Source organism: Amphiura filiformis, chromosome 10 (assembly GCF_039555335.1).
Source record: "Amphiura filiformis chromosome 10, Afil_fr2py, whole genome shotgun sequence".
Classification (NCBI taxonomy): domain Eukaryota; kingdom Metazoa; phylum Echinodermata; class Ophiuroidea; order Amphilepidida; family Amphiuridae; genus Amphiura; species Amphiura filiformis.
Genome location: NC_092637.1, coordinates 47853984 through 47926072, shown reverse-complemented (window position 1 = coordinate 47926072; position 72089 = coordinate 47853984). Strand labels below are relative to the sequence as shown.

The 72089-nt window shown below is 36.3% G+C and overlaps 2 protein-coding genes and 1 long non-coding RNA gene across 6 annotated transcripts in view; 2 read left to right on the top strand and 1 right to left on the bottom strand.

Moving 5' to 3' along the window:
• The first annotated feature begins 26753 nt into the window (after window positions 1-26753).
• On the top strand, window positions 26754-36622 carry LOC140162961 (uncharacterized). Of its 2 annotated transcripts, XM_072186281.1 has the most exons (4): window positions 26754-27086; window positions 32371-32463; window positions 35202-35337; window positions 35368-36622. In XM_072186281.1, the coding sequence occupies exons 1-4, from the start codon at window positions 26967-26969 to the stop codon at window positions 35526-35528; spliced, it is 510 nt and encodes a 169-aa protein (XP_072042382.1). In that variant the 5' UTR covers window positions 26754-26966; the 3' UTR covers window positions 35529-36622. The 2 variants fall into 2 exon arrangements, with proteins under 2 accessions (XP_072042382.1, XP_072042381.1); XM_072186280.1 differs by having other exon boundaries at window positions 35202-36622.
• Window positions 31071-31353, bottom strand: LOC140162302 (uncharacterized). Its single transcript, XR_011860226.1, has 2 exons — window positions 31180-31353; window positions 31071-31130 (listed from the first exon to the last, which is right to left on the bottom strand). It is a non-coding gene; the product is annotated as an uncharacterized lncRNA (long non-coding RNA).
• A 23293-nt stretch (window positions 36623-59915) lies between the features above and the next one.
• The window catches only part of LOC140162960 (uncharacterized), a 19377-nt gene continuing 7203 nt past the window's right edge, over window positions 59916-72089 (top strand). For all 3 annotated transcript variants that reach the window (XM_072186278.1, XM_072186277.1, XM_072186276.1), the window contains exons 1-2: window positions 59916-60048; window positions 64437-64699. In XM_072186278.1, coding sequence (XP_072042379.1) covers window positions 64592-64699 — 108 coding nt within the window. In that variant the 5' untranslated portion in view covers window positions 59916-60048; window positions 64437-64591. The remainder of the gene's footprint in view (window positions 60049-64436; window positions 64700-72089) is intronic.

Here is a 72089-nt window from a genome sequence, read left to right as displayed (position 1 = left end):
ATTGAGGAAATATTGCTAATTTGCATTAAAAAATGGCCACTGATACAGAGCTCAAATTTCAAAGTTGGTCCCATCTGTGGAAAATTAACATACCTATCATTTCTCAGCATAATGATTCATAAAAAGCTCGCTTTGAACTACAAGTATCTCCGACGTACTGTTCTGAAGTTAGACCTATATGGAAAAAAAATTACAAATGTTCAGTTCCACAGGAGTTTTAATGGAGTTTTATATCATTTTGATATTAAAATATCAAAATGGTCTCAAATTGTTCCGTTTGATAATAGTTTTTTTTTTTTTTTCAGTTTCGTTATCTCGCTGGTAACGCTCAGACAGCAGATAACGCTGATTACACTGCTGCAGTATTGGAAGAAGAACGAGAAGAGAATGAGCAGATATACCAGGTTCGTATTATCGTATAACGAATAAGTCTGGATGTCGATGTTCAACTGTTCAGATTTCAGCTGAGTGGCCAGCCCCATGCAACTTAATGCACGGCCTTGAAATTAGTCAGGAACACCTTGTACACGATACGCTGCTCAATCGGAAGCCAGTGGAGATATTTTGCGCGAGAGACAGGCGCGTAGCAGAATTCTGAATTCGCCGCAATTTGGCGATCTCATGTTTCGGAAGTCCAAAGAGAAGACTGTTGCAGCAGTCTAATCTGGAAGTGACAAATGCGTGTACAAGACGCTGAGTTGATTTGCCATCATACATTATGGCTTTAATGACCATTTCTTATAACTCGTTTGCATTTCTCCAAAATACAGGTTGTAGGAAAAGAGAACGGTGGAGTAGAAGAGGCATTCTTCAAAATAGCGCAGCTTAAGAAGAAAAATGAAGAACGGGAAGAAGAACTAGCGAACGGAGAACGAGAACTAGAGTTGGAAATCCTTACGAACATAATAATTGAGGGAGAGATGGTGAAGAGAATATTTACTGGAATTGGGTCAGGATAAATATACGGTATAGGATAAATATAATATCTATTCTGTTCCACCACTTTCTTTTCCTACAACAATAGGACTATAAAATTTCTAATTCATTAATTCAGGGACTCATGATCACTCATCGCAAAGGTGGGTGACCGACACCTTTACGAAATCGTTAGTAACCCCACCGACATCACAGCCATGCATTTAGCGGGGCATTTGAGTAGGCCCAGCCATGTATGATAGCATTGCAGATGTAGTAGGCCTATTTCATAGTTTTATTTCAAGTAGGCCTATAGGCCTATAACACACAGCAGCGATTTCTATTCAACAAAACCCAAACAAAGCCTAAATGCAATAGTTATTCACTAAAAATGGGTTCTTCTCTATAATTTGTCATACTTTATTTGCACCAAGAGCCAAGAAGCTCTGAAAAAAAGAAGATTTATTTTCAGTGAAGTTGCTTTTAAAGGTCCGTAACCCGATCGACAGCATCATCCCCCCGATTTTTTCATTGTTGATGAGGTGTTGGTATCACATAATAGATACTATTTTTCTCATTACTATCCTGAAATTTGACGCTCCAAGTCGATGTATTTCCGGAGAAATCATGAAACAATGGTAAATACTTTGATTTCTGGGCCGGGAATTATGAACAAAATAGCTCGTAATATCAGTCGCCTCAACAGCTACTTTGGTTTCGCGTCATACACATTCTGTGAAAAAAGCGAACCACACTGTTGAGGAGACGCGTCACGTCTAGACGGTGTGCCGTATTTAATTATAAAATTTCCACGATGGAGGCAGCGGGCCGATTAGCTCAGTCGGTTAGCGCGCGCTTCATGTTTCTACCCAAGAGGTAACCGGTTCAAAATCCGGTGTCGGAATTTTTTTTTCCTCTCCATTTTTAACCCAAACTTTTTATATTCATTTGAAATGTACATATTGCAAGGGAAATATATTTTGTTTCCTTTTTTCTGAAACGGTACGAAAAAACAAATATTTTTCGTTCAATACGGGCCGGGCATTGATTGTAGGCCTACAGCATGTCAGCATTACATTCGTCATACGAACGGAAATGGTTGTTGTTGCTTGCCTACCCAGAATGCAATTCACGTATACCAAGGTATTGGATTGCAAATTTGGCTATTTATTCACATTTACGCCGAAAATGCTCTCGTTTTTTCACAAAGCAGCATAAAGGGGGCGATATTTGATATTATTATGTAATTTTAAAGACAATCCATATCCAAAACCAATAGGGTTACCCCCTTTAAGAAAAGGTGTTGAAACTAAGCAAACAATTACGAGAAGGATGAATAAATGATATCTGAAAAAAAATTACAGTGTCTTGTTGTACCATCGCAAAACACTGCAAAATGCGTATCATTTTCTATATGAAGTGTGCTGAGGCTTGTGGATCAAAGTCTAGGCGTCGTGCCTGTGCGTAGCGCACTATAAATCACTGCGCTTTTTAAATATATATATATATATCTACATGTAACCTTAATATGGGACACCTTGTATTTTATGCAACCTTTATGAATACCTTCATGTATAAAGCACCCGTTTGACATAGCTGTTTATGTTTGACACACCATTTGATCACCTTTCGTGTTCGAATTTGAATTTGCCAATTTGTTTGTGCTGAACACTGAGCTAGTGTTCAAAATGTGTTCTGTTTTGCCAATATCTGAAAACACTCTTGAGTCAGCAGAAATGCTATCTACTGCAGGTAACATTTGTTGCATTTTGTGCATTGAGGTATGCATGCATGCTATCTACTGTAGATAGCATTTCTTGCATTAGGTTCTACATGCTATCTACTGTACATTTCATTTGCTACATTGAGTTATACATGCTACCTGCTGTAGTGGCGTAGCCAGGATTTTGGAACCGAGGGGGGCACAGTGTCTTCGACCCTATATCTTCATGGCAGGAATCGCCATGGTAGGTTAAATCCACAGCCACGATTAGCCATTTGGTTCAAACCTTTAAAGCTCTTTTAAACTAATAATTAGTCGAGGGACATAACTAAGGCTACTCACAATAGCCGGGTAATCGATCTTGGTTGTGCGTGATTAAGCTTGTATACCCCATTGAGGTCAATGGTCATCGACTTTTATACTGCCTACAGTGAGTGCAGCTGTACTACACGCTGCACGCTGTAGTCCATAACAGGACCAACGCAATATAAAATGGTCAAATTTTGAGTTCAAAGCGCACGGCCAATTTTCAAAGCGCATTCTAGCGACTATCATATCTGTTCAACACGTATTTCCAAGTTTATGAGACCAAATCTGGTTTCTTGAGAAAAAAATCATGACGGGAGATATTCATCATTTTCTAACCCGGTATCAGAAGATTTTCGTCTGATATCAAAATCGTGCATAGCAATTCACGTGTATCGATCCCGTGTATTCATTTTAGTGTCCCTTCTGCACCAAATAATTATTAGCCAGGCGGTGTCGGTGTGGGGGGGGTACAACTTGTAAAAGTACCGACGGAAATATTTTTTGCCGACGGAAGTTGTGATTTGTTGACCCACATTTTTTTTGCATGGTTTGAAAACTTGAGTGAAGAGCAAAAAAACAAAACAAAAACAAAAAAAAGGATTCTACCAACATAAAAACACAAAATTTTTAATTTTTATGTAAAATTCAATTTCATTCACAATTTTTCATTATTTTTTTTAGAATTCTCCACTTTTTTTCTGTCACCCTGGGTAAAAAACAGTCTATTGTTAACCCATTTTTTTCACCAACGCCTTCCTGTCTACCGACGGCCTTACATGAACCGACGGCCATGACGAGCGGGGGGCACCGGCCCCACTGGCTACGCCACTGACCTGCTGCAGATGAGTCATTCATGATAAAGCCATAAGTTTTCCGTACGGAAACCGGACGAATTTCACGGAATCGGAGGGAGAAAACGGAAAACAGGATTTCATATAGTATAGCCAAAGAAAGAATAGTTTAAGGTCACTCGAACGTAGCAAATCCTTTATTTCATACAAAGATTGCTTCGTAACATCATAAATAAACGATAGATATCGACTATTTAGTAGAAGTAAGAACAGGACACAACAAAATAATATACTGCATAACATTTTCCAAATAACTTTGTGCTGAACGGTTAGTAATTTTACAGATTTTCAAAATAGGTTGCTTTGTCAAAACTTGGAATTCACCATTTTTACGCAATCCTCTCTAACTTTTACTAGAAACATCTAATTTTTAAAATCTAAAAAATCTGAGAAAGCTAAATATATATGTAAAACTTAAAATGTAAAACAATATTACCAACAGAAATGCCGTTCATACCTCTAAAAAATTCCATCTTTCCCGGTATAAATCATTCTGGGACACCCTGTATATAAAAAGTGCGGTAAAGTTTGTACAACGGACAAAACATGGCAAAACGGAAAAAACACGGAAAGTGAACTATTGACAAAACGGAATGTCAAAAGTAGAACACGGAAAACTTATGACTTTACTGTGGATATCATTTGTTGCATTGGGTTATGCATGCTATCTGCTGTAGATAGCATTTATTTCATTGAGTTATGCATGCTATCTACCGTAGATAGCATTTGTTGCATTGAGTTATGCATGCTATCTGCTGTAGATAGCATTTGTTTCATTGAATTATTGCATGTTATATACTTCATTAATATATTCTTGTTCATTGATTGGTTAAAAGTGGATCACATGACCAAAAATAGTTCTACCATCCGTAAATAGTACCTTTAAGCCGTAAATAGTATTTGCAATGTCCCGGATGAGCCGTAAATAGTACCTCCAAGCCGTAAATCAATGAACAAAGAACATATTAATGAAGTATATAAAACAAATATATACTGCCTTTATTCGAAGTTCTGGTTAAAACTATGGTCCCTCGTTGAGATCAATTAATACTATTTTAAAATAGTACTATTGATCTCACCTCGGGCCCATAGTTTTAACCAGAACCTCTCATGGCAGTATTATTATTTGTATACTATCTACCGTAGATAGCATTTATTGCATTGAGTTATTCACGATATCTACCGTAGATAGCATTTGTTGCATTAAATGCATGCTATACTGTAGATAGCATTCGTTACATTTTATTACGCATGCTATCTGCTGTATGTTTGTTGCATTAACAGTATAATCTACAGCTTTATTTACATGACATCTACTATTGATAACATTTTGTTGTTATGAATATGCATGCTATCTACTGTAGATAGCATTTGTGGCATGATATCTGTGGTAGGCCTACATATCATTTCTTGCACCGAGACATTTGTTGCAATGACTTATAAAGAAAGTTATGCGCTTATGCGTACGTTTTTATTTTCGCGACGGCTATACAACAATGTGTCTCATTATTAATGTGCATAATCATCCCTTTTTTTACATTGAACACTAACCCACAATGAAGTTTAGCATTACTTATACTTCAGAAGTTGCACATTCACAGGTCAAAGCTATCCCAAGCGTGTATCTAGAAGTACATTAGTACATGCTAAACCAAGTTTGTTCTCAACTACTTATTCTCAACAATCATCTTAAAATAGTAAAAACTGGGATTTGAAACCATCACATTCTTCTAAGCTCAGTCCAGTTTAGGCTTGTCTTGATAGGACAAGAAAATCGTGTTGTGGAGTTATACTGCGGGTACATTAATATAGTGAGAGTGTCAACAACATCATGAGGTATTTTGTATTGGTGGTAGTTACTGTGGCTTTGGTGGGTGGAGTGAGTGCTGCCCCGCTGGTGAAAAAAAATCTCAAAATGAAGCTGAAGCTGAGGACCATCTATTGGAGTTATTGGTGAGTATGTGTGTTATTCTATTACATGTATTATGCACTCACAAAATAATGATTTGTTTATTAAATTGAGGAAATATTGCTAATTTGCACAAAACAATGTCCGCTGATATAGAGCTCAAATTTCTAAATTTATCCAATCTGGGGCCAAAAATACCTATCATTTCTCAGCATAATAATTCAAAAAAATTACATTTAAACTACTAGTATCACCGACGTATAGTTCTTAAGTTATATGACACAATGCATGAGAAAAACCTGTTAAGTTTCACAGGAGTGTTAATGGAGTAGATAACCTTTAGACCATTTTGATATTAAAACATCAAAATGGTCTCAAATTGTTTCGTTTGATAATAATAGTTTATTAACTTTTCTTTTGTTTTTGGTGCCTAAAACCATGAGGCATTTGTCTTCCCTCAACGTATATAGCTATGATAGGCTACATGATATAGCTATACGCGAGTACGCCCCTGAACACGGCTATGCCCACTTCTTATTCATAACCTTGAACCTTCTTTGTTTTCATTAAGAATATTACTAATGAACCGTGAACATTTAATGAACCATTAATGATTTTATGCCATTCCACAGTTCAGTGACGTCAAGTTGTCATCTTTGAGTGTGTACCGTATGTGACCGTCCACCACAAACCAGCGGTGAAGTCGGCCCGGTCAATTTTGTTTTATTTCGTGTTTAGAAAATATATAATCATAAGCTTTAAAATGATATATCATTTGACTTCAAACGATATCCAGAAACGGGGTCATGTTTTGTTGAACTTTGCTCCTTCCAAAAAATGACCTTATTTAGGTTCTACATGTGCCCCTTTTTCCACATTGCTGATCAGTCATAATTGGCGGTCATTTCAAATCATCCCCCAAATCAACAAGGTTCGGGATTGTCCTCTCATTGTTAATTGTTGGTTATACATTTACCTAGACAAAATACAATGCTTTGTAACCCACCACTTGAACAGGGTTTAGCCAAAGCAAACAAAGACTAGAGCTATTTAAGAATTCTATACACATAGGTAGGCCTAGAATCTTATTATCCTCTTCAACAATAGGATTATTAATTGGTTTAAAAGGTGTTTGACTGGCACTACCAAAATGAGATACATGCAGCACCAACTTGAGGTACCTATGAATACGACCTTCATGCACATTCTACACTGTAACTCAGAATACAATTTGCCGACTTTACGGCTCATTCGTGGTGTACGACATATAGAAGCATGCCGTAAAAATTCGCCTAATGGCATGCACATAATTCTAGTATTGAAACATGTACCCTATTTAACCTGGTAAATATGAAATATGATCTTCATATACCATTTTATGGCGTTGCCATTTTTAAAGACAGTTCTTGTTTTGCTTTTTGCTTGGAAAACTCAAACGACAAATGAAAAGAAAAAGAACAAGGGGCCCATCCCGCCAAAATTCATCCCGATCTTGGGCCAAAATAGTGTCAAAATTTTACGCGCTACGCACACACAAAGTCCCAATAAAGCCATTTTTGGAAACTAAAGACTACAATTATACATGTACATGTCTACAGTAGATGTCTAAAAACAGTATAGGCCTAATGTATATTCCACAGATAATACCGGGTCAAAATGATGCAATTTTAAAATTGCGAAAAGGGACCCAAATGAAACTTAAAAGCTTGGAGCCCAAAAGGCCGAGAGTCTTGAAAAATAAAGTTCAATAGGCCTATACGTCAAACCTTTTTTAAAGGCTATTCCGTTTTGCTGTGTTTTTTGTTCTCAGTCCCGGTATCTTGCTGGTAACGCTCAGACAGCAGATGAACAAGCCGATGACACTGCAGCACTATTGGAAGAAGAACGAGAAGAGAATGAGCAAATAGACCGGGTTTGTATAACGAATAAGTCTTGATGTCGATGTTCAATTTTGAATTCAGTCGAGGGGCCAGCTCCGTGAAATTTTTGCGTCGTTTGGACAGACGTTTCAAAATGAACAAATCATTATATCAAAATGTTCAGCAGAGTATTGAGAATTTTTTTTGCCACGCTATGTAATTTGTAACCCGCGAGTTCTATTCCATGGCAACGGTCACGCTAGTTATGGTAGTAGGCTCTACATGTCCTATGAAATCGTTAAATAGAGCACTTTTGCCTGGATGGCCTATACAGTCTAAACGCAGGACAACGATCTTTTGTTCTGCTTAGTCGCGCTAAAAGTCGATCGATACATGTTAAAATCAACACAATTCCGAGATAAAAAAAAAAAAAAAAAAAAGCGCAGTGATTTATAGTGCGCTACGCACAGGCACAACGCCTAGACGTTGATCCACAAGCCTCAGCACACTTTACATGTTGTCGCTGACCACTATGGCCCACATCATTCCATAAACCATTAAACAACAATTCAGGGACTTTGCTGCTGCAAAAGCGCACACCCTAGACATTCCACAAATAACCATCGCAACCAGGATCAGCTCCCCGAGTTTCGTACGGGTTACAACGAGACAAATTAGCAGTGAGTTCCTTGTCCAGGGGAATTTCAAGCTAACTCAATTTTTCCACGAGAGACAAAACTATAATATATAGACCCACACGATGTGCTTTACAGAGGTGGGAAATATCTTTCTTTAGCAAACTATATTAGTTTGAGACGCTAAAAATGAATTCTGTAAAAAGCTCACGGGCGAACTAAAGGCCTATAAAAATCAAAAATATCACACTAAAAGACACAATTTGATGCTTAATTTTAACACCAGGATTTAAAAAAAAATGTTCATCCAAGCACTATGTTTTTATTTGACATTACTGAAGAAAAAAAAATTTTGCTTTTATATTTGACCGAGAAAATAAATTTCATAGCAAAAAGGTGTATCTCGGAATTGTGTTGATTTTAACATGTATCGATCGACTTTTAGCGCGACTAAGCAGAACAAAAGATCGGTTGTCCTGCGTTTAGACTGTATACGGTACTGTTTGTTCATTGCCTCATTTCAAATATATAGTTTTAGTTTTGGTTTTGGTTTTGGTCACGTGGTTTCCTATTGTCCTGCCTAACCACTTGAATCATAAGATATCGAACTCATTGTTTCTACCTTTTGTTTAAAACCGAACATTTGTGTCAGTCAGTTTCGGTTTTGGTTTCAGTTTCTTATAAGTGGTATGGATCGTAAAATTATTTGATTTGAAGTTACCTACTCTAAGTATACAAAAGAAATGTTTAAATTTCGCAGTGCAATATTCACGAGCAGAGAAGTCGAACAAAGCAGTATACATTTGAAAGCATTGATTTAGTTTGAAAGCATTGACTTGAGACTACGAATTAGCCTAAGCTGATTTCACTGTGAAAATATATAGACCATCGATATATTTTCACAGACTTTACAATAGCCACTTGACAGATTATGACTTCATTGATATAAACACTATTGTGCACAACTCTATTTATGTGCATGTCGCATGACGGAAGATCAATATCATAGAAAGTTGGTTTAAGGTTACACAAAGAGACGTATAAAAAACGTATAAAAGACGTATAAAGTTGTTCTCTAAAACAGAGTTTTCTCAGTAATCAAATATCGCAGCGAGTGAAATGTTGGTGCATTGGATGTAGCTTAACATTTTTGTGTGTGTTATATACAAATTATTAGAATAAATTTGAAAATCCTTCGTTTAAAGCATTTTTACCCACCATGTTCACAAGATCAAAAACACGTTCCATGAGGTTTTTTTCAAATGTGCGCTCCGTATAAATCAACACCGAGGGATTGTTTTCTTCTTTTCGTATTGTATTACAAATCGATCAAAGAAATAATGTTGCCATGGGGAAGAACCAAATACAGTACCGATTAAATTTTAAAAGCCCGTTTTGGGGGAAAATTTTGGAGAATTTGCTTGAGAAAAAGCTGGTTTGTGAAATTATCGATATCTTGATTACGAGACGTTAATTTAGACATCTGAATACCTACATTATTTCTCAACATTCTGCCAATTGCTATTCCATTTGATTTTCACTCCAAATTGAAGCTAGTTTTGCAAAAACGAGGTTTTCCTCCATCAGTTCGTTCAAAATTTCAGCGCCGACATGCGTGTTTATTCTAAGAGCCATAATGCGGACGCGATTGTAATCATGTAATTGCATCCAATTACAGTTAAATCATCCGCTTTGAGAACAGTGAATTGCGTAAGCTGATCTATGGCCGAGTGGATAGAGCGTTGGACTGGGAATCTAATATGAACTATTTTTGTGGGTTCGAGTCTCCGTGTGGCTGAATTTCCTTTTTTTTCTCTTTTCTCATTTTTACTTCCTTTCTTTCCTCTTTTCTTTCTCCCTTTCTTTTTTCATTTCTTTTTTTTTTTCATTTCTTTCTTTCTTTCTTTCTTTTTCGTTCATTTTCTTTCTCTCTCTTTCTTTCTCTTTTTCACTATATCTTTATTCTTTCTTGCTCCTTTCTTTTTAGTTTTATTTGATTGATTCGCTGAGTGCAGTGAATCGTGATTGATTGTTTTTCACTTTATATAATTCAGAAATTTGTAGGCCTGCTAAGTCTGTCTTGTTGATTTTCATCCCAAATTCGATTTACAAATAATTGCTTTTTGATATTGTTGTTGTTGCCTACCCTTACATTGTAATCAGGGGAAGAGCAGCATTGATTTCATCAAAGATATCAAGGCTATAAATTCAAAATGCCCCCAATCAATTTTAAAATTTATAAAATCCTTGTGAAAATTGCCGAAAACGGCTTGTGCCACCCCCCCTGGCATCCGAGCTCCGGCACGAGCTAAGCCAAGTTTCATAGCCTTTTCATGTCTTGACCGTGGATCAATATTCTATTGTAAGTAGGCCTACGTCCCGGTACGCTTGTTCATTTTCTGCATGGCTGTTTCTGTTATGAACTTACGCCCCTCTGAAATCAAGCGCATGAAAAACTCTCGGCTAACCTTAAACTAACTTTTATTCAATTTATTTATTGGAGAATAGAGAGAGAGAGAGAGAGAGAAGAGATCGCCAGGGAAAGAGGGTATGTGTGTGTGTGAGGGGGGGGAGGGGTAAGGGTAAGGGAGAAAGAGAAACAGAGGGAGAGAGCATTGGAAGTGGGAAGGGAAGGAGGGGGAGAGGGGGGCTCAAGAGTGGAGTGGAATAATAGGGAAGATTCGATATCGAGTGTGGGGAGGGGGAGGGAGGAGGTTATATATAGGTGGCGGAGGGAACATAGGTAAGAGGTATGGGTTGTGCTTTCAGGGGAATAATCTAATTCATAATCAAATCATCTACATCATCATGCATCGTTTATATTTCAGACAAATAAACAAAACACCCCCACCCCCACCCCTCAATATATGCACATGATTTCTACATGTAGGCCTAGGTCTCGTATATATCGGTGTAATTTTATGGTGTCATGGGTGTGTGCCACCTACGGCAAAAGTCGCCCGCGTTGATAGATATCGATAATGAAAATGTTAGCACAATAGGCTATTATATAGGCCATTATACTTTTGATTATATATACCCTCTTGTGTCCTCCCAGCATAATTCAGTATCGAAGTTACGTAATGTTACTATGTCAACGGGATCACGCGCTAGAGTAATGAACCACGATCGAAATGATCACCACATAAAGTATATGGCACTCGAAGGCATACCAAAGTAGCGTGATCCGGTAACCAAGAGAATTACGTAACCACTTCGATGCTGAATAGTGTTATGATTGCATACCAGTTCATCTCCACATTTTAATCCCTTGATTTTTGGTTTCTGAACAATAGAGAAACCAAAACTATATATTTGAAATGAGGGATTGTCAGATTGTTCCAGGGATATGAGCCTGATTCAGGTGCAGCCCGTCACTCAGAAGACCCGGTAGCTAGAAGGCCCGCTATTCAGAAAACCAATTATTTCAGAAGGCCCGCTACTAGTCTGAATTTTCTGAGTAGCGGGCCTTCTGAATAACGGACTTTCTGAATAGTGGGCTTTTTGTTGAATTTTATGTAAAAGTCCCGCTCCTCAGAATTGTCTGTTTCTGAATAGCGGATTTTCTGGCTAGCGGGCTGTATCCGTTAGAAGACCCGCTACTCAGAATGCCCACTCAGAATTCCTTGCTAACCCCTAGCCCCTAACCCAACTTCTGAGAACTGTGTTTTCTGAGTGGCGGGTTGTCTGAATAGAGGGTGTGCAGAGGGCCCGTTAATCAGAAGGCCCGCTACTCAGAAAAATATCCGCAAGCCCACGGTTTTCTGAATGGTGGGCCTTCTGTGTATAACGGGTATTCTGAGTGACGGTCGCACCCCCCTGATTCTTCATTCACACTTTCAAAAGTCTACGGTCCAAACCCCATTAAAATTGTACTTTTGGTTACAAAGTTTTTGAGTGATTCTTTAACTATAAAAACAAAGTCGCCAGTGGCCTGGCCAACTGATATATCATGGTAGGTATTATGGATATATCATATATACCAACCTAACTACCTACATGAGGCCCTGCCTACAGCATCATGCATTTCTGTAGTTGGAGAAACTTCCATGTCCGGTCCCTGGTACGAGCAACTTCAGTCTTCCATAGCTACCAAGTCTATTCAAGTCCCTTTTGACGTTCTTCTAAGTTGTCCTAAGGCGTCCAGGTATCCTCTTTCCATGGGGTAGGATTTCAGATGTAGAATGTTCTTGGGATGCGACTTTCATTCATTATCAACAGATGGCTATTAATCTCTATTAATGAAGAGCTTTGTTTCAAAACCCCTTACATCCACTCGAGCAATTTTGAGAAAACATCAAAAAATCATCAAAAAAGTCACTGATGTACGGCGGTTTGCAACAAAAGCAGTTTTTGGCGGGATGCTCATCCTACCCAGGCATCCCGCCAAAAACTGCTTTTGTTGCAGACCCCCTTTTATCAATGATGTTTTTGATGATTTATTAATGTTTTAAAATTTCTGAAGTGGATGTAAGGGGTTTTGAAACAAAGCTCTTCATTTGTGCACATTTCCGCTTAAAATCAGTGGATATAAACCTTACCGACAGATATTATTTCGTAATTGTTTGGTAAATGAATAACAAAATTAAAATTGGACGAAAATCATACATATTCCGCTGAGTGCACCAAATCCGCGTAACTTACTTTAGTATAGCTTACTTCTTTAGTAACTACTCTGCAGCTGCCGCGTATCTTACTAAACTAGTATTTTTGGGACTTGCGCTGAAGCGTATCTGGCGAGTAACTACTTCTTTAGTATCTTCATTAATGGAGCAGTAAATCACAATTAGCACCTTTAATATGACTTTAACCAACATTTCACGCGTTTGCATTTCTCTAAAATATAGGTTGTAGACAAAGGGAATGGTGGAGTAGCAGAAGCATTGTTCAAAGCAGCGCAGCTCCAGAAGAAAAATGAAAAAGTGGAACTAGAGAACGAAGAACAAGAGTTGGAATTGGAAATCCTGAAGAGTATAATTCTGAGAGAGCTGCAGGCGAAGAGAGGACTAAATAAGGGTGGAGTATTTTCGTGATGTATCGTTCGATTCGAGTTCGAGTGAACTCGATTTCAAGGAAGGAAACCCTTCTTTTACAAAATTCGATCTTTTTTAAACAACGTTGTTTAAAAGTTCCTTTTTTGGTATTATTCATGAATTAAACACACACTGTTTAAAATTCAAGGACTGTCTTTTAAACAATGTTGTTCAAAGTTTGAACAACGTCGTTTTAAACAGCGACATTTTAAACAGTGTTTTTGCTGTGTAGATAGCATCTATTGCATTGACTCGTGCATGTTATCTACATGGTAAATAGCATGCATAACTCACTGCAACAAATGCTATGAAGTTGGAAAGATAAAATTGAAATAATAGAAAAAAAAGTGAATAAATACAAAGGAAAAAAATCAAAATATGTGTGTCTGTTGTGATTTTCAATAAAATAAAAAGTGCGATCCAGTTTGTATATCTTCCTTCATTAACCAACTTCTTGTAAAACGGACAAACCATGTCAAAATAAAGTCTGCACAAAAAGTAACTCAGCTGTTATATATACGTCTATAGCTTTAGAACTAATAATTGTTTTCACTATATTTTAACATAGAGAGAAGGATGATTTATTTACACGCATTTTGATACCCCATTCGTCAAATGTCGTTCAATATTAACAACACAGTAGTGCTTTTACAAAAAAAAATACCCGAATTTAAAAGTTGCAGTTTACAGCGATCAATGGTTATAATGCCAGCACTGTAAACACGTAAAGCCCGCCATTATCTTCGCGCTTACTTCAAATCAATACAAATACTTTTAAATTGGGGCGTTTTTCTTTATGTTGAAATGTTGTGAAAACAATTATTAGTTCTGAATCTATAGTCGTATTTCCATGATTTATAACAGCTGAGTTACTTTTTGTGCAGACATTGGACAAAACACGGAAAGCCACAAGAAAACGGAAAAAACACGGAAAGTGACATGTGACATGATCAAGAGGAATAAGTCGGATGTCGCTAATATTGGTTTTCAGATATTGGCAAGAACAGTGTTCAAATTCTTTTGTTTTATATTGTTTCCAGCAATTGATAAATTGCTCATAACTCTGTAACCAGATGTCCGGTGGGATTTGCATCAAAATGTAGCATTCATAAACTGCCAGAAAATGATGTAAAAAACTTCTAATTGAAAATTGCTGACATGTGACTCATTCCCCTTGATCATGTCACATATTGACAAAACGGAATGGCAAAAGTAGAACACGGAAAACTTATGACTCCACTGTAGATTTGTTGCATTTAGTTATACATTGTTATCTACAGTAGATAGCATTTGTTGCATTGACTCGTGATGCTATCTACTGTAGATGACATTTGTTTCATTGAATTATGCATGTTACCTGCTGTAGGTAGCATTTGTTGCATTGAGTTATACATGCTATCTACCGTAGATAGCATTAATTTGTTGCATTGAGTTATGCATGCTATCTACCGTAGATAGGATTTGTTGCATTGAGTTATACATGCTATCTACCGTAGATAGCATTAATTTGTTGCATTGAGTTATGCATGCTATCTACCGTAGATAGCATTAATTTGTTGCATTGAGTTATGCATGCTATCTACCGTAGATAGGACTTGTTGCATTGAGTTATACATGCTATCTACCGTAGATAGCATTAATTTGTTGCATTGAATTATGCATGCTATCTACCGTAGATAGGATTTGTTGCATTGAGTTATGCATGCTATCTATCGTAGATAGCATTTGTTGCATTGAGTTGTGCATGCTATCTACCGTAGATAGCATTTGTTTCATTGAGTTATGCATGCTATCTACTGTAGATAGCATTTGTTGCATTGAATTATGCATGCTATCTACCGTAGATAGGATTTGTTGCATTGAGTTATGCATGCTATCTATCGTAGATAGCATTTGTTGCATTGAGTTATGCATGCTATCTACCGTAGATAGCATTTGTTGCATTGAGTTATGCATGCTATCTACTGTAGATAGCATTTGTTGCATTGAGTTATGCATGCTATCTACTGTAGATAGCATTTGTTGCATTGAGTTATGCATGCTATCTACTGTAGATAGCATTTGTTGCATTGAGTTATGCATTCTATCTACCGTAGATAGGATTTGTTGCATTGAGTTATGCATGCTATCTATCGTAGATAGCATTTGTTGCATTGAGTTATGCATGCTATCTATCGTAGATAGCATTTGTTGCATTGAGGTATGCATGCTATCTACCGTAGATAGGATTTATTGCATTGAGTTATGCATGCTATCTATCGTAGATAGCACTTGTAGCATTGAGTTATGCATGCTATCTATCGTAGATAGCATTTGTTGCATTGAGCTATGCATGCTATCTACTATAGATAGCATTTGTTGCATTGAGTTATGCATGCTATCTACTGTAGATATCATTTGTTGCATTGAGTTATACATGCTATCTACTGTAGATATCATTTGTTGCATTGAGTTATACATGCTATCTACCGTAGTTAGCATTTGTTGCATTGAGCTATGCATGCTATCTACTATAGATAGCATTTGTTGCATTGAGTTATGCATTCCTATCTACTGTAGATATCATTTGTTGCATTGAGTTATGCATGCTATCTACCGTAGATAGCATTTGTTGCATTGAGTTATACATGCTATCTACCGTAGATATCATTTGTTGCATTGAGTTATGCATGCTATCTACCGTAGATAGCATTTGTTGCATTGAGTTATACATGCTATCTACCGTAGATAGCATTTGTTGCATTGAGTTATGCATGCTATCTACCGTAGATAGCATTTGTTGCATTGAGTTATGCATGCTATCTACCGTAGATAGCATTTGTTGCATTGAGTTATGCATGCTATCTACCGTAGATAGCATTTGTTGCATTGAGTTATGCATGCTATCTACCGTAGATAGCATTTGTTGCATTGAGTTATACATGCTATCTACCGTAGATAGCATTTGTTGCATTGAGTTATGCATGCTATCTACCGTAGATAGCATTTGTTGCATTGAGTTATACATGCTATCTATCGTAGATAGCATTTGTTGCATTGAGTTATGCATGCTATCTACCGTAGATAGCATTTGTTGCATTGAGTTATACATGCTATCTACCGTAGATAGCATTTGTTGCATTGAGTTATGCATTCTATCTACCGTAGATAGGATTTGTTGCATTGAGTTATGCATGCTATCTATCGTAGATAGCATTTGTTGCATTGAGTTATGCATGCTATCTATCGTAGATAGCATTTGTTGCATTGAATTATGCATGCTATCTACCGTAGATAGGATTTGTTGCATTGAGTTATACATGCTATCTACCGTAGATAGGACTTGTTGCATTGAGTTATACATGCTATCTATCGTAGATAGCATTTGTTGCATTGAGTTATGCATGCTATCTACCGTAGATAGCATTTGTTGCATTGAGTTATACATGCTATCTACCGTAGATAGCATTTGTTGCATTGAGTTATGCATTCTATCTACCGTAGATAGGATTTGTTGCATTGAGTTATGCATGCTATCTATCGTAGATAGCATTTGTTGCATTGAGTTATGCATGCTCTCTATCGTAGATAGCATTTGTTGCATTGAATTATGCATGCTATCTACCGTAGATAGGATTTGTTGCATTGAGTTATACATGCTATCTACCGTAGATAGCATTTGTTGCATTGAGCCACATGCTATCTACCGTAGATAGCATTTGTTGCATTGAGTTATGCATTCTATCTACCGTAGATAGGATTTGTTGCATTGAGTTATGCATGCTATCTATCGTAGATAGCATTTGTTGCATTGAGTTATACATGCTATCTATCGTAGATAGCATTTGTTGCATTGAGTTATACATGCTATCTATCGTAGATAGCATTTGTTGCATTGAGTTATACATGCTATCTACCGTAGATAGCATTTGTTGCATTGAGTTATGCATGTTATCTACTGTAGATAGCATTTGTTGCATTGAGTTATGCATGTTATCTACTGTAGATAGCATTTGTTGCATTGAGTTATACATGCTATCTACCGTAGATAGCATTTGTTGCATTGAGTTATGCATGCTATCTATCGTAGATAGCATTTGTTGCATTGAGTTATACATGCTATATATCGTAGATAGCATTTGTTGCATTGAGTTATACATGCTATCTATCGTAGATAGCATTTGTTGCATTGAATTATGCATGCTATCTACTGTAGATAGCATTTGTTGCATTGAATTATGCATGCTATCTACCGTAGATAGCATTTGTTGCATTGAGTTATACATGCTATCTATCGTAGATAGCATTTGTTGCATTGAATTATGCATGCTATCTACTGTAGATAGCATTTGTTGCATTGAATTATGCATGCTATCTACTGTAGATAGCATTTGTTGCATTTACAGTGCAATCTACAGCTTTATTTACTACTGTAGATAACATTTTGTTGTTATGATTATGCATGGTCTCTACTGAGATAGCATACCGTATGTGGCATGCTATCTGTGCATGGTAGGCCTATCATTTCTTGCATTAACCGATACATTTGCTGCATTGACTTATGCGTACGGTACGTTTTTTATTTTCGCGCGGTAGCAGTGTTGAGCTGTAAATTAATGTTCCGCGAAAATGTCCACTTTTCAGTACACGTTGACGACGGCTACAACAATGCGTCTCATAATTCATGAATTTGTACAGTCATGTCCTTTTACATTGAACACTAACCCATGCCTTTAGCATTACTTATACTTCAGTAGATTCCCAGGGTAGATTAACTTAGCACTACACATTCACAAGTCAAAACTATCCCAAGTTTGTATCTAGAAGTTCATACTAAACAAAATTTGTTCTTAAAAATCATCTTAAAATAGAAAAAAAAAACGTTTAAGAATTGGAACCATCACATTCTTCCATAAAGTCGTGACTGGGCTTGCTAGGACAAGAAATTACAGTATCAATAGTAAGAGCGACAGCGTCATCATGAGGTATTTTGTATTGGTAGTAGTTACTGTGGCTTTGGTGGGTGGAGTGAGTGCTGTCCCGCTCGTGAAAAAATCTCTGAATGAAGCTGGAACTGAGGACCATCTATTGGAATTATTGGTGAGTATTTGTGTGTTATTCTATTATACACTCTACACACTCAAAATCTCAAAATAATAATGTGTTTATTAAATTGTGGAAATATTGCTAATTTGCATAAAACAATGGCCGCTGATACAGAGCTCAAAGTTGATCCAATTTGGGGGAAAATATACCTATCATTACTCAGCATATAGTGATGCATCCCCCTACACCTTGAACTATACCTCCTCCGACGTGCAGTTCTTAAGTTATTTGAAAAAGAAATGTTCAGTTCCGCAGTAGTTTTAATGGAGTTTTAGACCATTTTGATATTAAAATATCTTGTTCCGTTTGATAGTAGGCCTAGTTTGTTTTGTTTTGGTGCGAAAAAACGACGAGGCAGTCTTGTCACGCGAGTACGCCTCTAAACACGGCTATGCTCACTTCTTTTCAAAAATTTATTCATAACCTTGAACTTACCTTGTGTTCATAAAGAATATTATTAATGAACCGTGAACATTTAATGAGCCATTAATGATCTCATCACATTCCATAGTTCAGTGACCCCCATTAAAAAGCAAAGCTCAAACATTCTAATGGCCCATATGGGTTCCCTTAACACAATTGGAATTTTAGGCCCACATTAAAAGTGTCCTCCCGCAAAAATTCTACCAGTAAATATGGGCACTGATTCTATTTGCATTTTCAGATGAGGGAGCTCTCTATATATGAACGTGAATTTTACCGAAAGGTAAAGAAGCAAAGCGTGCGAAAAAATTGCAATTTCAATGCTAATGAACAGCATAATTCCGTTTTTTAAAGTTGCAAATCTTTTAAAAACTAGATTGTCTCAGCAGCAGGGGACATTAGGCTGTCATGTGCAATGCATCTAGGTGTAGAGGCTTATCCTCTTATTCCCACTTGAGCATTCTCAAGTACACTTAAAGTTTTTTGGTCTCCTGGTCAATTCAGTTTTAATTTAGGGGTTGTTGTTATGTTGTTATAGCAACAAGCTCAGTTTTTCTATCCAGTCAGCTGTCACTTTAGTGGTGTGCAGCCATTCAGGTTTCCCGTCTTATTTTTTTCATTCCTTTGTTAGTCCATAGTTCTCCTAGTGATGCACTTGCAATTGTTCCTTCGATCTTGATGGACCAAAAAATCCCACCCACCCTCCCAAAAGCTGGAAGGGTGAATCAGTTAACTAAATATGGTTAAAGATACTCCAATAAAATGGTATGTCCAATTATGCTGCTTTATGCTTAAAATAGAGGCTTTGTATGGAATTTCTTCAAATCTTGAAGAATATCATTAGTAGATTGTCTCCACTTTCTACTGCGTTTTATAGAAGGGGAATGAATGCTTTGTATGGAGTTTCTTCAAAACCTGAAGAATCTCGTCAGTAGATTGTCTCCACTTTCTACTGCGTTTTTATAGAGGGTGGTGGAGTTTCTTCGAAACCTGAAGAATCTCGTCAGTAGATTGTCTCCACTTTCTACTGCGTTTTTATAGAGGGTGGAGGAGTTTCTTCGAAACCTGAAGAATCTCGTCAGTAGATTGTCCCCACTTTCTACTGCGTTTTATGGTATTGATTGGTTTTATTGGGCTATCGAATGCTTTGTATGGAGTTTCTTCAAATCCTGAAGAATCTCGTCAGTAGATTGTCTCCACTTTCTACTGCGTTTTATGGTATTGGTTGGTTTTATTGTGCTATTGATTGCTTTGAATGGAGTTTCTTCAAAACCTGAAGAATCTCGTCAGTAGATTGTCTCCACTTTCTACTGCGTTTTATGGTATTGAATGGTTTTATTGGGCTATTGAAAGCTTTGTATGGAGTTTCTTCAAAACCTGAAGAATCTCGTCAGTAGATTGTCTCCACTTTCTACTGCGTTTTATGGTATTTGTTGGTTTTATTGGGCTATTGATTGCTTTGTATGGAGTTTCTTCAAAACCTGAAGAATCTCGTCAGTAGATTGTCTCCACTTTCTACTGCGTTTTATGGTATTGAATGGGTTTATTGGGCTATTGAAAGCTTTGTAAGGAGTTTCTTCAAAACCTGAAGAATCTCGTAAGTAGATTGTCTCCACTTTCTACTGCGTTTTTATAGAGGGTGGTGGAGTTTCTTCAAAACCTGAAGAATCTCGTCAGAAGATTGTCTCCACTTTCTACTGCGTTTTTTATTGAGGGTGGTGGAGTTTCTTCAAAACCTGAAGAATCTCGTCAGTAGATTGTCTCCACTTTCTACTGCGTTTTATAGTGGGCTATTGGTTGCCTTCATGCTTTCCTCCCTTTCTACTGCGTTTTTATACCAGGGTTATAAATGCTTTGTTGCTTATTTGGATCATCGAGTATCTTTATTTACTTGGTTGTAAATAACGGTGGATTTAATATATTATATATCAGTAAATGGTTTAAGCATTGATGCCAGATCTTGCTGAATACAAAATGTTCGTTTGCTAGTGTTGGCATTGTTTATTCTTTTGGAGATTTCTAATTATTTAATTGCGGTTAAAAATGCTGTTTTCCAATCCAATCCTCTGTTTGATCCAAAGATGTATCTGTTTAAGATATGCTTAAGATTTGCTTAAGATGAAATTGGTTAAATGTGATTCAGAAGTCAACTTTTGTTTGTCCAGCCTGTATGGTTGGCTTGTACACATTTTTCCAATAATTTGTGTGTTTATTGATTTATATGAAGATAATCAATAATTCCAAATGCTTGCTGCAATTAATTATCTCAATGTATATAATTTGTTTAATTGATATGAAATCTGTTATTATCTCAATATAGTCTTAATTTCTATGAGATTGTGAAATTATTATAAATAAGCTTATGTGTATTAAATGGTCCTCATGATCGTGGGGCAATGCGGAGTCTATTCTTTGCGTTGTTGTGCTTTCCTCGAGACAATCAATTTGTAAGCGCTCTTTAGCAAAGTCATAGTTCATTGAATTTACTACCGTATGACAAAACAGGCGAAAATAGTAACTTTTTGCACAATATTTGCAATTTAAAGAGAATTGGTCATTTCAACATTTTTCAACATAAATAGTCATTTCATAGAAAGACCATTTTTAAGAAATTCAACTTGATTATAACCAAATTAGTGGTAGGTCTATTTGTTCACATTTCGGCTTAAAATTGACAGAATCCTTACCAACAGTTATAGTATTATTTCGTCTTTTTTGAGTAAATGAATAACAAAATTAAAATTGTACGTAAATCATACATTATGGCTTTAACGAACATTTCTTATAACTCGTTTACATTTCTCTAAAATACAGGTGGTAGAAAAAGGGAATGGTGGAGTAGAAGCATTGTTCAAAGTAGCGGCGCAGCTCCAGAAGAAAAATGAAGAACGGGAAGAGGATCTAGAGAATGAAGAACGAGAGCTGGAATTGGAAATCCTTACGAACATAATTGAGAAAGAGCTTGTGAAGAGAGGATTGATTGAAACTCTGACAGGATAAAATATATAACACGGGAGGGCACTTCTAGTTTGTACCTAAAATTCTAGCTATGACAAGGTAGCCTGAATCCTTCCAGGCCCAGAATTGCAGCGTCTTTTATTACCCACAATCCTTTACGTTGCCTTACCGTGCGTAGATGTTGAAGGACTGGGGGATTTAGTCTAATGACAAGGAGCCCATTAAGGCATTATGCGCCATTACGCGAATCAGATTATTTTGATATTTAATATCGACAATATTATCAGATAATGAACGAAATTAGGACAATGGGTGGTTTATTTTGTTACTTTAGGGAGGGCAGATAATAGCCTAGGCCTATTAGATAATGGGTGAACTTACACGTAAAATTGATTGTTTATAGTTAATAACCAATATGTCCAGTCCCACCAACTTTCGCATAAAAGAATATTGATATTAGTATAAATTAGTAGGGCGACTAGGGCCTAAGAAATGAAATCAAAACTCGACCGGCGGTTGACCTGCAGTTGAACCGAGTTCCATTGTTTAGAACAATAGAAACCGGCTCCGCTGGTCGAGTTTTGATTTGATCCCTAATAAAAAACAAACAAACATATATTTATACCTATAAAATTCACACAAAAAGTTGATTTTACAAATGTACGACTTAGGTCATGACAGTAAAGTTTTATCGTTTGAGCTTACTAGTCATGCGGGGCTTTTCTAAATTGAGTAACAATTAATTGGTGATTAATTAAATACATAAAACAGTCCTTTCTTAGAAATGTTAATGCCAGGATAAAGGAAATCAGACGTATACTTTACCTTGCCCTGTTCACACAAGAGTTGATTTTCCAAAGTAATGAAATAAAGAAATAAACCTACCTGTCGTGTCTAGCTGCTCTCTGTCTGGCTATTTTTTATGCCTGACTACTTCCTTTCGTAGCTGTACTGCAGGATCACCCAATAAGCTGTTAATCATTTCATGTTTTTGACACCAATACCGATTAACTCACCACTAATTGCAACAGAATCCATTTAATCACCATTAAGCAGTATACAGACTTTTTATTGTACGTACAATATTGTATGTACAATATGTACGTTATTTAATCTATTGCCATTCTATTTCCAGTAATGTTTAAGTTCTAACGAATGTTTGATGACGTAAAATCGATAATATATTTCTGCTAGATATTGTATGTAACATATTATCGATTTTTCGTCATCAAACATTCGTTAGAACTTAAACATTACTGGAAATAAATGGCAATAGATTAAATAATACATATTGTACATACAATATTGTACGTACAATACTCGGAGTCTGAAGCGCACTTTAATTTCAGAAAAGCATATTTGATAACACACCAAGAGTCCCAAAAAATCCAAGTTGTGGAACAGTGCTTAATTTGTATAAATACAAAATGGCCGCTTATGCAGGGGTGAAACTTGTTGTTCAAGTTTTAACAAGAAACCATACCAATGTATTTCTCTCATCATAAGGATTCAGAAAAAGTATAGTTTGACATGATATGTATAGAAGCTATGATTTTTTCCCCAAAACACCAAAAAAAGTTAGGTCTTTTTGTGATTTTTTTTTTCATATTGAAGATACATTTGATGTATATCTTGATTATCTTCAATATGAAAGGTCAAAATTTTAAATAATTGATCGTCGGCTTTTCATCCCAGCTACGTACACTTTAAGTACATATCATTAGATTTATAAAGTTTACTTCGATGACTTAAATATCAAATGATTTTAAAAATATCAAATTTTTTAAAGTTTGATATTTTTAATATTTTAAAATACAAATTTTATGATAAATTATTAAAATAATTTATCATAAAATTTGTATTATATCGCGAATCAAAAAATCAAAATTATATGCTATCAAAAGGACATTCCTCGTATTCGAAATACAACTCGATAGATCTGGTGTACTCTCAGCCCTCACAAAATACTGTGCAAACGTTGATATCCAATCCAACTTTCATATAAATATGAAATCAAAAGTGTGCTTGTGCTCAACTTTCGTTTTTTATGACCAGCCACTGTTGCGCTCTCATTAATAAGTTACTTTAAAGATACAGAGTTGAAACTTAGCAGACAGTTACAAGAAGGATGCACAAGTAATATCTGAAAAAAAAAAAAATACAGTGTTTTGTTGTACAATCGGAAAATGCGGTTCATTTTCTACATGTAACCTTTTTATGGGACACCTTGTATTTTATGCAACATTTTTGAATACCCGTTTGACATTACTATTTATGTTTGGCACACCATTTGATCACCTTTCGTGTTCAAATTTGAATTTGCCAATTTGTTTGTGCTAAACACTGAGCTAGTGTTCAAAATGTGTTCTGCGGACATTTAACACTCTTGAGTTAGCGGAAATGCTATCTTCTGCAGGTAACATGTGTTGCATTGAGTTTTGCATGCATGCTATCTACTGTATAAGGCATTCGTTACATCTACTGTAGATAGCATTTGCTAAATTGAGTTATGCATGCTATCTACTGTATATAGCATTGGTTGCATTGAGTTATGCATGCTATCTACTGTAGATAGCATTTGTTTCATTGAGTTATGGATGCTATCTATACCGTATAGGCCTACCGCAGATATCATTTGTTGCATTGAGTTATAGGCCTACATGCTATCTGCTGTAGATAGCACTTGTTTCATTGAATTATGCATGATATCTACTGTAGATAGCATTTGCTGCATTGAGTTATGCATGCTATCTACTGTAGAGAGCATTTGTTGCATTGAGCTATGCATGCTATCTACTGTAGATAGCATTTGTTGCATTGACTCATACATGATATCTACTGTAGATAGCATTTGCTGCATTGAGTTATGGATGCTATCTATACCGTATACCGCAGATATCATTTGTTGCATTGAGTTATAGGCCTACATGCTATCTGCTGTAGATAGCATTTGTTTCATTGAATTATGCATGCTATCTACTGTAGATAGCATTTGCTGCATTGAGTTATGCATGCTATCTACTGTAGAGAGCATTTGTTGCATTGAGCTATGCATGCTATCTACTGTAGATAGCATTTGTTGCATTGACTCATACATGATATCTACTGTAGATAGCATTTGCTGCATTGAGTTATGCATGCTATCTACTGTAGAGAGCATTTGTTGCATTAAGCTATGCAAGCTATCTACTGTAGATAGCATTTGTTTCATTGAGTTATACATGCTATCTACTGTAGATAGCATTTGCTGCATTGAGTTATGCATGCTATCTACTGTGAGAGCATTTGTTGCATTGAGCTATGCATGCTATCTACTGTAGATAGTATTGTTGCATTGACTCATACATGATATCTACTGTAGATAGCATTTGCTGCAATGAGTTATGTATGCTATCTACTGTAGATAGCATTTGTTGCATTGAGTTATACATGCTATCTACTGTAGATAGCATTTGTTGCATTGAATTACGCATGCTATCTACCGTAGATAGCATTTGTTGCATTGAGTTATGCATGCTATCTACCGTAGATAGCATTTGTTGCATGGGTTATACATACTATCTACCGTAGATTGCATTTGTTGCATTGAGTTATGCATGCTATCTACCGTAGATAGCATTTGTTGCATTGAGTTATGCATGCTATCTACTGTAGATAGCATTTGTTGCATTGACTCATACATGATATCTACTGTAGATTGAGTTATGCATGCTATCTACCGTAGATAGCATTGTTGCGATTGAGTTATGCATGCTATCTACCGTAGATAGCATTTGTTGCATTGAGTTATGCATGCTATCTACCGTAGATAGCATTTGTTGCATTGAGTTATGCATGCTATCTACTGTAGATAGCATTTGTTGCATTGAGTTATGCATGCTATCTACTGTAGATAGCATTTATTACATTGAGTTATACATGCTATCTACTGTAGATAGCATTTTGTTTCATTGAATTATACGTGCTATCTACTGTATATAGCATTTGTTTCATTAAATTATGCATGATAGGTCTATCTACTGTAGATAGCATTTGTTTCATTAAATTATGAATGCTATCTACTGTATATAGCATTTGCTGCATTGAGTTATACATGCTATCTACTGTATATAGACAGCATTTGTTGCATCAACTCGAATTATGCATGCTATCGGCTGTAGATAGCATAATGACTCATGCCATGCTATCTACTGTAGATAGCATTTAACCCCCGGTCATGCATGCTATCTACCGAAGATAGCACTTGTTGCATTTAGTTATACATGCTATCTACTGTAGGTTTGGTACATGCAATGCGTATACGATATGCCTAAATAGCATATCTTGCATCAAACCAGGTATAAGGTTCATTGACTCATAAAGGACATCCGTGGGTTTTTATTTTCACGATAGCAGTGTTGAGCGCAAAAATTAATATTAATGTTCCGTGAAAATTTCCACTTTTTTTCAGTGCACGACGAAAGTTGCAACGTCTCATAATTTACATAATTATGACTTTTTGCATGGAACATTAACCAACTATAATAGTTAACTCATGAACTATAACCAACTATATCAAGCTCAGCATTACCATCCATTCCATTACCGAATTAATCTATGCCATTACTTCACAGTTCAAATTCGCTCTTTTAAGAGTAGTTTTAAAGTTAAAAAACACATTTCACTCTTTTTTTAATGGTCTTATAAGTAAATCACTCTTTTGGTGAGTGAGTTTTTTCACTCTTTTACATTTAGAGAGTAGCATAATCTTGCATCAAACCAGGCATAAGGTTCATTGACTCATAAAGGACATCCGTGGTTTTTTTTTCACGATAGCAGTGTTGAGCGCAAAATTAATATTAATGTTCCGTGAAAATGTCCACTTTTTTCAGTGCACGACGAAGGCTGCAACGTCTCATAAGTTACATAATTATGACTTTTTGCATGGAACGTTAACCAACTATAATAGTTAACTATAACCGACTATATCAAGCTCAGCATTACCTTCACACTTCAGTAGATTTCCAGGGTAGATTAGCTAGGCCTATACATGTACACATTCACGGGCCAAGGCCAACCCTTTCCATTTCTACACAAGATTGTATTATATCTAGTCGTACATGCTAAACCAATTTTGTTCTCAACAATCATCTTAAAACAGAAAAAAACTAATTAAGATTTGAAACCATCACAATCTTCCAAGTTCAGCAAAGTTGAGGCTACTTTAGCTCGGAAAAGAAAATCGTGTTGTGGAGTTATACTGCGGATACATAGCGACAACGTCATCATGAAGTATTTTGTATTGGTGGTAGTTACTGTGGCTTTGGTGGGTGGAGTGAGTGCTGCCCCGCTGGTGAAAAAATCTCTGAATGAAGCCGGAGCTGAAGACAAACTCTTGGAATTATTGGTGAGTATGTTTGTTATTCTATTATACTCACTACCATGACTACACTCACAAAATAATGATTTGTTAATTCAAATAATTTGCTGCCTAGAGTTTATCAAGTAGCTTGTGAAAAATAATGGGTATACCTAGACAAAATTAGCATAAATGTGTTGCTGTTAATTGTGGGTACCTCTGTAAGGCCTCTATACATCATATCGAAAGAGGGGAGGGGGGGGGGGGAGTTGAGGAAATGTTGCTAATTTGCATAAAACAAAATGGTCGCTGATACAGAGCACAAATTTCAAAGTTGATTCAATTTGGGGGGGAAATCATGATAATGTATTTCTCAGCATAATGTAGGCCTACATGATTCATAAAAAATGATTAATAAAAGTAGGCCTACACTTTGAAATAAAAAAAAATGTCACAAATGTTCAGCGCCACAGCCAGGGGTTATCAAAATGAACTCAAACATTTTAACAAAAGAACATGTTTTTTGGTTTATTTGTTTGTTTGTGTTTTTTTGTTTTTTTTTGGTTTTTGGTGGGGAACGAAAAATCAACGAGGCAGTTGTTTTGCCTCAAGCTCAACGTATAGCATACACGGTAGTTATATAAATATTGATATGCGACTACTTCTTTTCAAAGTATTTATTCATAACCTTGAACCTTCCTTTATAGAACATTATTAATAAACCGTGAACCGTGAATATTATGAGCCCTAAAGGCCGCTACAGGCTCCAGTATTCGACGTAGAATATTTTGATGCATCATGTCTTCGTTATTTAATTTATACCCCATTTTATTTCCAGTAATATTCAAGTTATAACGAATGTTTGATGGCGTAAAATTTGATAATACGAGGGTCGTTCAATAAGTTCTACCTGCACTTTTATGACTTTGGTTCTGTAAATTATCAGCTTCTACAAATTTGGCACGCGAATAGATTGTCCTCTACACTTGCGTGCAAATGTATATTGATACCGTTTCCAGATTTTTGTGGATGTGATTCCTCCTACGAGATTTAGCTCGATATGTACAAGTGTTATCCTTATGATAGCAGATTATAACTGTAACACATCAAACGTGTAACCAAACATCAAGATAACCAGTTATAAAAATACATTATTTATATCTTTAAGGGGGTACTACACCCCTGGCCAATTATTGCACATTGGTGACAATTAAGATAAACTGAGCTCAAAAAGAAACTTATAATTTTTCACAAGGTCATATCTTGAAATCCTGTCCATCAAATTGAACCAAAATTACACACAGGTTTACTTCAATACTCTACTCTTAACACATGTCAGTAACCAAGCAGTTATCCAACTGACACAACAGCAAAATGCACTGACATGGGACAGCTTCCTGGACCACATTCACAGCCCAGCCCTGTTTCATGAAAAAAGTGTATGAAAAGCAGAAAGCAGCACCGTTTTACCATCTGTGCAAGGATCTTGTGTGCATTCTCACAGATTTTTTGTGCTATGTGTCAAATGTTGGGCTATGAAAGTGGAGGAAGTCCAGGAAGCTGTCCCATGACAGTGCATTTTGCTGTTGTGTCAGTTGGACAACTGCTTGGTTACTGACATGTGTTTTGAGTAGAGTATTAAAGTAATCCTGTGTGTAATTTTGGTTCATTTTGATTGACAGTATTTTAAGATATGACCTTGTGATTCACAAGTTGTAAAAAATATAAGTTTCTTTTTGAGCTCAGTTTATGTACATTATAAGCTATTATAGGGGCAAGGACTACAACTACTGCACTGAAAGTTCAGCAACTCAAGGCAAGTAGTTGTTGACTTTTTGATCAAATATTGGTTTTCCCTCATTTTTGACTATAACTCCAGAACTGTTGTCTGTGCCGAAATAAAATTTCCAGTGCAGTAGTTGTAGTCCTTGCCCCTATAATATACATATCTTACTTGTCATCAATGCTCTATAATTTTTGAGAAAAATGCAAAAATAGGCACAAAATTGGGCAGGGGTGTATACCCCCTTAAAAACCTATATTCAATCCAATTTATACTGTTATATCTAATGGTCTTAGAGAGCATGGCAATCTGCTTGGGGCCATCTTATGAAATGACTTTTAAGTTCCGTCTGAGAGCTGAAAGTTAAAAATAAAGACACCCAACCACTTTTTGTCACTTGCTATTTTCAAATTAGTTTCCCCGGTGTTCAATTTATTACCACACTCATAGTCATAGAAATTGTTCGTTGGCATTACTCAGTAAGTTGATGTAAGTCGTTGCGTCAACTTTCCGAGTAATGCCAACGCGTACAATTTTGAGTAACGCTGACTCGATATCATTATGTTGGTCGCACTCATTTGCACTTACTTTATTGAGTTGTTACAACTCAGAAAATGAAACTAGCCTAGGTTAGCATAATTTTCTAGAGGTGTGCTATAGTATACAAAATTTTGCACTGATTACAAAAAAAATATTTGAATACTGCTAATTGTGCAGAAAATGATCCAATTACGTGAATTAAGTAACAAAGTACCAAATTGGGATAACTCAAAACAATAGTACCAGTAACTTAATATGAACGAGTTACATCAACTTACATGTTGAGTTACAATAACTCAACTAATTGGTTCTTTGAACCTTGTTTATTTTTCTAAGTTCCCTGAACTTGAATTCAGAAGTTGGCATTACTTAAAAAGTTGACGCAACGACTTACATCAACTTTTTAAGTAATGCCAACAAAGTTGATTAGTTGACGGAACTTTTGAGCTTTTTCAGCATTTTTAAGTTCGGATAACTAAAATGAATTTTGTTTTGGCAACTTTTACACTATTTTTGAGTTGTCCAAACTTACTCCTTTTGAATTGCGCCAACAAGGCGAACAAGTCATTTCTATGAGTGCAAGTACCGTTACATAGCACAGTTTTAATAGGCTTCCAGTATTAGCCCTTTTTTCTTAAACAGACAAATTATACATAAATATCTTTTGGGCATTTTGAAGAAAAACTTTAAATTTGATTATAGGTCTTATCTTCTCTGATATTTTCTTTGGCCATGTTGGTAAAAAGCAGCGGGGTTTATTGGAGTGGTACAGTCATTTTACATGACGGGTTGGGCCATATTTTTGTTATGAAATTTGGGTCACTTTAAAAAAAGTTCGAGAAGCCCCATAGTTTGTATGTTTTGTAATTACATCATGCGTGAGACTAACTAGTCAATAATATTTTGCTTCATATATAATTTTTTTTCCAATCTGTTTAGACAAAGTTAAAAAGTTGTTTTTTTGTGGGTTTTTTTGCTTGGATGGCTCAAACAATAGCATAACGTAGTAATACATCCTCCCACGCACCCCTGGGTTTGACCTGGGAGTTCATGCATTTAATTCAGCTTGCATTTGTGGCACCGTGTCCACGCAGGAATGTTTCGATCAGAAGTTTAGATAATGTCAGAAAGGGAATTTGAGTGCATTCATCATTGCAAGAACACATTGAAATGTTGTATTCACAGGCTTAGGAAAATTTATCACATGGAAGGGGGGGGGGGCTTAGACCGAAGACCGAAGGCTTCATATCTACACGCGAAGAGCCGGGGTTGGGTGCAGGAGGGGGCATGGATCGGAAGCCCTTAATTTAATTTGTATATGTTTAGTGTATACACACATTTGTCTTAATTCCATGTGCAGTGGCGCACACCGACACCGCCTGGCTAATAATTGAATACCTGAGTGGAAGAAGGGCCCAACTCCATCAAAACTGTTTTTGAGATATTAAGAAAAAACTTAATATTTGGAAAAGTTTTATAGACAGAATGTTTTCATCGTCAGGAGACCTTTAATACATGAACATACAATATTACATACATTCGAAATTATATATGGTGTTTCCATGCAACGGTACAGGTCTTAATAGGAGCTGGAGTTGGGCCCTTCTTCCACTAATATACTGCAAGTGCCAGTTCCGTAAGCAGATGTGTTATAAATAGCTACAGAAATTAGGTAATTATCCATTATATGCACAAGTAGAAGCATGTAATATGTTAGCAAGAAAGTTTATTGTAGTGAAAAGCAGATTTCATGGATGAACAAAATTCCTCTTTAATCCAATATTTGTGGAAGAAGGGCCCAACTCCATGGAGTTGGGCCTTTCTTCCATGAAAACCATGATTAAGTGTACGTGGAAGACTATTTAGAGAATGAATTTTGGCTCATCTTTCACACACAAGGAAGAACAATCTGCTGGCAATAAAATGCTGGGTCTAACTCATTTTTGTAAAAAATTGGAGTTGGGCCCTTGTTCCACTCAGGTATTCAATTATTTGGTGCAGCAGAGACACTAAAATGAATACACGGGATCGATACACGTGAATTGCTATGCACGATTTTGATATCAGACGAAAATCTTCGGATACCGGATTAGAAAATGATGAATATCTCCCGTAAATGAATTTTTCTCAAGCAACCAGATGTGGTCTCATCACACTTGAAAATACGTGTTGAACAGATATGATGGTCGCTAGAATGCGCTTTGAAAATTGGCCGTGCGCTTTGAACTCAAAATCGGACCAAAACTCTAATTTTATATTGCGTTGGTCCTGTATGGACTACATCGTGTAGTACAGCTGCACTCACTACTAGGCAGTATAAAAGTCGATGACCATTGACCTCAATGGGGTATACAAGCTTATTCACGCACAACCAAGATCGATTACTAGTACCCGGCTATTGTGATAACCTTAGTCATGTCCCTCGACTAATTATTCGTCTCAAAGAGCTTCAAAGGTCTGAACCAAATGGCCAATCGTGGCTGTGGATTCATCCTACCATGGCGATTTCTGCCATGAAGATATAGGGTCGATGACACTGTGTGGCGTAACTAGGGGATGGGGGGCAGGGGGGCAACGTGCCCCGGGCGCCACCCTTAGGGGGGACGCCAAATTTACCAATTCAGCATCGGTTCTGCGCCCCTCCAAGCGATGAAAGTCAAACTTTTCGCGCATTTCAGCACAAAATCAATTGAAAGAACATTTTAAGACCGATATTCAACTTCTATAGTAACCAAAATTAATTAGTGGTAGGCCTTATTTGTCCAAAATTTCGCGCGCTCCTCATGCAATTGTTTCAAGAATGGGGGGGGGGGGGCATTATGTATCCTTAGCCCTGGACGACACAACCCCTAAGATATTATCGTGTGTGTGTGTGGGGGGGGTAGGGCGCCAATTTTGTTTCTTGCCCCGGGCGCTACCAACCCTAGTTACGCCACAAAGGGCTCTGAACAAGTTGTTTATCCTTCATACTTTTAAAGGCTATTCCGTTTATTGTTTTTTTTTTTCCAGATGCGGTATCTCAATGCACAGACAGCAGCTGAAGCTGATGACACTGCAGCAGTATTGGAAGAAGAACGAGAAGAGAATGAGCAGATAGACCAGGTTCGTGTAATGGAATAGGGAGATTGCGATGTTCCATAATCCTTGCGCGGTACAGGCGTTTATATACGTGTGTACATATAGGCCTACATGTACCGTTAGTCTCTTTTCCAACTGGATTGTGTTCCTTCGTCACGAAGTTGAAATCCATCACTTAATCCTGAGAACTGACACCTTCTAATACAGGTTTGACGATCATGTGACAAATCGAATCTGTGACGTCAATATTGATATCGATATCAATTAAGCTGTTCCAGTTAAATTACATACCCATTGGCCATTGGCTGTTCCATTTAATTTACATGAAATAATGGCCCCAAAATAGCTGTTCCATTTAATTTACATACTCCCTCTGAAATGGCTGTTCAATTTAATTTACATACTCCCTCTGGAATAAATTTCCCCTAATCAAATTGCATATTGTGAATTTCAGTCTATCAAATTACATAGCTTCACTGTGAATATTAAAGAGAGAATTTTATTTTACTTTTTTTTTAAAGAATTTTATTTATTTATGTTTTTTTTATTTTTTAAATTAAAATATTTTTTTAATTAAAAAAAATAATTAATTTTTTTGGGGTTACTCATTTAATGTTGTAATTACTAGTATTTCCAGATAAAGTATAAGATAAAGTATAAACATTTCAGTTGAAACCCCCTAAGGTAAATAAGAAATTAAATAAAAAAGAGATGAATGCAAACCAGCCCTTCAATACAAATTCTGCGATACATGTATTTGCTTGTTATCTCACGCAATTGAATAATAATAATAACCGTGTCCGATTGAACTGACACCAATTTTTTTCAGGAATATCTTGTTTGGCTTCAAATGGACAGAAAACCTTCCTATATTTATCATTTTTGGAAATTGAATAACAAAATAAAAATTTGACAGCATTCGAACATTTTCTTATAACTTTAATTAAAGTTAATTGCCTATTCAGTGATTTGGTCATCCTGAGGATCGTAAAAATCTTTAAAATTCAGATTTTAGCATCTTTGTTATAGTGTCATAAACATCACAAAAAAAGTAAATAACCCCCCTTAAATAATGACAATTATCCAGAAACGGGCAATTGTATTACAAATCTGTAAAATGCGTTGGAAGTATAATTTATTTCTGCACATTTTGATACCTCATTTGTAGCAATTGACTAAATATTGACGTCACAGCGTACATTTAAAGGGGTACTACACCCCTGCCCAATGTTGTGCCTATTTTTGCATTTTTCTCAAAAATTATAGAGCATTGGTGAGAAGTAAGATATGTATATTATAGGGGCAAGGACTACAACTACTGCACTGGAAATTTTATTTCAGCACAGATAACAATTGTGGAGTTACAGTCAAAAATGAGGGAAAACCAATATTTGATCAATAAATCAATAACTACTTGCCTTGAGTTGCTGAATTTTCAGTGCAGTAGTTGTAGTCCTTGCCCCTATAATATACATATCTTACCTACCACCAATGCCCTATAATTTTTGAGAAAAATGCAAAAGTAGGCACAAATTGGCAGGGGTGTAGTACCCCTATAAATCAATGTAACCCAAGATTTGAAAGTTGCAGTAAATTGTATTGATTTTGTATTTAGTATAATGGAAGGAAATCTGTGTAATGATATCTGTGTTTTTGTATTGTTGTAAGTGCAACTTCCAAATCTGGACCTTACTACATTAAATTGACCGGCGTTTTATTGTTTTCTGGGTTATCGTATCAAATGAGGTGTCAAAATGCGCAGAAATAAATTCTGCTTCCAACGCTTTTTACAGATTTGTAATACAATAGCCCCTTTTTGAATAATAGCCATTATTTAAGGGGGGTTAGATGTTTAGATGTGCTAACATAGCCTACTAGTGGTTAAAGGTCCACAATCATGAGCCAGTCCAACTTTGGAATGTATGCATACATTTACCACATTGTAGTATTATACCACATATAGCAAGAAATCTCAAACTCAGATAATATCCCATCATGCATGCACTAGGACTTTACAAAATATTCTGCATAAATATAGGTTTACCTCACCTGCAGTGTATTAAAGACAAAATAAGACATTTTACATGAATCTCAGTGTAATTTTTTACTTAGCCAAAGTAGAGATTTAACTACATGCATTTGAATGACCCTCAATGGCGCTTCAACTTTGTCAGTACTGTTGTTTTCTCATCGAGCTTCACTGGCTGCCCGTCGAATTGCGCATCCAATTTAAACTTGCTATTCTGGCTTTCCGTCACTTCGATGGCACTTTACCACCATACCTGTCATCTGCGCTTTGTACTTATCAAACTTCCCGCTCCTTCGATCATCCTCTGAAAAATTACTCAAAACTCCTCGGTTAACCTTAAATCAGCCGGTGAACGCTCATTTCATTTTGCTGCTCCAACTGTTTGGAACTCGCTTCCAAACAACCTTCATAACATCCCCACACTTTCTCAATTTAAACGTCAGCTTAAAACCCATCTCTTTCGTCAAGCTTTTCCAGATTCACAGAATTAATTGCTTCTTTGTTTGTTTGTCTTTATCATGTGTTTGCGCGCTCTGAGTTCCACGGAAGATTTTGCGCCTTAAAAGAACCATTCATTATTATTATGTTTTGCCACATTTTTCATTTCAAAAATACCTAATAATATTTTCTATGACGTATCCTTCACTTTTTGGCAATTTATACACAATTTTAAATTTTTACACTTTCACTGACTAAACCTCCTTTGACCTCGTTTGCACTTTTCTCTCTGCAGGTTGTGGAAAAAGAGGATGGTGGAATAGAAGAAGCACTGTTCAAAGTAGCGCAGCTCCAGAAGAAGAATGAAGAGTACGATCAGCTCGAGAAGAAAGATGAAGAAACCGATTTGCTCCAGAAGAAAGATGAAGAAACCGATTTGCTCCAGAAGAAAGATGAAGAAAATGATCAGCTCGAGAAGAAGAATGAAGAAAACGATCAGCTCGAGAAAAAAATGAAGAAACCGATCTGCTCGAGAAGAAGAATGACGAAAACGATCAGCTCGAGAAGAAAAATGAAGGAAATGATCAGGAGAAATTCGAAGATAATCTGGAACAGGAATTAGAGAACGAAGTACGAGAAGAAGAAGAAATAGAGCTTGAGAAGATTGAAAGAGAGCTTTTGATATTAGAATTAAAAGAAGAGCTTTCTAAACTGATCTAAAATTTGGTTAGGTCAAAATTTAGAGTTACATGAAAAAAAAATCATGAAAAGTTAGTAATAAAATTTGGAAGCGGAGGGATCAGTTAGTTTATTTTATACGGAAGCACTGAAGGGACATGACATGCTGTGTCATCATCATGTCATCATGACAACATGTCATGTCCCTTCACTGCTTCCGTAATTTTACATGTAATCTCATGGGTAAAAATAATTTACGTTACCGTTTTCACAGTCTTTTTAACTTTCGACTTATCAAGCCTCAGTTTGCCAACACTGTTTTTCAAGGGGTGGGGTGGTTATCACCCACTCTCTGAATTCCAAAAATAGATGCAGGATGTTTATAACCACAATTGTCAAAAACAGTAAGGGAAGTATTTTGTGCTGGTATAGATAAAAAAAAAATAATGGTCAAAGTATGCAAATATTAATATAAAGTCATTTTAATAATCGAAACTGCCAATGTGGGTTTCATACCCAAGAGCTCTACCGTTGTGTCGATTATTCATCCAGTAGTTCAAAACAGTTTTGTAATTGAATGTAATAAATTTACTGGAACTAAAATTTGCAACTCCATTGCTATATATAATCATACGTTGTGTCCGAAACCACCGGACTTCATAAGGCACCTCATTGATGACCGTCGGTGTGACGTCAGACTGCGGGGAAGTTCTTCTGGCCGGGTCCCATGTGCGTGACAATTGTAAATAGAGTCCCCTTTTCTTGTTAATGGCGGGCTCCTCCACTCTCTCTCATGGAGTTGAAGGATCGACCCTAACTCCTCTCTCGTACCACCGCTCCTCCTTGTCTATGATAACTGTCACTCCCGACCCGCCGCCGTCTGACGTCACACCATCGTCATCGGACGCAACGTAGCAAATTTGATTCCATTGTTAAATTTAATTTTCAAAATAAGAGCTATACAATTAGCTAAGAATAACTCTATAAATATGGTAAATTATTGCAATGGATTAATAAACTTCTAGAAGTTTCACGGAGTATACAGCCTACCTGGGTATTATGTTAAAGTTCATTGGCGAAAGAATTTGAATAAAGCTACCGTTTGTTTTTCTAGACCTTTAGCTTCATTTAAAAGAAACCAAGTCAGCAAATGACGCAGTCAAAATGTTACTATCAGTTAAAGCCATAATGTGTGATTTGCTTCACAGCGACGCCCTCAATTTTAATCGGATTTCTACTTTTTGCATAATTAAAATGCCCAGTGGTATACTAAAATACCACGTAAAAGACTAAGCCTGAAGTGCTTTAATTACAGTAAAATTTAACTTTTTGTATTAAAACCGGGTCGACCCGGTTTTATTCAGAGTTCAACGATCGAGTACTTGCTAACATGTACCGTGGATGTCAGCTTGTATGTACACACGTCGAGCGCGATGCTCCGTGCACTACATGTAATACGATCGGCGAGCGTAGTACACATATTTTAGGCGTTGGAATGAATCGCAATTTTCTTCATTATACCTCATTTGTTTGGCTCGAAATTAAAAGGGGATAATGTGATCAGTGATCAGTGAAAACAAACATTTGAATAAGAATCTATTCTTTATGCAAATCACACATTATTGCTTTAACACGGATCTAATATCATTAGGACCACTGGTTGGCCCGGGGCTCTGGGGCTCAGAGTTAAGGCAATATTTGCGTCCGATATTAAAGATAGGCCCACTAATTGCACATAAGCCTGATTCCTCAGGAAATACGCGCTTCGCGCAACCAAACATGCAAATGGCAGTCTAATAGCGGTATGCTCTAGGGCCCTCATAATCTCATATCATAGGCGTGGGCCCGTGAGCATCCCGCCGTTATCCTCATCCCCTAGGCCACGGTGGGGCTGCTAATATTTTCCATAATTTTTAATAATGACAGTTAGATATACTTAAAACAGCATGTCAATGTATAATGGGCTCAAAACATGTTCGGAAAGCCTCTTAGTTGTGTGGTACGTGGACATGCAGGACTGGATTTACCATTTTGGAGGCCCTGGGCCAGGTCAAAATTTGGAGGCCCCAAACTCACCGTGAGGAAGTCATTTGCACTCAAGTGGCCAAGATTTGCTTTAGGAAGGGGCTTTAGGTATAAGATCGATATCATATAAGAACATTTACTCGCGGAGCGTGCGAAAAAAAATCGATAGACTATTTTAGCCCAAAGATGAAATTTGCTATATAATGGACCGGTAAATACTTAACCAACAAAAATTGTGAATGTTAATGCCAAAGTGACCCAAATTGAAGTAAATTCGGTTTTGGACCGACCATCAATCAGATTTTTTTTTACTGGACTGTATCAAAACGCATTGCCACCGACAAGGTGAGAGACAAGGCTGTGTTAAGGTGGTACTACACCCCTTGATAAATTTGTGACTATTTTTGTATTTTTCTCACAAACTAATAACATACTGGTAACAAAAGTTATGTATATTATAGGAGCAAGGAATCCAGTTACTACATTGGAATTTCAGTGACTCAAGACAAATAGTTATTTATTTATTGATCAAATATTGGTTTTCCCTCATTTTTGACTGTAACTCCACAACTTTTGTTTGTGCTGAAATAAAATTTCCAGTGCAGTAGTTGTAGTCCTTGCCCCTATAATATACATATCTTACTTGTCACCAATGCGCTATAATTTTTGGGGAAAATGCAAAAATAGGCACAAAATTGGCCAGGGGTGTAGTACCACCTTAAGCCTACCCCAGGCTCAGGGTCTTAAAGCCCCCCGTCAAAAAGAAGTAAAGAAAAGATACCTTAATGGGCCCCTGAAAAAGCAAAGAAAGGGACCATGCATGTCAATATTAAGTCGTTAAAAAAGTTATGTGTAAATTTGATATCTTGAAAATATTCGTCATTTTAAATGACTGGTTTATTGTCATAAGTTGTTATGGTACACTGATAATTATTATGAAACTTCACATTTATTTTCAGCACAATAAATTATTTACTTGATTGATATATGGTCGAATCCAACGAAAAGTGTACACGGCATGTTCAGGGCCATAACTTAAAAGTATTAATCAATTGGCATTCGTTTTTGTATTGTGTTTATTCGCCTTGATCATACGCTTCGCGTCATATATAATAAGACCCCCTTCTGTGAAAAACTTAGACACAGAGACCCCAAAACATGCTATTTTTACCCATTTTTTCAAAATATTTCTTAAGGTATTTTTAAAAAACATATAAATCAGTTATGAAAAGAAGTTATTGGATTGAATCTAAATTGATTTCCTGAAAGGTGTGTATTCAAAGATTGCCTGTTCAATTTTTCACATATTTGTACATAATTATGAATTTTTTGTGATAATTTTTTGAGTGGTATTTTATTACATTACCTACGAATACAATTTTTCATAGCACTATAGATATATCTTTAAAAAATGGAAATCACTAATAAATGCGCAATTGATACAAGCTTTGATATGTCCAATACTGAAATGCATTGCATTCGAACATCTTTATTATTGTGTTTAGCTGCCAGAAATTCTAAATGGCACAAAGGTAGGTTTGGTAAAAAATATGCATTACCTCCGAATACAAGTTAAAAGCTGTGCCATTTCCACAAAGTGAGAGAATAGTAAACAATAGTTAAGCAATAGGTGCAGGGTAATACACTCTTTATTTCTACCAAGTTTCAATAGCCTGCGTTTAAATATTTCTGAGATGTCAACAATAAAAGCAAGTATTCGTAGGTAAATTTCGGTAACCGAATGTTACCTACGAATACAATTGACATCATGACAGTATTGTGAAACACCGCCATTTATGCCAATGCCCATATTGGTACATAACAAAGGCCTGTATGTTTGCTATCAAATCATATGTCGATGAAAGTTGCGAATTCACATACATGCCCACCATGCAAAACTGAATACGGCTTAATTGGTGAAAAATATGTACTGAAATAGACGACGGTCTGCTTATTTGAAAGAAAAATCAGATTCAAAGAAGATTAGAAGGGATAAATACTTGGATTTGTCAACTGTCATGTGTGCTTCATTTTAAATGTTTACCGACCTTCTGGTTTCTGAGTAATTTGTGTCCAAATTGATTTATTCGAAGGTAACTTTTGACGTTTTCGCTAAGGTTACCTACGAATACCATGGAAAAAACGACTGTTCTCATTGTCTCATGATCTAGACAACATATTGATGGACCCTGGTATAAAGCTAATTGTAGTTGCCCTCAAACGAAAGGCCACAAGACGTAACTGACTCCAAGATGGACTTCACAAGTCTGCAATAACGGTTTTAAGCGATTTGTGTGCAATTAAGCAAATTAAAGTCACTTTTAGTGCCTCTGTTTCTTACTTCAATCCTCTTTCAACCGCTGTGAACCGACATTATTAATACATGATAGGGTCTAAAGTATCAATAAACGCACATAAAAAAATAATACATTCAAAGTGCTTAATAAAATGAAGTTTTGATTGCGATATCCACCAAAAGTCTAATTCTTACCTACAAATACTGAAATGTTACTTACGAATACAGCATATTCATGACATGTGTAATGAAGTGTCTCTACCAATGGAAATTAATTGTCAAAAACTTTAAGCGGTACCCCAGGACACCATTATTACCCATATATACGGATTCATTCAACAATTATTTATTATGTAAAATTGCTGATTAACTACTTGTATATCAAAATGAAGTGGTCAAAATCTTGCTAAAAGCATCAAAATCTTTTGATGTAAGGTAATAGCATTTATTCATTTGGACGTACCATCTGAAAGAGATCTAAAAACTACCATTTTATTAATTCATTACCATTAATAGCAAAATTTAAACCTCTAAACTCAATATAGATATTGTTAAATCGCCCATGTTACCTACGAATACCCGGGTTTCTTCACCTTTTCATTGTATAAAGCGTTAGGTGTATGCGTATAATTCCTAATATTCTTGAAAACATATATCCTACTCGTTCTAATACAATGTGTACTTTGATTCATACTCATTTGATAAATAAAATACAGAAACTGACCTAAACTTCATTTTCAAAATAAACTAGCATAAATTGACTAAGATCATATTGATCGCGTTATAAAAATAAAAACAAATATTTTCTGGTTGAGCTAGCATTTTCCTGACACCCTGTGGTCTACATTACACGAAAAAAAGCGTTAATGGGAATATTCCATTTGTTTTAGGTTGATTAGTATTGCGATAGTGAAAGCATCCTAGTGGTATTCGTAGGTAACATTGGGTTTTGATATCACATTTACTATCACACGTCCGGGATTTATTTTTCAAGATTAGTAATGGCACTTTTGGTTCCTATAAGGCCAATATGTCATCAATCAATGGGCAAAAGGAAAAAATTGTGGAGACATTTTTATTTCGGACTTATATTTTTGGCCCGTGGACACTTTTGGTTGGATTCGACCATATATTCCACATGTAATGAGAAATTAATGAATGACAAATTGAAGTGACCACATTTTTGACGAATTGATATTTACAGAGTAGAAAGCAAAGAAAAGACACCTTAAGGGATGAGGTATGAACGTTTGGACAGTATTTATTGTGGGACATTAGAGCACATCAGACATATCGAATTGCATTCTGAATACGAAGAATGTCTTTCTGATATCAAATAATTTACATTTTTTGAAATTCACGATATAATACACTTTTTATGGCAAATGATTAAAAATTTATATTTTTGATATTTAACCGTACTCGAAGTAAACTTTTAATAATTTGTCATAAAATTTGTATTATATCGTGAATTTCAAAAAATGAAAATTATTTGGTATCAGAAAGACATTCTTCGTATTCAGAATGCAATTCGATATGTCTGATGTGCTCTCATGTCCCACAAAAATACTGTCGAAACGCTCAAAACGCTCATTCCAGATCCCTTAATGGCCCCTATAATAGGTATCTAATTTTTCTTTTTCTTTTTATGGGCCCTAAAGTCTCTTGCTTTTTTACGCATTTCCCCCTGTTTAATATCATATTTTACCATTTTATATTGAAAATGGGATTTTATGAGCGTTTCTCGCAAGCTTTGCTCCAACGTTGTTATTCGGGTGCGAAAGATGCTATACTTTTGCTCCACTTCAATCGTATCGTATCCAAGGATTTTCTCAAGTCACATACCTCCCCCTCCCAAATGTCATAAAGAAATTTACGTCACTGCTGCAGTCCACTTGAAGAGCTTGTTTCCAAACCATGCAAAGTCCATATAAACCACATGTTTTTCATTTACTTGTGTGATACAATCATAATTAGGCATACTTTGACAAGTTTGACGTTAGGGGCGCACCATTAGATTTCCAGGGGGGGCATGGGAGTTTGTTGAAAAAAAAAAACTTTGCCCACAAGTGAGAAAAAAAAAAAAACTTTGCCCACTAGTGAGAAGAAAAAAAAAAAAAAAATTTTGCCTCACTGATGAGTAAAAAAAAAAAATGTCCCCCACCAACTTTGTATAAAAATGTACATTAAAATTGAAAAAAAATAACTTCGCCGCCGAAAAAAATTTGGTGCTCTTGGAGGCAAAAAAAAAATTCCGCCGCCTTCGGCGGCGAAAAAAAAAATTCTGCCTGACCCAAACTCCCATGCCCCCCCTCCCTGAGAATCTAATGGTGCGTCCCTTAGCATGCTTAGCAACAATGAGCTGTAGTAGGCCTACCATCAACAAGCCATTATTGACCACAACGATGCTGCTTAACAATATGCAGACTATAATTGTTCTCATTCTGAGAATTAAAGGCCTTACACAGTATTGTTTCTGTAGGCCCTACATCCATCCATCCACTGTTTGCTTTGTATGGTGCGTCCAACTGAAATTACTATATAGCATCACAACCCATTGCAATATCGCACAGGTAAATCAGAAACATACATGTCGAGGGTTGACAAACAGAAGACCTTAACTCACTTTTGGCCATTTTGAGATTTTGGTACCAAAATAATCTGTAATACCCACAGATTCTTAAAATCATAAGCCTTAACTCAATTCAACTTCCTATTGCATCTATAGCGCAATAATACTTGGTCACATCTCAATGCAAAATATTATTTTTAGTCATTTTTCTCAAAGAGGCACTTTTTGAGTTAAGGCCTTCTGTTTGTCAACCCTCGATGTGTTGTGGACTTACATTGGTTTGGAAACACAAGCTCTTCACTTATGAAATAACCTGCACATCACTGCTGATCAAATTCAATGGGACTGGAAAGGGGTCGTGACGTTGTGTAGGCCTACGTTGAATATACCCGGGGAACACCCAGTGGTGGCCCGTAATGGTTCTTGGTGACCCTGGCGAAAGGTACCAAAGGCAGTCCCCCGGTACGCCACCAGTTGGCTACGCCACCATTTCATGTGATTTCATGCCTAGAATGCAATAGCGTCATCACGGTATTAATGAACGATTTCAAAATATTCAAAATGAGGGCGTACGCATAGAAATATTATCGATACATTCCAGATACATTCATAAACAAAGGGGGTGCCAGGTGATCATTCGAATAAATCCTATTGATTCACATGACATTAAAAATATCTAGGCCTACGTAACAAACAGTGCCCTATAAACAGATCTACAAACAATAGATATTAAGCAGTGCACTACTTCATCAATAGACACTTCACAGATCTGCAGAAGATGTAAGCAATGCACTACACATATCTCAAACAATGCACACTACGTATTAAGTAATGGTACTATTTCATCAACACACACATGTAAGCACCCCCCTACACCATACCACTTCATCAATACACATCTACGTAAGCAATGCACTACTTCATCAACAAACAGATCTACGTAAGCAATGCACTACTTCATCAATACACATATCTATAATAGGCCTACGTAAGCAATTAACAATGCACTACTTCATCAATACACATATCTACGTAAGCAATGCACTATACACATATCTACGTAAGCAATGCACTACTTCATCAACACACAGATAAACAGATCTACAAACAATAGATATAAGCAGTGCACTACTTCATCAATAGACAGATCTGCAGAAGATGTAAGCAATGCACTACACATATCTCAAGCAATGCACACTACGTATTAAGCAATGGTACTACTTCATCAACACACGTCATGTAAGCACCCCCCTACACCACTTCATCAATACACATAGGCCTATCTACGTAAGCAATACACTACTTCATCAACACACAGATCTACGTAAGCAATGCACTACTTCATCAATACACATATCTACGTAAGCAATGCACTACTTCATCAACACACATATATACGTAAGCAATGCACTACTTCATCAATACACATATCTACGTAAGCAATGCACTACTTCATCAACACACAGATATACGTAAGCAATGCACTACTTCATCAATACACATATCTACGTAAGCAATGCACTACTTCATCAACACACAGATCTACATAAGCAATGCACTACTTCATCAATACACATATCTACGTAAGCAATGCACTACTTCATCAATACACATATCTACGTAAGCAATGCACTGCTTCATCAATACACAATATTTACGTAAGCAATGCACTACTTCATCAATACACATATCTACGTAAGCCATGCACTACTTCATCAACACACAGAACTACGTAAGTAATGCACTATTTCATCGATACCATTATCTACGTAAGCAATGCACTACTGCATCAACACACATCTACGTAAGCAATGCACTACTTCATCAACACACATATCTGTAAGCAATGCACTGCTTCATCAACACACATATCTACATAAGCAATGCACTACTTCATCAATACACATATCTACATAAGCAATGCACTACTTCATCAATACACATATCTACGTAAGCAATGCACTACTTCATCAATACACATATCTACGTAAGCAATGCACTGCTTCATCAACACACAATATCTACGTAAGCAATGCACTACTTCATCAACACACATATCTACGTAAGCAATGCACTGCTTCATCAACACACATATCTACGTAAGCAATGCACTACTTCATCAATACACATATCTACGTAAGCAATGCACTACTTCATCAATACACAATATCTACGTAAGCAATGCACTACTTCATCAATACACATATCTACGTAAGCAATGCACTACTGCATCAACACACATCTACGTAAGCAATGCACTACTTCATCAACACACAGATCTACGTAAACAATGCACTACTTCATCAATACACATATATTACGTATAAGCAATGCACTACTTCAATACACATATCTACGTAAGCAATGCACTATACTTCATCAACACACAGATCTACGTAAGCAATGCACTACTTCATCAATACACATATCTACGTAAGCAAGGCACTTCTTCATCAAATCTACGTAAGCAATGCACTACTTCATCAACACGCAGATCTACAGTAGATGCAAATATACTAAAAAATAATAGTATCTTTGGTAGATGTAAGCAATGCACTACTTCATCAACACACATATCTACGTAAGCAATGCACTACTTCATCAACACACATATCTACGTAAGCAATGCACTACTTCATCAACACACAGGTCTACGTAAGCAATGCACTACTTCATCAACACAAAATCATATCAATGCAAAGTAGGAGTAATGTTCTAAATAGTAACCAGTTTTTACTCAACATCTATAGTTGATAAGTTATAATTAAAAAACAAAATGGTAGAAAATGACGAGGTAATGCCAGACACGGGGTAATCCCGGACACAATGATTGCTGCTAAGAGGGAAAGTGGAGCTTGAGGTTAATCGGTACTTCTGTTACCTCAAGCATAAAACTATGGGGGCTGTCGTCGTTGTCTATATTTTCGACATAACAAATGTCAGGCATTACCCCATCTGTATAGAGACGCATGTGTGTCCGTAGTCTACTGTAGTAGACCATTTAAATTAATCATCTCTCTAATCCCTCTGACCATAGAAAATCCACCAATCCTGCTCTGATTCAACAGCCATGAGAAAAAAATGCTTTTGTCGTAGGGCCTACACCTTGAGGTAGCTAATACCCTAGGGTAGTATAATTAATAGTGCCACCCTTCTCCGTTTAGCTGCAATCGATGTGTCCGGGATTACCCACTGTCCGGCATTACCCCACTTTTCCCTATACAGCTAATTTTAGATTTCTTTGGTACGTGAGAAGTAACCGAGTAGAATTCAGTCAGATCAACATGATCAATGGTATGTTTAACTTTTGGGATGTCATTTGCATACAGCTTTGGATAGAATAGTACCGCACGTGCTCGGCACAATATAGTTTGTGTGAACTGACACCATACACGAACCAACTGTTTATTTGTGTATTAACCCGTAATAATTTTTTCAGTCACATGTATGTGAAGTAATTTTGCGATTAAAGTTTCAAAGTGACGTGTTTTCCAGCTGAAATAAAATTAAAAAACTTCAAATCGTAACCCCAATTTTACACTTCCCCATGGCATTATAGCCGCAAAAAATTACGATGTATAGTTTTATTTTGTTTTACAATTTTTTAATCTTTCTCATAATTTTCCGCCCTTTTTCTTTATAATTCTTTTGCCGCTCTTTCTTCTTTCGCCGTCTTTCTTTTTTTCGGCCCCCTCCTTTTACCCCGTGGAGCTCGTGCCGCCAAAAACCCCCAAAACACTCGCATGCTATTTTGTTTAGTTGCATGATTTATTAAAATCATAGACCCCGTAGTGATCGCTAAAGAAAAATTAACCGCGAAAATCCATTAACCGGACGGCGCGATTAGTGAACTTTCGCGATTTCGCTCATTCTACAAAATCCGGTGCCAATAGCCTTTTTTCCATTCTTTGGTCCACAAAAACTTTGTCGAGCATTTAGGGCATCAAATATGTTGTTTTTCTGGTAGAACTCAACGAGATCTATACGGACATATATAGTTTTCCATACTTTAAATGCTTTCTTCAGCCTGATTAACCCTTGCAAAGGCTCAAAAATCGCTAAAAATGCGTTTCCACAGCTCAAGTGTCACATCTAACCCTGAATATTTTCTTTGAATAAATGCGATTTCTTTACATATTTGTTGTCTTTTAATTAGATAACGCACCATCATATTGTTTATCAACATTATTTTTTAGTGATTAAAATGTCTTTGTGTAATTCTAAAATAAATTGCACTTTCCACCAAAACGCTGTGAGCTATGTTACCCCTTTTTAACACACGTTATTGGAAAGAAGTAAAACAGAGGTATCAATGTAATTTGCGGTTTTGAAAGGAAACACTCATAGGTTTTTAAAAATCACAGTAAAAATCGTGATGCTGTAGCATTTTTGGCATAGAAATGTTGTAAACATTGAAATTTCGACCGACCATGTTAAGATTGGTGAGCTACGTTACCAGGATTCTATAGTATGCACTTGTATTACACGTACTTCCTAATAATATGTGAAAGCTACCAGTGGTCGAACCCCATTTATATTAGAATTAACCGACATAACGTTCTAACGTTCGCAAATCACATTAAAAACATTAAAAACCAGTGAACTACGTTACTGTGAGCTACGTTACACACTCATTTAAGCATCTTCAAAACTTCTATGAAATGGTGAAATCTGTTTTACATTTCACTCAAGTGATCTTTAATTTGCTTTTTATGACCTTGGATTGAGTAAAACCAGCCCATTTTAAATAAATAAATAAATAAATTTCGGAATTTATATAGCGCTTTTTCCAGAGGATTCAAAGCGCTGTAATTTCGCTGCGTGGTGAATCATCACAATCAGATCGCATCAACTAGGCTAGTTGCAGCCGAACCCGGCGCAAACCTATCCGCACTTAGATTGTAACATCCACCCATTTTCTGCAGCTCCCCAAATTCCATTGGGTGAAGGAAGTTTTTGATAACGAAACAACTAATCACCGATTATGAAAGCAGGAGGAAACCGGAGATCCCGGAGAAAACCTGCGAGAGCGAGCATGGATCGGGATAAACCAAGTGCACATGAGTCCTAGGGCCGCGCCGGGGCTTGAACCCGGGACCTCAGTGGTGCAAAGCGAGGGAATTACCGCTGCGCTAACTCGCCCTCCCGAGTAAAAAGATTAACCGCGAATGTTCATTAACTGGGCGGCGCGAGTGAACTTTCGCGGTTAGTCTTTCTTGAGTCTGAGGGGTGAAATCAAAACTCGTCCGGCGGTTGACTGCCGGTTCAGTCCGGTTCTGTCCGGTGTCTATTGGTCTAAACAATGGAAACAGGCGGAACAGGTCGAGTTTTGATTTCATCATACTGCAGTTATACTGTCCGTTTTCCTATACACAATACACAGTGCTCTCACCATTGACGCGTGACCTCAACAAATGATGTATGTTGGGAGAATGGACACTTGCCTAGTTAACATCACTGTGTGAAAAATAACCAGCCAATATTTTATTTATTCTCCAAAACTTCTAGCAAATATATTTCTCTAACATGACCTAAAATTACAGCTAGGTTAGATGTTCAGAAATGGTCGCACTTTTGTAAAATATGAGTGAGGGCAAGGCATAGCTAGCCAACTCCCCGTGTTAATTGAATGGAGATTTGACCGAAAATATTGGTATCGGACCGCTCACTTCTGAAGGATGCCACAAAAACGGTAAAAGCTACATTTAAATTATTCTAAATAGGTTCTAGAAAATAAAGTTTTGTAACATGTCCTAAATTTTTAGCTAATTTAGATGTTTGGAGAGGGTCACACTTTTGTGTTTTAGGAAGGATATGTAAACGACAGATAACACCAAAAATATGAAGAAATTATTTCCAAACCGTGTTAAGTCAACAATCATTATGTTGCTCATTTTGAAGAATGCTGGTTAACAAAAAGCAGGTCTTTGTCTCATTTCGTGAACAAAAGTACACATACCATTGTTTCCTTTCGTTTCCTTTATAATCGGTTACCCAACTGAAGCTATAAATACCAGCTTTATTGCGATGTCGCACATTGAAAACAGACACTTGTTCACAACCAGAGAAGATCTGATTTAATCAGTTGAGCTGCTTCAATGAGTGTTATCTTGGTTTAATAGCTTTTAATGGGGTTTAATCCTGCAAAGGTCGAGATGAGTTCTACTGTAGACATGACTGCATCATGTCCCTATAGTGACTAAAACACGTCTTACTCGTCGGACTATCACAAAACCCAGGTGGTATACTAAATTCAGTAAATTTCCATCGTCAACCGTGTAATTGAATGGGATTATTTTGAAATTTTACAACGCTTGAAATATCACAAACAAATAGGCCTATGTTAATAAATAACATAAATACAAGCTAAAACCGTTGGGGTTCGATAATGAACCCCACAAAACAAATCGAGTATATGGAAAATGCCATACGGCCGAGCGGTTTGGCCAGCTCTCTCCGACCATCATGCCACTCGCCGCCTGACAAAACCTAACCTAACCGAGAACCCACACTCATAGAAATTGTTCGTTGGCATTACTCAGTAAGTTGATGTAAGTCGTTGCGTCAACTTTCCGAGTAATGCCAACGCGTACAATTTTAAGTAACGCTGACTCGATATCATTATGTTGGTCGCACTCATTTGCACTTACTTTATTGAGTTGTTACAACTCAGAAAATGAAACTAGGTTAGCATAATTTTCTAGAGGTGTGCTATAGTATAAAATTTTGCACTGATTACAAAAACATAGGGCCTGCACTTTGGCTCGTTTTTTGCAGGTTTACATGGTCCAATAATCACAAGATGACTGACATGTGGTAACAAAGGAAGTAGTCACTGCAATTTGATTATGTCCCATATGATTGGCCATTCAAGACACCCCTGTGAATATACTATAGCGGCCTTTTCAAAATATAATACCTGTTTGCTTGACTGTATTGACAATACCCGGGAACAATACACACAGTATATGCATTGGACAAACTTTTTACAATAAGCATGATAAGTGATGATGTGACCTCCAGATTTATACATCGTTCGTCTCGCACACTGACAACATTTGATTGAATGGACTGTAGGCTACTGCGCCGTGATTACGGTGAAGGACACCGGTTCAAATCCTTTGTTTGGAGCCAATCGATAAAAGCATGCAGGGCCTCTATACCCATGTACAGTTTATCCCTACATAACCTATGTCTTGAATACGCTGGCAAAGTTATGTAATAATCGGATTAATACTATATAGGCCTAGCAGTAGGTAAAAACAAGTTTTGAATAATCCGCGCTATAAAGTCCCATTCAGTGATCCCAGCGAAAGTGAAAAAAAAAATCAAATTGTTACGTTTATAAATTTTTTTAATGAAAAACAAATGGCAAAAAAAAAAAACAACAGGAAAGCGACAGTATTAACGAAGTTGAAGCCCCATTCAAATACATGTAGCTAATTTATATACTGTCAGTACCGGTATATAAATTACAGACTGACGTAAATGCATTATTTTTTGTCCTAGACACACGGCGCGGCTTTCGGCTGAACCACTGCACTAGCAAGCTATGTTACATCTATGACAATGACGAAAGGTACAAAATCAGCCATAGGCCTTTAGATAGCAGAAGACACAAAAGTGGTGTTTTATGACCTTTGACATTCTTTTGTGGCGAGTGACATGGTCTTTCAATTCACGCCGAGTGTCCTTGACAGGTTTGACTATGCTTCAGTGGTCATAAAAGAATTCAAAAGATAACCTCTGCCCCAATAATCCCAAGCAATTGTCTGAAACTGCTCCTCGGATCATAAGAACTCAGTCCTCAAATGATAGTCATAATAATGTCCAAAATATAAAAATTACTGACTATCATTGAAGACTGAGTTCCGCAGTCTAGTATCCAAAATCTGAATTTTGATGATTTTTACGATCGTCGGAATGAAAAAAAAAATCAAAAAAATCACTTTAGTTCCTCCTCTCCTTACCCTGGCAATATAAATCAAAGAAAAATAAAGAAAAAATAAAGAAAACAAGAAAAGAAAATTAACCAAATTAAGGGATCTGTTTTGAGCGTTTCGATAGTATTTTTGTGGGACATGAGAGCACATCAGACATATCGAATTGCATTCTGAATACGAAGAATGTCTTTCTGATATCAAATAAATTTCATTGTTTGAAATTCACGATATAATACAAATTTTATGACAAATTATTAAAATTTGATATTTTTCACATTTTTGATAAATAACAGTCCTCGAAGTAAATATCATAAATCTAATGTTATATTCTTAAACAGTCCCTGGCATACAGATACCATACATGTATAGGCCTATGTATAGTAAATTTGTCTGCTTTATCTGTTTTGTGCTGTTTAAGCAAATAGTTAAACATAATTTCCATAAAATGTAAGCTTTTACTGTCAGATATGTCCCCTTTTAATTTTGAGCAGAACAAGTGAGGTAAAGCAAAGAAAATTGAAATGTACTACTACTAGCGCCAATGAATGTTATACGATTGTAAAACGGTACGATCCTCTGGGTGTGTGGGGGTGTGTGCGTATGTGTGTCCTGCACGCGTATTTTTTTCTGCAACTATAACGGGACGCAATACGATACCGGTATGTTATAAGAATCAAACTTACAAGAAAGATGGCTCTTGTCAAATCCTACCATTCTGTCAGAGAAAATATGCATATTTGCATTAAATTTTTAATTAATCGACATAATTGATTAATTAATAAATATTTTATTTAATGATTTACCATAATTCCAAATATGTCAAACAATATGTCAAATTAAAGCTAATGAAATGCTTTATAAATTGGTCAGAGCGCATTTTGCAGAATGCATTTAGTACTTTAGTTACATGATTCCAAACATTCTATTCCAATTATTTGCTATACACGCATAGGAGCTGTACTTTTAAAATCCGCGCCTAATCAATAATAATAGTCTTTCACTCCATTGTCAAAGTACTGTGCTCCCTGTAGCATTATGGAGTGACCAGGTCCTAGAGCACACCACTCCACGCCATACATAAATTCTCCCAGTCACATTTCCCCAATATGAAATTTAAAAAAAGTTAAATTTTAATTTTACTTCTTTTAAAGTTTGGCAGAGGTGGGGTTCGAACTCACGGCGCACCACGCCGCTTTGGAGATGCTCTATGAGCCTAGCGCCTTAGACCACACGGCCACTTGTCTTGATGGAATCTTTTATGAAACGTATTTGAAGATATAATCCCAACTTCAATATAGGCCTACCACGTGACAAGCAAAAGCAGAAAACGTACCATATTTTGGAATTTTATTTGCCTAAAAACATTAATGTGTATTAATAGCGCTCAATTGTTGTTAATCCGACAATAAACATGATAAATGCGCGTCTATATGGACAATACATTATATCGATTTTGACATGTGCTCGCACGGTGTCAGTACATTTCCATGGTCAGTAAAATACTATAGAGGAACCTACCATTTTTCTTGTATACACGTTCGATGTTTTTATCAATTACATAAACAATCCATTTTAGACCCCAAATGTTTCTTCAGGAAATAAAAGATTAGATTACCATACAAACGAAACAGTAATCTTTTGCCGGGTCTAATGTTATTTATACATAGAATTTTCAACGTTTTTTCTATCCTTATTCTTGCTCAATTAAAAAAATATTTTGGCGTATATAAAATTGAAATAAAATTCTCTGCCTCATAAACGACCTCAAATGTGCCACCATTGGGTATCACGAATCGATATATGATGTGCAGTTAATATTCATATTTTCTTTTATACAGAGGATGCTTCAGTTTTGACAGGAAAAATATTTTCTTGAAAACCCTCTCACTCGGTTATTTCAAAACGGTAACCACGCTTCCATAGAATGTGCAATAATTTAGCATTAAAATTTTTCTTATTCTAACAGCAAGCGTTTCTAGAATGCAGTATGGCGAAATGTGGTGTAGTCCTAGAGTGTGATGGTTTTGTAGCAGATGACAGTGCTCATTCAAGCCTGTCAAGGTCAGTTAGTAGCCACTTGCTGAATGGATGGCCATGATCAGCTATCAAAGAGATGCCTTGTGCAGCTGCCAATCACAGTAGAGGTTTGATAACATTTTGTTAAAAACCCAAATGTGATATAAGGACAAAGCTGTGCATGTTGGTACTTAATTGTTTGGATTCTTACGTTGAAATTCCCTTGTATTAGTATTTTTATGTGTAGTGTATAGTGGTCATAAATTATATAGCTTTTAAATTTTGGGCATTTTTGCTCTGTTGCACTGTACCATTATGGAATTTGAGCAAATCAATTACCGACACAAGCAGGTATACAGTATATTATTTTATTTTTATTCCGTATCTCAGGAGCACAGCTCACTTGGTAAGGCATACAAATTTGGTACACTAGCGCTTCGAACTTTAAATCGGAAGGTGGTGAGTTCGAGCCTCATCACGGTCACATTAATTTTATAAACCAAATATTGTTCGAACTTTTCATATTTGTTTTTTATTGTTTCTTTTCTTTGTCTTTTTTTTTTCTTGTTTTCTTTTTTTTTTTTTTTCTTTTTTGTCTTTTCCATATTTCCAGTGTAAGGAGAGGGGGGTACTAACGGCCCATTCAGTGATTTTTTTTCATCCGGCCGATCGTAAAAATCATCAAAATTCAGATTTTGTACAAGGCTGCGGAATCTCAGTCTTCAATGATTTAGTCAGTAATAATCTTTTGGTCATTATATGACTATCATCATTTGACGACTGAGTTCTTATGATACATCATCCGAAGAGCAGTTTCAGACAATTGCTTGGGATTGTTGGGGCAGAGAGGTTATCTTTTGAATTCTTTCATGACCACCGAAGCAGAGTTAAACCTGTCAAGGACACTCGGCGTGAATTGAACTGACCATGTCACTCGCCACAAAAGAATGTCAAAGGTCATAAAACATCAACTTGGTGTCTTCTGCTAGTGGTTCAGCCCTAAGCCGTGTAGGCATATTTAAGACAAAAATAATGCATTTACGTGAATCTGTAATTTATATACTGACAGTATATATAAATTAGCTACATGGATTTGAATGGGGCTTCAACTTCGTCAATACTGCCGTTTTCTTGGGTTTTGTGCCAATTTTGTTCATTAAATTTTTTTATAAAAGTAACAATTTGAATTTTTTTTTCACTTTCGCTGGGATCACTGAATGGGGCTTTGCAACGCGATATATTCAAAACTTGTATTCACCCCGGTATTCACCTACTGTTATAGCATTAATCCAATTATTACACAACCTCGCCAGCGTATTCAAGACATCCAATGCAAATAATCACCTAGATTATGACGTATCATACCGTAAATATGGCGGAGTACTCAAATTCATTCAAAAAAAGCATGATTATAAGCTATTGCAATCTACCGCGACAGCTCGTCTCACACACATAACAAATGCACAAATACGATCCAATAGGTTGACGACAACGTTTGATTGAATGCACTGCATTGTGCCATGATTACGGTGAAGGACACCGGTTCAATTCCTTTGTATGGAGCCAATCAATAATTTCACGCACATCCTCTATTATTGCCCAATTATTGCCCGGGATGATTGCACACTGTAAAAGAGCTATTGTTATAATGTTTGATGAAATCGTGTTTAACTACCGTATTTGCTCAAGAACGGCACAATACAGATAAAGCAGACAGATTGACTACATGTGGTACATGTATATACATTATAGGGAATGTGTGTGAGTCGAGTATTACCTAATTATAATAGGGGCGTATCCAAAAATGAATTCACGCCCCTTTCAAATGTCGAGCCAAAGTGCAGGCCCTATGTAAATATTTGAATACTGCTAATTGTGCAGAAAATGATCCAATTACGTGAATTAAGTAACAAAGTACCAAATTGGAATAACTCAAAACAATAAGTACCAGTAACTTAATATGAACGAGTACATCAACTTACATGTTGAGTTACATTAACTCAACTAATTGGTTTTTTGAATCTTGTTTCTTTTTCTATGTTCCCTGAACTTGAATTCAGAAGTTGGCATTACTTAAAAAGTTGACGCAACGACTTACATCAACTTTTTAAGGCTACATGCTCTTTTTGGTTGAAATTTTTGGCGGGAAATAATCCCGCCAAAACATTAAAGTAATCTTTTCCCACAACTAAATATCATAGTCAGGAAATTAATGATGCATCTGGTAGCTTAGATCATAACTTTCATTGCACTTAGTTGCAATTATCCCAGAAAATTCTTGATTTGTTTTTACAGAGTCTTGAATTGTCGATGTTTTTGATCAAAAAACATCACTCGGTGTATTTTGAAACTCGAGGCATTAACTCTTCTCAAATTAGCCCCAAATCATAATTTATTATATGCACGTGTAGCAAACACCAATGGGAATAATTGGACGTTGTTTGCGGAGCCTAAATTTGGTTTGATTTTATTTCACAATAATTCTAAGGTGATAATTTTGACCTGACATTTACTTTTTGGATTTCAAATTTAAATTTATTGATATACATATTTTGAATAAATAAAGAGTACGCTTACCTTTCTGCAACACTTCCCGGTATCATTAAGCATCTGCTGCTAACCAACATTTTAGCTGAAAACAGTCCCTTCCTATCATTTTTGAACAAAATATGGTTCAAAAGTCCGTACGCTGCGTATATAAATTAGCACAGCGAGATAACGAACAGAGCTATTTACGGTGGGGTATCTATTGTAAGCTATTAGGGTAGGCCTATAGTATATCTTCCCGCAAGTGACAAGATGTGTCAAGCAGGGCGGTATATTCAAACGCTATTGTCTGGATCATTGAGTATCGATTGAGCACGTATACACGCAGCACGGATGTGTGTGGTCCTCCCCAGGTTTTGACATAAATTACAAATGACGTCGTGAATGACCCAGCGTTTTCATTTTATTATTACTAAATTAATCGTCGTTTATCACGAGTGCTAAGAGTTGAACCAGTTCAATTCATCAAAATTAATTTGTATTAAATGAAAAACAAACAGACAAGTAGAGTCATATGTCTTTCTATGACCGTATTCCTACCAAAATCAAAATCAAAATGATTTTCAATACACTAGAAACGTGTTGATATGTATATCTTTGAAAATCGCCGAATGTTAACCACAGTCACCGTGGCACAGCATAGGCATCTTTAGCATTCAGTGAAATTGGCAGTGGTTCGAACCCCGGTGAAAATTTTATTATTTTTTATTCCTTTTACTAATGCGCTGTGCCGTTTTACAAACACGCCCCTGAATAAAACTCATGGGCATGTACCCTTAAGTAATGCCAACAAAGTTGATTAGTTGACGGAACTTTTGTGCTTTTTCAGCATTTTTAAGTTCGGATAACTAAAATGAATTTTGTTTTGGCAACTTTTACACTATTTTTGAGTTGTCCAAACTTACTCCTTTTGAATTGCGCCAACAAGGTGAACAAGTCATTTCTATGAGTGCACCTATTAAATACATCCCACGCAGCTCCACAAGTTCATGCCCAGGATTAACCCTGGAGTTTATATTGTTACCAAATCCATGACATTTTAATCACGCGTTTGGATAATGTAATTAATCAAGCATATAACACTCGTATAAACATGATATATAGCTTCATTGTCATACACAACATGTATGTGAAATTGGTATGATTTTCACCTTTTGTTGTCTGATCTTTACCCTTTTGAGGTATAATGATAAATGACATGTGTAAACAGGTATCAAAAGTTCCATACATAGTTTCTTTTTATGCAATGTGATTTTGCGTGAGGTCAAAAGTATGTAGGCTATATGAGAGTGACGATGACCGTATTTTCCGGAAGCCCTAACCCTAGCCCTAACCAGGGGCGTAGCAAGAGCATCAGGGGCCTGTGGACAAGGAGCAGTACGGGCCCTTTTAACCAGGGCGGGATTTAGCCTACCTTATGGGGTCCTGGGCCAGGCCAAAATTTGGAGGCCCTGAACTCACGTGCCGTGGAAGGCATGTGCACTCATGTCAAGTGAGTCACTCATGGCCAAGTTTTGGTTTAACTAAAGGGGGACTAAGGGAGACTAACATATTTTGTTCAATTCAATTTAGGCTATTTTGGCTCCAGATCAATATGAATCCAGCTATTTGAATTTGCGCGAAGCGCGGAAAATTTTACAAGTTTGCCCTATTTTGACCAAAAGCATGTTGTTATTGGGGTTAAAAGAAAGGTGCATAGGGCAATTTTGGGGCCCTGGACCCGGGCCCATCTGGCGCAATGGTGCAAAAATCCGGCCCTGCTCTCCATTATCAGCCCTTATTTAATTCTCGCTTTTGTGCTCGGGGCCCCTGAACCCTCGGGGCCCATGGACTTCGTCCACCCTGTCCCCCCGCTTGCTACGCGCCTGGCCCTAACTGCAACCGTAACCCTAATCCCAACCCTAGCTCTAACCGTAACCCTAACCATACAACCTAACCCCAGCCCTAACTGTAGGCCTAACCATAACCCTACCCTAACCGTAACCGTAGCCCTATAACCGTAACCGAAGCCGCAACCCTAGCCCTAACCCTAACCCTAACCCAAACCCTAACCCTAACCCAAACCCTAACCCTAACCCAAACCCTACAGGTGTGCCCGGAAGTGTGCCACGGTGCCGCCTGTGGGTACAAAATCGACCAAATGTAGCAGGACTTTGGCATTATTTTTAAAGGCCATAATGTAATTATATATCTTTCCATTATTCAGAGACGGAAGTCATAACGATACATTTGCATTGTATAGTTCACTAAAAATAGAACCTTCCACATAGAAACATCATATGAAATGATCCATTTGACTGAGTGAGGTAAAAATGCGACCCAGACCGGCGGCATAATATTTACCTAACCTTTTCTACAGAGTAACCCGCCTCGATGACGAACCTACCCTTTTTACAGGTCATTTTAAAAGGATCAAATGTTGTATTTGGAAGAAGCAGAATTTTCAATAAAATTAATGTTACAAATAATTGGTAACAACCATACAGCCTGTCTTAACACGTGCGTCAACTTTTACGTCATTCACATTTTGCGTACGTGCCGGTTGCAAATACTTGTTTTGTTCTCTTGCATTACCTTTACCCGTTTGACCTCTTGTACCACGGTGTTTGTTCACTTAAAAAGAAGGTTTGAAAGCAATCATTGGTCCGTCAAATTAAAACACCAAACATGAACTCCAATCAAGTCAGAAATAATGTTCAATATGAAGTTGATTTACTTACAAAATGTCAAACCAGACTTATTATAGTACTCTCCTTATTATTCAGTGGAATAATTATGTAAAAAGCCACTATTGAAAAGAAGTAAACACATTAAATCGTGTTAATTATGCACCGGGTACAAGATGTAAGCTGTTCGACGTAATCAAGGATTACGAGTCGTGTTAATAAACGGCTGCATGGTACAAGATTATGTTATTGCTATCTTCAGTAGATAGCACCGTGTGTATAGCACGCCTGTCGCGACAAACTTGTCGAGTTTTCAGTTCGTTAAACCGAGTTCTATACGTTGTCTACAATAATAACAGTTTCATATACAAACCATTTATACGCAGGGGAGGGGTATCTCAGCAGTTAAGAAAATTGAACAAAAAGAGCGGCAAATTGAAGTTATTTGGTGGATCCTAAATATACGATTTTTTTGCCAAGTGGGGTGTCTGAGGGGCAATGTGTCCACCCCTCCACAGAAGTTATAAAACTTTACAAACTGGGCCGCAAATCAAGAGCTGGTTTGTTGTCTCTGCACTATATTAATTGATTTGCACTTATTGAGACCTTGCTTTTAATTGGTTTGCACTAACTGCTCACCATTCTATTGAGATATACCATGAAAACACGTCAGACATTCAGAGGAATTATCATGAACAAAAAACGAAAAAACAAAACATTAATTGTTCTAATAATATCTGAATTTGATAAGTGCAGCTGTTTGAGAATCCACCTTTTCGTTAAATCCCATAAACCTTTGCGGGTAGCCCTGAGATGTCGTCACGCATATGCGCACGTCGTTGCTGCGCACTTCACAGCTTTAAAATTTGCAGTAAAGGCGCACACCACCAATACAACTTCCCATTGAAACACACGTGAAAACGCGTTTTTTCTTTGCGCGATTTTAGACCTTTTTGGCATCAAATTGAATATAAAAATGCCACCAATCGATTGCAAATCGATGATAAGTTAATATATATTTCAATGTACGGGTAGTCTTCTGATTAAATGTCGAGATATTGGCGTTTAAACAGTGCCATCACCATTTTCGACCCTTTCGCTAACATGAAAACCCAACTGGCCATTTTCAGTCCGAGAGATTGTGTTATGCAACTTTTTGGGCAGTCCAATTTCATGTGTAGGTCTCAAACTTTTATTTTTAAAAGCTATTATGCTTCTCTTTATTTACAAACAAAGCCCAACATGCCTCTAAAAAATGTTGTTTTTATCGGAACTCATCCACATTACATTGCGAAGGGAGTGATTTGGAGGTGTGCACCAGTAACGATGTGAAAAATGATGACATCTCAGGCCGCAAAGGCTTATGGGATTTACCAAAAAAGTGAATTGCTATTGGTTTTATGAATTTGATGTGTCAAACGACGGAATCTGCAAGTAAGGTTATGCACACAAACATTTGTATAGTCCTATAGGTGTTGGTGGTATAAAAATCTCAACTTTTTTTGGAGTAAGTGACGGGATGAGGCTGTAAATCGCGAAATGTCCCTAGTTACTAGGCTATATCAAAAACCTCTTTATACTTGCCATACGATTTCAGACATCTTCATAAATTATCACATTTTTAGAACATTTTAGGGAGCTGGAGACCGGGGGCATACTTGACTTAAAATTGGGTACAGGTGTGCCTCCAAGGAGTCAACTGACCTACCTTTATAAGCAGATTTTACAGAAATATGACCCATTCTTATAGTAAAGATCATTCATATATATAGTCCCAAAATATGGACTATTATAAAAAGGGCCATACATTAAAAAAAAATAGCGTAAATCCATTGCTATGGTAATTAATAACCTATACCTGTTACATCACTACTTCTACAGCGATTTGTATTGATGTATTCCATTGCTTTTTCATCGTCATAAAAATATCTCAAATTTGTCACACACTACATACATTCGTCTAACCAATGCCAGGCATTTCATTCTTCTCAATAGTATTAAAAAATAGTACATTTAGTGATAATTATTATCATGTGAAGTATTTTCAAAAACCAGCTTTAACAATGCAATATTTGTAATTTATTATGAAAAAATCGGTATCTATCGCCCAAATGTACTATGCTAGGTTGAATTCCAATTACGCCCCTCCTCGTATTCAAAGAAATGCTTTAAAATGAAAAGTGCAGCAATAGTGTATTTTTTGAAATCAGTATGTGATATGAATTTTTACAGACGTTTAATGCTTAATTTGCTCATTAACTGTTTTCATTAGGGCGTATTTTTATTATATACGAGTAGGTCCTAAATCAGGAATCGTCAATTGGTTACCAGCAACTACCCGAGTCAGTACCTGTTCACCTCACCACGTTGAAATCGAGCTGTTTGGAACGCCTGTATCTGTAAGTATAGATCGTACATGACCGATTCATACTTTTTCGATGCAATAAGTATACGTTATTCAATGTATTTCCATTCTATTTCTAATTCTATTTATATTCTAACGAATGCCTGTTGATATAATTCGATAATATAGGATATTTTACCAGATATTCTACGTCAAATGTAGGCCTAATTGATTTGTCTTCAACAAACATCCGTTAGAAGTTAAACATGAGTGGAAATAGGTTGAATAACGTATACCTGTTGAACGGATATTCGATGTCGAATAATTATATGGAGTATGACTCGACCCTTATTTGAATGAGAGGGATAATCAGGAAGATGTATAACTTGGGTAGGGTATTGATTCTGGAGAGGTAGACATTTTAATAGGATCATCATGATCATTGGACTATAGGATGTCAAAATGTGGGAAGTCTGATGTTTAGGCCTAAGTGCTGAAAAAATAAGCTATAGTTCAGGTATTGCTGAGTGATACAAAGATACTATTATCAATTCACCATATCATGTATATTACCGCATGTGGATGCGCAGGGGCGTAGCCAGGGGGAGCCGGGGGACAAACTGCCCCCAGAAAATGTTCAGGGATAAAATGGGGACGGAAAAGAGTAAAGTGTCCTTAAAATTACTTAAATTGGGACAAAAAAATAACAAATGGGGACGAAAATTTGGCTTTGCTCCTGCACACTAAAATCATGGCTACATACCCTGCCATACTGTGTGGACCCCTCAATATGTATAACTGGAAGTTTAAACTTAAAGTCCTTGTCCGTAAAAGTATATGAGTTTGACTAAAATTGCTGTTCCGCTGTCATCATTTATCGTGACAACTCGCAATTATGTCTTCAATTATGTCGTCATTTATGTCATCATCATGTCATCATGACAACATGACATTTCCCTTCAGTGCTTCCGTAGTTCCGGGATTACTGATGCATGTCAAATCAGCTGTTTTGGGCAAAAAGTAGAGTTATTTTGACTGAAAAAACCGCAAGCATGGCAAGCGAAGAGGAGGAAAAAACTTCCAGAAATATTGCAATTTATTGACAGATTTTGGTGATTTTAAAGTCATTTGCTAAATTTTTGCTTTCTGCGGCTGCTTTTAAAAAAAGAAATAACAAAAACGTGCTATGATGGCTTTCACATCATTTATGCGTGCGGGTTTGAGAGACAAACCTTAATTTTTGGTTTTTAATTGTTATTTTTGCCTTTGCCTTTGCCTTACCTTTCACCGTTTGAACTCTTACACCACAGTGTATTGTAGAGTAAAACACTGGTAAACTCGGTTTGTAAGTTAATCATTGGCCCGTGTCAAATTAATCATGTCAATAGTCAAACAAGTTTGCTTATTATATCTCTGTTAAATTGCCCAATTGAATATTCAATAAAAAAAAATGCATTTTCAATCTTTTACACTCTAAATTTCGTACTGTTTGACAAGATTACCCGTTTCATTTTGACAGGATTCTGTTAAGTCCCCCTCTGACAAGACAAGCTATTCATTTTTTTGGTCATTTTTGATAAAATCCTATTCATTTTTGACAAGAACCAACTCATTTTTTTAAATGACAGGGCAATCTTATCAAATTTGATGAGTTTCTTGTTATTTTGATGAGAATATCCGATTCATTTTGAAGAGAAATCTGTTATATCCCCATCCGAATAGTTTCCCTTGTCAAATTTGACAAGTTTCTATTTTAAAAATGAGTAGATCGTTATAAAAGTGTAAATCGTTTTTGACTGACTTTAGTATGCAGTCGAATGATTTGAATTTTCAATTTTTTTATCGATTTAGCGATTAAAATTAGGCGCAAATCTTTTCCGATTGAATTGTCTGTGGAAAGGGTTGATTTTCATTGTTTTTCAATCTGTTGAAGACTTAAATTAGGGACAAATTTTTACAAAATGAAAAAAAATGAAAATATTCACTCTAAAAAGTTTGAAATCTCATTCCAAACATAGGCAAAACATGCCATTTGGCTGTACATTATGAGTAGGGCATAATACATGATTTGATAGTGAAATAAGTCCACAAAAAGAGTAAGACTAGTCAATCCAAAAAATCAATTTTAATCTATTTTTTCAATTTATTTAGATTGTTTTCTTTCACCAATCGTTAAAAGATTGAAATATTTCAATCTGTCAATTTAAAATAAAAGAAATACCGTAAAATATTATTATTATTATTATTATTGAATATAGGCTTCTCTCTTTAATTTTTTTTATTGCTGGAATAATCATACGAAAGTTATTTTATTGAAAAGAAGTAGGCCTAAACACAGATTATATGTCGTGTTAATTGAGCGACTGGTATAAAAATTTAAGCTATACTCGTATATTGAAAAGAAGCAACTAAAGCGTCGTGTTTTAAAATTAACGGCGAATGCGTGCTTGCTGTCTCCAGTAGATAGCAGTGTATGGCACGCCTGTCGCGACAAAAAACCCATGTCAAGTTTTCTGTAAGTTTTTTTACACGTTGTCTATCCCGCTTCAATGCGTTACTTTATGGAGTTAGTGCCTCTGTGATATCGATTTTTACTTTAAGATGTTCAGTTTACTGACTCGATACATGTAAGTTACACCTATCGAGTAAATGCCATGGTTTTGCTTTTTTCAATGCTTAGGCCTACGTAGTAGGCCTACGTACACTCTAATTTCGTACTATTCATTTTTTTAATAAGACCCATACTATTTATTTCTTATCCCGTAACTATTCGTTTTGATAAGATATACTGTTCATTTTGATTAGGTATAGACCTATTATGGCTGTGAACAGACAATCTTATAAAAAAAAAGAGCAGTTTCCTTTTTATTTTAGCAAGTAACCATTCAAAGTGACTAGATTTTCAACTCACTTGACAAGATTCTGCTTCAAGACAAACTATTCAAATTTGATTTTTGGGGTAATCTTTGACAAGACAAACTACTGAAATTTGATAAGGCAATTTTTAACAAGAACCTATTCATTTTTTTAAATGACAAGGTAATCTTATCAAATTTGATGAGTTTCTTGTCATTTTGATGAGAATATCCTATTCATTTTCATGACAAACCGGAGATCAACTAAACTGATACTGTATATGAAAGTGGTTCCTTGTTATGCAAATGAGAGAGTTTACGCTCCATAACTTTCACACAGAGATTCGGAGGCTTGCTTTTTGATATTTCCCTATTTCTCGTGCTCAATGACATTTCTTTACAGATGAATGAGCTTGAAAAGAGCCTTCCGCACGACTTTAAAGTGCGGACATATGAGCTGAATTGTTAGTAAAAATGTAATGTGAAGAGAAATCTGTTTCAATAGAAGTCTGTCCCCATCTGAATAGTTTCCCTTGTCAAATTTAACAAGTTTCTATTCAAAAATAAGTAGATCTTGGTCAATTTGGTGCGACATGTTTCTCATTTGATAGCGCGAGTCAAACACCGTTTACACCAGTCAATAATCCTATTGCTGAAGAGGATAATAGTCTTCTACCTATTTCTATAGAATCCTTAAAATAGCTCTAGAGTCTTTGTTTGCTTTGGCTAAATCCTGTTCAAGTGGTGGGTTACAAAGCATTGTATTTTTTGTCTAGGTATGTATAACCAACAATTAATAATGAGAGGACATTCCTGAACCTCGTTGACTTGGGGATGATTTGAAATGACCGCCAATTATGACTGTTTGATATTTATTCGCCAGCGAAGCGTTACGTGTAATCCGATTATCACTATCAATTGGATCACACTTCTGAGTTCTGCACCACGATCGAAATGAGTGCCAGTTACCAAGGAGTTATGTAACCACTTCGCTGGCAAATTACCAGCAATGTGGAAAAAAGAGATACATGTAGAACCGAAAAAAGGTATACAATTTTGTTGAAGGAGCAAAGTTCAACAAATCATACCCGCTTCTAGATATCGTTTAAAGTCAAATGATATAACATTTTAAAGCTTAAATTATATTTATTTTCTAAACACAAAATAAAACAAAATTGACCGGGCCGACTTTACGGTTGATTAGTGGTGTATGGTGCACATTAACGTGCAGTGTGGCAAAAACTCGGCATTTGTGACTGCTTCGGCGTGCCATACAACTCTCGATACGTACGGCCAACCACTGAAGTTTAAAGTTACACCTGCGCATTAAGGTTGCGTCCGTTTCTTTCCAAGCGTTACTATGATTTGTTCTGTTCAACAGCTTTCAATCAGAGAATTACTGTTCATTTTATTTCGCTTTGCATTTCATTTGCCAAGCTATTCATTCGTCATAGCTAAAGGTGAGTCTTTATCTATGTTCACTCACGCAAATCATCGTTCCGGCCTTGCAGTGAACTGAATAAATTCACCAAACATTGGTCATTAATAGTGGACTGTACTGTGTTGTGGATTTCTATCTTCCCTACAGTTTTTGGAAATTAACAAGAGCAACAAGATTTGAAAAGACGAGTATAGCAGAATATCCATCTTTGGAGTACACCAGATCTAGAAAATCTACTCTAAAATTTGGGAATAAGTGTATTTTGTGGAGTAATATTGTGGAATATATTGCATACTTTCATCATGAAGTTTATATTGGTGGTTGTCGCAGTAATTTTGGTAGCCGGAGTAAGTTCAGCGCCGCTAGTCAAGAGATCGCTGGAAGATGAGCAGAAACTGCGGGATCTATTGGTAAGTATAATAGTATGGGTCTATTATGATGTGTTTAACAATAATTGTGGAACAACTCATTAAGGGGGTACTACATCCCTGCCCAATTTTGTGCCTATATTTGCATTTTTCTTGAAAATAATAGTGCATTGGTGACAAGTAAGATATGTATATTATAGGGGCAAGGACTGCAACTACTGCACTGGTAATTTTATTTCAACACAGACCACAGTTGTGGAGTTACAGTCAAAAATGAGGGAAAACCAATATTTGATCAATACATCAATAACTACTTGCCTTGAGTTGCTGAATTTTCAGTGCAGTAGTTGTAATCCTTGCCCCTATAATATAGGCCTACATAATTATCTTACTTGTCACCAATGCGGCACAAAAATAGGCACAAAATTGGCCAGGGGTGTAGTACCTCCTCAAGTCTGAAGGGCAATTGGCCGATTAAAATATGTCAATCTTTTAACGATTGATTATAGGAATCAATCTAAATAGATTGAAACATAGATTGAAACGTTTTTTTGTTTTCACTCTGACTCTCTTTGTAGACCGATTTCACTATCTAATCAAGTGTTACTCCAAATGTACTGCCGAATGACATGTGTTGCATATGTTTGGAATGAGATTTCAAACTGTTTTAGAGTGAACATTTTCAATCTTTTTTAACTGGAAAGGACTTGTCCCTAATTTGGGACGGCAAAAGATTGAAAAGCAATCCTTTCTACTGAGAGTTCAATCGAAAAAGATTTGCCCCTAACTTTTAATTTTTTAATTTTCCATAGAAAAATAGGTGTGTTTTGGCCCTGTATTTAGCGTATATTGGAATAATGCCTGAAAAAAGGAGGAGGCCTTTTTTATTTTATTGTTGTGTAAGGTAAGCCCTCTAATGATCAGAACCTTCCAGAAGTGTTTCTTACATGGAATGCTGAAAAAGCATTTAAGTGTTCACGAATGTGCCGTAGTGTTTATTATCTGTTAAAATATTGTACTCTAAGTTTTAAAATAATAACACTTGGGATTTGTAGTGAAGGCACTGGCACAGTAGGTATGTACTACAGTAATTGAACTATAGGTGCAATTGACCCCCCTCTTTTCATATATCTGACCCCTAATGCCCCCTCTTTTCGTCTTATCGGAATATCTGCCAGCGATAAGCTCTGCCTAGTTTCATGTAGGGGTGACTCGAGCACAGGATATTTTAATAGTTGCCTATGTCAAACCAATACATTCCAAATAGTTCTTAACATTAAGTTTTTCCCAAATCCTGCATGCTTACATGAATGTGTTGTTGTGTATAATCACAGATCCTGCCAAAATAAAGTAGATCTTATCAATAAGATTCTAAAGGCAAATAGTGTATAGGCCGATTTTGAGTTAAACCGTGCTGCTAACTTAAATGTGCCATTTTACTATTTCAGCCCATAAATTAAGCTAAATGATGACAGACTTAGATAGTTGCGTAAAAATACGAAATTTCCACGTATGTTTATATGTGGCGGTGAATGACTGGTCCCGCCGGTCGGGTACTGATGCTCTCCTAAGATGACTTCACCGGAAAAATCCGCGCGAAGCGCTTAAACAATTGAAAAATTGTACATTTTGGTTTGAAACGGACTAAACATGCATGACATCTAGGGTGACTCAATAAAAATACAATAAAAATCATACATCGCATTCGCCTTTGTTAAAACGTGAAGGCAAATGTTTCAAGGTTACATTTTTATTGGGTCACCCTGTATAATATTTACCCGGAATATTTATAAGTTTTTGCCAATTCCGTTGGCCCGGTATTTCAATCGTATAGTTGGGGCTTTGGCATCGCTTCACCAGGTCGATATACACTACTTTTCTTTGCTGAAAATAGCATTTGGCTCAACTGAATGTATAAAAATACGAAATAAAAAATAGAATGTTTAAAAAAATGATGTAAAATGGTTGAGTGAACTTAAAACATATTATTAATTGATTTTACGAAACAGATTGCAGATTCGACTCCAATTTCATCATACGCGTTATAATAATACGAGTATTTCGGAAGCTTTTTGCGTATAATTGTGATCATTTTACGTAATATACACCATGTACGTCCTCGAGTCCCAATGTTGCCATATATTATTTCTGGTCTGGTAAACCTTGACGTAGTAGTAATAATAATTAAAAAGATTCAAATTTCAAATTGAGCTTTAACAAAACCCTACCAAATAATTATTGCGCGTAATACGATTATTATGTTTAAATTTATTAAGGCAAGTTGGACTCAGTGGCCATGTTTCCAGTAATCTAAACACTGCAGTGCAGTATACTGCTTAATACGAGGGTCATTCAAAAGTTCTACCTCCATCATCACATCTCTGTTATCTTACAAGCCAGGATGTTGAAACCCAAAGCTAGTCCGTTATTTTTAAAATTTGAGTAGCTTTCATTCAATTACTGATGTTGTGCCCTCTCCGGGAGTCGTGATATCACTCTTTTGCATTTAGAGCACGGGGGAGGCAGGGGCGTAGCCAGCTTTCTTGGTCGGGGGGGGGCAAAATAAAATTTTGGGGGCACAGACGAAAAAAATTGCAGTTGCATCATACAATACATAGAGACTGTATGTATTCGAGCTTCCCGAAAAGGGCCTTATTGGGATGATGTGTGCGCGTAGCGCGAAAAAAAAATGGTATTTTACACTATTTTCGCCCATTATCCGGCTAAAAAGGGCTTTATTGTTATAATGTGCGCGCGTAGCGCGGAAAAATTTGTATTTTACACTATTTTGGCCCTGAATTTTGCTAGAAAAGGGCCTCCTTGCCCTTTTTTCTTTTCCTTTGCCCTCCTGATTTTCTCTTTCATTTTTTGTCAGAGGGGCACTTTTTCTTTCATTTTTTTGTCAGGGGGGCACTCTGCCCCCCCCCCTGCCCCCCCGCTGGCTACGCTACTGGGGGGAGGGGGTTCGTAGTGGAAACGAGGGTACGGGGATGTAGGGCAGATTCCAGGTGCATTTTGTAACCATTTAGTTTAGATTCGGGTGCATTTTTTAAAAGAAAGGTTTCTGGTTAAACTGACCATTCCATGATTTGACGTATTATTTTGATGAGACAAAAATAAACAAACAAAAGAGACAGAAAAACTTCGTAATACGCCTAATTGACCTTGAACAAGAGCATTGCGTAATTATTGCACTCAAGATTATTTTACGAATTGCGGAAATGTTTTCTACTCAATTAAGCAACAACACAGAGGATGTTGTTTTTGCAAATCACACAAACAAGGCATGGCAAAGGTTAATGAAATCTGGTCACTATATAATAGTCAGATATCAAAACACGCTCACAATCCATGCAAAATTCTTTAAAGCCATAAGGCTGTATAAAATTAATGGCTCTCGTCCGGAGGATGGAGGATTTTCATGAATTGATGTGGAGTTGTTTTTTCCTATCCAATGTAAAATTAGCATTGTTAGTAGTTTTCGGTCTTTTCCAACATTGCTCGAGGAAATGACATGAAATGAGATGTTATTATGAGATGAAGATGAGATGAGATTACCATGAGATGAGATGAAATTAGATGAAATGAAATGAAACGAAACGTTTTCGGGCAATGACTATTGACTATTTCACTTCAGCAATTCATTAAATGTTCAAAACTGTAGCAAACAAAAATTCAAACTTAAATAATTTCAGACAATTAAATCGGCTTTTTGGCTTTGGATTTTGTTGTTAGATTAAATAAATGTTGGAAAGCATGCAAATAAACGACATTCATGACATTTTCAAAACATTATATTAACCCCGTGTTCGTTTCTAAAACTCAGTGTTATGCGTGTTACCAATGTGAAAGCGTATACGGGAATTGAAATGAACTCAATAACATTGCCATAAGGCCGCATACAATTAATGTTTGGCTTCTTGTCCGAAGAATTTTCATGATCAGGAAGGGAGTTTTTTTTTTTCAATGTAAAACTAGCTTTCGTAGTGACTTTTGAACTTTTCCAAGAGTGCTCGAGGAAAAGGGCCCCTTTTCTCCTTTTTCAAATGTGAGATTCTGAGAGATAACCCAGCAAACACAAAACGTTTTCGACATCATTCGCAAAAGGTTATTAAAAGGTTGTCAGAAAACGTTTAAATGTCGGGTTATATAAAGGGTATATTAAGAGTATAAAACGTTTTCATAACCTTAAAAAACATTTTTTGATAATCTACTGCTCAGCAAACAAAAATGGTTTAAAGAAAACATTAAATGTCGGGTTATATAAAGGGTATAAAAACGTTTTAATAACATTCCAAAAACATTCTTGAAAACTTGATACAAAACATTCTAAACAGAATGTTATTTTGGGGTTGAAAAAATATTTTGCGAAAAATGTTTGCCCAAAATATTTTCAATAACGTTTTAAAAACGTTTTCATGACCTTTATATAACCCGACATTTAAATGTTATTAAAAGGTTTTGAAAAAAACATTTTAAGAATATTTATGTGTTTCCTGGGTTCAAATATTTTAACATAATGTTATTTAAGTATTGACACAATATTTGACAAAAATGTTTGCAAAAATAGTTTACAATAACATTTTTTGAAAACATTTAAAAATATTGTTGTAGTGTGTTTTCATACAAAACGTTTTAAAACGTTATATGACCTTTTATATAACCCGACATTTTAATGTTATTAAAACGTTTTTACCTAAACCAAAAGCCAAAATATAACTTATTTAAAACGTTTTTAAAACGTTTTTATGTTTGCTGGGAAGCCTCCCCAGAGTACAACAAAAATACTTGGAACTAAAAAAAAGAAAAAGAAAAGATAGGCCTATTTATAAAAAGAATAACATGAAATTCGATATGAAAATGAGATGACATGAGCTGAAGATGAGATTAGATGAGATGAGATGAAATGAGATGAATGAGATGAGAGATGAGAAGAGATAAGATAAGAATACATGAGATGAAGATGAGATGGATTGAAGATGAGATGAGATAAGATTACATGAGATGGAGATGAGAAGAAAATGAGATGAAATGAGATGAGATGAGATGAGATGAGATGAGATGAGATGAGATGAAATGAAACGAGATGAACTTTTATAAGATTACAATTTCAAAGTATAGGATTTACATTTAGTCCAAAAGGATTCTGCAGGACTTAAAAATAATGATACTTTGTAATTTAGAGGTAGCACAGTCTTCTGCTGTTTTTGCACTCTTTCGAGGGTGCAATTTTCACCCCAAAATTTCTGTGCTGACAATTTTGTAGCCCACGCATTCTATATAATATGCTTCCATGGCAAGAGTCATATGTTTCTCATTTTTAGCCTAAAATGTCACCATTTAAATTAGCCATTTCTTTAGCCATGGAAACCGATTACAAAACATAGAAGATAAAATTTCCCAGACTCTTCTAAACATTTTGATATATATTTTGTCTATTTAAAAACTGCAACGACACGAACATTTCTTGGCGCTGGTTTCTCTACTGGTAAGAATAACACTGGTTTCATTGTATTGTATTGTATTGTATTGTATTGTATTGTATTGTATTGTATTGTATTGTATTGTAGTGTAGTGTAGTGTAGTGTAGTGTAGTGTATTGTATTGTATTGTGTTGTATTGTATTGTATTGTATTACTAATTAAGTCATTGTCTTGTTGCATGATGGCATGCAGAATGATTGCACGGCATGAGAAAGTAGTTTGGTTTCAGATGTTACTATAAATTTTATTAGTATACTTGATTGTAGATTTCGAAGGTACTTCTCTTAAAATGTAATATTTTTAAATATTAAAAATCATATGCTGTAGATTTAAAAATCTACAGCATTCTTTGCACTCAACAAGCCTAAAAATAGAATCGAATTGTAAAAAGACGGCATTCCTATTGTTCAAAACTATCAAATTCCATCTTAACCATGCATGGTAACAATATTTTACTAGCTTTTACTGCCGGCGTAGATTTCTTTTTGACATTGGGGATGGGGTTGAAAAAAAAACCACTTGAAGTGCAGTGAATCCAGAATTTTGTTGCGATAGAATAAGTTTAGGAAAATCTTTTATTATTGAAGCTAAAATGGTGGAATATTGTGCAAAGTAGAAAAAATTTACGCGAAGCACGCAAAATGTGCATTTTTTCGGCTACAATGGCCAAATATGAGGTTAATTTGGTCAAAAATCCATGGGGATCCAGGGGATGTATGGACCCCGCCCTTATCAAATTATTGGGGAATTTATACCCCCATCCCACGAGATTTACGCCTATGTTTACTGTAAATTCTATTTTTGACGGTGTATTATTTTATTTGTATTGTGATCAAGCAAAATAGTACACACAACACGTACGTTTAAACATTATGTTTAAGGTGTGGAAATTGGGGTATAGAAATCAGTAAGACCAATGGTATATTTAACTTTTGGGAACTGGGAAGTCCTTTAGTACAATAGCGAAACCTTTGATATATAGAACAGAACGTGCCTGGTATAATAGTATTGCAAAGTAGGGCATGATGATATGTGTTTATTGGTGAATTACCCTCTGGTATACTGCGCCAAGAAAGTATCCTTACACTTGGAAAAATAATCACAACTTCAAAACTGAACCATATTGGGGTAAATTTGTTTTTTCAATAGATGCACTATCTAATCCGGTACATTTTGACACCCCATTGAATCCAATGTGACTTCAAGAAGCAAAGTTACAAGCATTTGATTAGAGTCCAGTTTTAAAAGTGACACACTGGCCTATTCAAAACTCCACGGACTAGACATCTGGTTTGAGAGTGGTAAATGGCTAATTTGTGTGTACCTTTGATTTAAAACAAAAGGAACAAAAGAAAACTGAAACAAAAGAGCTGACAAATAAAATGCCAGTTATGAAAAGTACAGAGAAGTAAAAACTGTAATAAATAATGCTTTAAATAAAGCTTGATTGAAGAAACTGTGTAATCTCTGTGTTGCGCTTGTTGGAATCTTTTTTGCGCCTTGTATAGGCCAATTTGTCACTTTTAATACTGGACCTTCGTCTATTCAATTGCTTGTAACTTTACTTCTTGGGGTCACATTGGATTCAATGTGGTGTCATAATGTGCAGGATTAGAGTGTGCACCTATTACAAAAACAAATTTACCCCAATAAGGTTCAGTTTTGTAATTGTGATTATTTTTCCAAGTGTAAGGATACTTTCTTGGCGCAGTATATATCCTTAAGGCGTGTGTGATGGCAAGAGCCATGTTTGAGCTATTTAAGTAAAAAAAAAACTACAATGTACTTTTGCTAAGGGCGTACAACACCCATTGTATTTTTTTATTTATTTTTTTTTTTTTTTTTTTTAAGAAAGTGGTAGGCCTACATGCAAAATGAAGGGGCAAATCTTCTCGTTCTATTGGTAACATCGGTATCAATGTAGCTTACATGCTTTTAAGGGTAGAAGC

Coding starts and splice junctions, on each gene's coding strand:
- LOC140162961 (XM_072186280.1), top strand. CDS start 26,967: ATGAAGTATTTTGTATTGGTGGTAGTTACTGTGGCTTTGGTGGGTGGA. Junction 27,087..32,370: donor ACAAACTCTTGGAATTATTG/GTGAGTATGTTT, acceptor TTTTTTTTCCAG/ATGCGGTATCTCAATGCACA. Junction 32,464..35,201: donor AGAATGAGCAGATAGACCAG/GTTCGTGTAATG, acceptor TTCTCTCTGCAG/GTTGTGGAAAAAGAGGATGG.